The sequence below is a fragment of the Triticum dicoccoides genome, chromosome 1B (genome assembly GCF_002162155.2).
Source record: "Triticum dicoccoides isolate Atlit2015 ecotype Zavitan chromosome 1B, WEW_v2.0, whole genome shotgun sequence".
Lineage (NCBI taxonomy): Eukaryota > Viridiplantae > Streptophyta > Magnoliopsida > Poales > Poaceae > Triticum > Triticum dicoccoides.
Window position 1 is genome coordinate 635,447,803 of NC_041381.1, and position 71,620 is coordinate 635,519,422.

At 47.2% G+C, this 71,620-nt stretch overlaps 3 protein-coding genes and 1 long non-coding RNA gene across 7 annotated transcripts; 3 read left to right on the plus strand and 1 right to left on the minus strand.

Annotated features, from left to right (window-relative positions):
• Positions 1-4,860: 4,860 nt before the first annotated feature.
• Positions 4,861-7,337, plus strand: LOC119349276 (probable polygalacturonase At1g80170). Its single transcript, XM_037617301.1, has 9 exons — positions 4,861-5,131; positions 5,206-5,340; positions 5,457-5,633; positions 5,724-5,750; positions 5,867-6,074; positions 6,199-6,280; positions 6,393-6,501; positions 6,573-6,692; positions 6,780-7,337. Exons 1-9 carry the CDS (start codon positions 4,988-4,990, stop codon positions 7,035-7,037), a joined length of 1,260 nt encoding a protein of 419 aa, XP_037473198.1. The 5' UTR covers positions 4,861-4,987; the 3' UTR covers positions 7,038-7,337.
• A 22,942-nt stretch (positions 7,338-30,279) lies between these two features.
• LOC119349277 (probable polygalacturonase At1g80170) lies at positions 30,280-32,359 on the plus strand. Its single transcript, XM_037617302.1, has 7 exons — positions 30,280-30,517; positions 30,593-30,724; positions 30,819-31,227; positions 31,321-31,402; positions 31,485-31,593; positions 31,703-31,825; positions 31,920-32,359. Exons 1-7 carry the CDS (start codon positions 30,371-30,373, stop codon positions 32,220-32,222), a joined length of 1,305 nt encoding a protein of 434 aa, XP_037473199.1. The 5' UTR covers positions 30,280-30,370; the 3' UTR covers positions 32,223-32,359.
• Positions 32,360-32,470: 111 nt separating this feature from the next.
• LOC119349278 (glucuronoxylan 4-O-methyltransferase 1-like) lies at positions 32,471-34,051 on the plus strand. Its single transcript, XM_037617303.1, has 2 exons — positions 32,471-32,664; positions 32,797-34,051. The coding sequence occupies exon 2, from the start codon at positions 32,853-32,855 to the stop codon at positions 33,681-33,683; it is 831 nt and encodes a 276-aa protein (XP_037473200.1). The 5' UTR covers positions 32,471-32,664; positions 32,797-32,852; the 3' UTR covers positions 33,684-34,051.
• A 32,882-nt stretch (positions 34,052-66,933) lies between these two features.
• LOC119349279 lies at positions 66,934-69,890 on the minus strand. Of its 4 annotated transcripts, none has more exons than XR_005169306.1 (4): positions 69,435-69,890; positions 68,961-69,141; positions 68,487-68,619; positions 66,934-67,203 (listed from the first exon to the last, which is right to left on the minus strand). It is a non-coding gene; the product is annotated as an uncharacterized LOC119349279 (long non-coding RNA). The 4 variants fall into 4 exon arrangements; XR_005169305.1 differs by having other exon boundaries at positions 69,386-69,890; XR_005169303.1 differs by having other exon boundaries at positions 68,961-69,890.
• Between the last annotated feature and the right edge of the window lie 1,730 nt (positions 69,891-71,620).

Sequence of the window (71,620 nt, forward strand, 5' to 3'; positions counted from 1 at the left end):
GAATATCCGGCGGCTCGCAGGTCGTGCGGATTTGTTGCAGATTATGGTTCAGCGACGCAGGAGGAAAGGAAAATCGGAGGGACCGACGGTCGAGGGGACTCGTACGAGCGGTGCATAAAAAAAATGGTTCAACGAGGTGGGAGGAAAAGAAAATCGCTCGATGGAACGCGACGCGGGAGAAAAAGAAAATCGCTCGATCGAACAGAATCGTCCGTGCCTGACGCTAACCACCAGTCGACTGGTGGTTAGATTTCTCGCTTAGAAAAACATGTTTTAACATTTGGAATAAATAAGTGTAAGCCAACACACAGACCTTTAAATTCGTGGGAGTTAAACTTTCAAGGATTTTGGAGCGATTCATCTTCCACAAATAACTTTAAACATATGGAATGATCCCAGAAAGAAATATTACCGTATATTAATATTAAAATACTTTTAAAATACAAATCTCAACTTAAAACACTGGATTGCGTCTAAATACAATAGCTATTCACGATAGGCAAAGGAATCCCAGAGTCACACAATGCTTCATGCATAAGGATATAGTAAACAACCAATAAATTCCATTGTTGTAAACAACTTCTATTTATCCTGCCAGAATTTCGGCAACAATCTAAAGCACTGAGCAACTGCAATCTTCAGTTGCATTGTCACATAGAGTTATTTATCGATCCGAAAGAACATGTGCTTGATAGACAAAACCGAGCAAGAAAACAGAATGCAGGAGACAAGTAGACAGCAACACTTACCTTCCAGTGTCGTCCTCACGGGATCTACAAACTCTGGGAACTCGATCTCATAGAGCGCCTTTAAAACGTCTCCAGCGTTGATCGACTTCCTCTTTCCGTCCTTGCACACATCATTGGCCCTGCAAAAAAGACCACCCTCATGTAACCATCACATGGGGAATCCCAATATTATGCTGAAACTATCTATTCCCTGTGCATTCGATTGGTTCTCTCTCCGTCAGCTCCCCCCTCGATAGCAGAGCAGAGCAACTAGCTGAAGAATTACCTGAACAACGCATATCAGCCAAGAAACTCCCAAACATTTCACATAAGCATCAAATTCGTCACCCAAATCAGCCAAAAAAGTCACCCTAATTAACCAAATACATCAAACCAATTAGGATTACTCCCAAGAATCAGAGCAAAAACGAATGGAAATGGAGGTCACAACCTCTACATAAATGTTACTAAAGTATCCTTCATTCATATTCTATGGTCCATGCATAACCATTCAGGTCTAGGAAGTCACAAACTCCCCAAATCAAATGTTACAGGAAACAGAAATCCCAAGTGTGTTTTGATACTTCAGTACAACACTTGTTTTTTTTTCTAAAACAGAAAAGTAAGGAGTGAGTATCAGAAACCAACATATGTGGGCTAAAAAAGGGAAACAAGCATACATTTGTTTCCTACCAGAGGCATGATGTGGATGATTCAATCTTAGTGAATAACCTGGAACAAATCAGAAAATCACAATATAGACACAAAAGGGATTCAAGAAGGCGGCAGAAATAAGTATGAAGATAGAGAGATCCTATCCAAATAATGAACTGCATTTTTATAGTTTAGACCAACAGGAAATGGGGAATATTGCCTTAACTAAGGATTTGATACATTATTGTCAGGTAGCAGGGGTTGTGGAATAATATTGTTTGCATGGATGTCAAAAGAAAAGTTAGTTCATGCACCTGTAAATATCGCCTTGACGACTATTCCTGTCAGCATTAGGAATCCACTATGCTACCATCAATCGTTGGTATAGGTATGTAGGTGACCACAATAACAAAAGCATAAATGGTTGGACACTACACCGAAACAAACATAAGAGTGAGCAATAGAGAATGCAGAAATACCATTAGACGTTGTGATTATCTATCCCTTCAGTCTTGAAGATTAGCGGATAGCATGTTTGTTCATTTGATTGAGAAGTATCCATTTTTTGGCATGTCTTCTAACCTTATCTGAAATCAACCGAAGAAAATAGTGAGGTCATCCAGCACATGAAATATATTTCTGAAATCAGAAAATGTTGGCAGTTAATGTGCTAAAATCCGAAATAAGTTGTGGCCATCTTAAGGTGGATATATGAGTAATCAATGTGCTCGTCAACATCAAATTATCTTACTGAACAGATTAACCACTGCCTCGTCGACATAAAATTATCTTACTGAACTGATTAACCACTGCCAAATCTTCTCCTCACAATAGAACTAACTTGTAAATAAAAGATCAAGAAAATAGAGGAATAGTACTAACATATTTCAAAATTCTCATGGATGAGCTGGTAACACAACGTGTTACGAAGCAAAATCTTATATAAGGACATTTTGTAACTCAAAACAAAATAGGGTTGTAACTAACCAATAATTCCATATCAGTATTTCGAAAAGTGAGTGATTTGGTAAATGATAGAGAGGATCAATGTGAACCAATAGTATTACTTGGATGCAAAAGGGCACACTTTATATTAACGTTAAGATGAGAAACACCACATGAGGCAAATAGTAAATCAGGATATCCTTATCCTGAGCCCTGGATTCATCATACAAAGTAAATTTGTGTCAGAACAGTAGATAAATCTCACGAGCTGATATGAAAAAATAAAAAATGGTAACCATCAACGTTGAAGACAAATATACGCAAGTTGTTCATAATTTTTGCACAAGTTGCCTGCGAAAATCATTGAAATCTTCAGATATAATAATGGAAAAAAACACGAGTTACTTGTCGAATCCACTAGAGTTGCACAAAAACACCCCAAAAGTTGCTAACGGTTTTTGTGTGATACTCGAGTGCATAACAATATCAAAGTCATTGTCCTTGTTTTGCCTCCATTAACCTCATCAATGGAGAACTTAGACTTTTCCCTATATCGTTGCTTTTGTCTAGATACCAGGTTAGACTGAGAGTACACATGAGTTGCCTTGTGATAAACAACTTCATAATATTCTAGGCAATTAATTTGCAAATAGAAAACTGAGCATCAATGGTAGGCAACTAATTACCAATAGCAGGCAATCGTGCATCAACTGTAGGCCAATTTTTATACTATTGTTGGCAACTGGGCATCAGTGGTAGGCAACTGACCATCCACGGTAGGCAACTGAGCAAACACGATACACAAGTTGGGATATGTTAGCAAAATTCATTGATACACATAGTGCAACGAAATTGCTTATATGTAGCACTAAAGGTGCCTCATGTTTTGTATGATTTTCTCATTTTTTTTTACACAAATCAACGTTATAGGCACACCTACAAGGCAAAAAAATAAAGTTGCTTTCCTATAGCACTAAAATTGCCTCCATCGTATCCAAAGTTGCCTTGAAAAAAAGTTTAACGAAACCTATCGATATGAGATCTAATTTTGAAGAACTCTCGCGAGGAACCCAACTGTGAAAATGAAACTGGATTTTGACGCTTAAATCAAAAGTTACAATGTTTTAAACTTTTTAAACCCCAAATAAATGCAAGTATGGACAAGATTCCATGATCTCACCAACGGGCGCTCGGGTGCTGCTAGCCACGTTCAATAAGTTAAGCTCTTTTCATACCAATACTAGATACAAATATGATTGGATTTTTCAAACATATTTTGAACCAAAAAATTGAATGAGCAACTAAAACTACAAATATTCATGGTTTTAACTAGCAAGATGATGTGACCGTCGATTTTGCCGTGTGTGCACTTACAAGCAGGAATCGCCCATTAGGAATCGTGTAAACAAAGTTTTTTTTTCAAGAAATCTTTCAATCTATTCATCAACTATCAAGATAGCACAAAGAAAACGAGAAGTAAAAATTACATCCAGGTTCGTAATCCACCTATCGACGACTACAAACACTATAGCAAGCCGAAGGCATGCCGCCGTCATCACCCCTCTCTCGTCAGAGTAGAGCAAACATTGTTGTAGTAGACAGTCAGAAAGTCATCATGCTAAGGGCCCATAGGACTAACACATCAGAACCATAACCGTCGCCGATGAAGAGAAGCGTCGACGGAAGGATCCAACCTGTAGACACACATACGTAAACGAACGAACACCAAAGACAAACGCTGAGCGAATCCCACGAGATCAGCTGCCACACGCCCACTGGCGGTGGTAGAAGCATCGCCGGGACGGGGGCTAAACTGGAAGGACCTTATTTCATCTTCAAAAACCGATGCTTCCTCGTCTTCTTATCATGGCACAAACCCTAACAAAACTAAAAAAAACACCTAATGTCAGAGCTGTCCCGCCGGCAAGGGCCGGCATCCACCGCGCCTCCATGATTCAAGGACCGTAGGAGATGACACGGACCGGTGACGGCGCCGACAAAGAAAACCTAGATGAGAGTTCTTCATGTAAACAATGTTAAACGATGGATTAGAGTTAGATGCAAAGGGTTGCATCAATATGCGGTTTCTCGTGCAACAAACCCTAATGCTAAGTGTTATGTGCAAAATCGACCTCAATAATTGACGGTTTGTGTAATTTTCTCTATCACTATCATGCTTGAAAACTCTTATGTGTGATGCCTCGTCAAAATTGATACTCCCTTCCTCCGAAATTACTTGTCGCTCAAACTGTAGATATGCACATTTCCCCATTCAAAATATCTGATCGTTTGGCACGAGGATAACCAGTCGTGGGCACCTCCAGCAGTCCTCGTACAGCTCCCCCGAACGCAAGCGCAACGCCACAGTTTGGCCCGTACAACGCGGCAGGTCGACAGGTCACGTCCATCCGCCCACGTGAACCCGCTGCGTGGATGCTTGATGCTCCATGTCACCCCGCCCCCGGCCAGACACCTGAAAAGCGATCAGCGAGCGCCTGCGCCCCGGTCCTCGGCATGGCCCCCGCGCCCGTCCTCTCGCCGCGCCGCGCCTCGTCAAATGCTCCTCCGGCCCGTGACTCCCAGCAGCGGCAGCAACCACTAGCGCGGGCGTGGCACCACCAAGAGCAGCGAACCCACCTGCAACGCGCAACGCAGGGTACATGGCGACGGCAATGGCTCTGCTCCGTCTCGCGGCCCTCGCCGGCGCCGTCGCGCTCCTCCTGCCGGGCGCCTCCGTGGCCCGCATCCTCCTCTCGCTCGACGACTTCGGCGCCGTCGGCGACGGCATTGCCGACGACACGCAGGTACGTGCACGCGACAGTATACCTCCACCTTGCTCAAACGTGAGTGACACTGTCTGTTTGGCTCTGCTGTCCAGGCCCTGGTGGACGCATGGACGGCGGCCTGCGCCAGCACCAACGGCCACGTGGTCATCCACGTGCCCGCCGGCAGGTCGTACCAGATCTGGCCGGTGACGCTCGCCGGGCCCTGCAGGGACGAGATCATGCTCTTCGTACGTTCCTTCCTTCCTTCCTTCCTGCCGCCGCGTGCGCTTCTCTCGTGCGGCATGCACGCACCTGCGCGTCTTCGCTCATCGAGTCTTGGTTTGTGCCCTGCCCGGCGGGACAGGTCTCCGGGAACATCATCGCGCCGGACAGCCCGGAGGACTGGGAGCGGCGCGACGGCGGCAGGTGGCTCCACTTCTTCCAGGTGCAGGACCTGACGGTGAGCGGCGGCGGCGTCATCGACGGCCGCGGGCAGGAGTGGTGGGCGCAGGCCTGCAAGGGGAGGCACCGCAACGACAAGGTATATATTGGTTTCATCACTGTATGATTGCGTGTATCACTATCACACAACTGAAGACTGATTTGTTTTACTCCGATTGTTTCTCTGCAGCATTGCACAGCGCAGGATGCTCCCAAGGTGAGCTCCTCTGTCACCTTCACTCAGATTTTTGCTCATCATTTCCCTGCCATGGTTTGCCTCTCCCTCGTTCACGTTGGAAGAAAAAATGGCTCGTGTTCTCTGCATGCACGCAGGCGCTGCACTTTGAGGAGTGCCACGGGGTGCGGGTGCAGGGCGTGACGCTGCAGAACGGGCAGCAGCAGCACCTGACCTTCACCCGCTGCTCCAACGCCAGGGCCAGCTTCCTCAGGGTGGCCTCGCCGGAGAGCAGCCCGGGCACCGACGGCATCCACCTTGTCAACTCCATCAGCGTCCACGTCAACGACATCCACATCGCCACAGGTGTGTGCTCGCTCCGTCCGTCAATGGCATTCTGCATCTGAAGAAGAAAGGGGTTTCCTTTCCTTCCTCAGTTACAGATTGCCTACTCCGACTCCTAGCTAACTGAATCTCTTATTTTGAGCAGGAGGCGCTTGCGTGTCCATGGTGGGCAACTGCACCGACGTTCGCCTCAGATACATCTCCTGTGGGCCTGGCAATGGCATCAGGTAGAGTAGCTTCTTCACTGCCTCATCAGCTACTCCATTGGTACATGCTTGTCTGCTCATTGCTAAGTTGTTGTTTACTATACTTACCTGGTACATGTGTTGGATCTGTCAGTATTGGGAGCATAGGCGAAACCCCGGTGGCTGACAGGTTGGAGAAGATCGAGGTCGACACCATGTTCATCGCCAACACCTCCAACGGCCTCCTCATCAAGACCTGGCAGGCAAGATGGATCTACCAGTAGCTCATCATGAACTGCAGGAGCTCATCATGAACTTGTGTTGTCTCCATCAGGATAGTTGCGGCTACGCGCGCAAGGTGAAGTTCGCCAACGTGGTGATGAAGAACGTCTCCGACCCCATCATCATCGACCAGTACCGCTCCGAGCACCCCATACCCTGCGGATCGACCGCGGTACAATACGATCTCTGCTTGCTGGGCTGACAAGCACACCGATCAATGTCTGAAACTTTGGTCTGCTTCTTGGGCGCATGCATGCAGGCGACGAGGACGGTAGCGGTGGAGAAGATCGACTACGTGAACATCGCCGGCACGTCGGCGTCGAAGCGGGCGGTGACCTTCTCGTGCAGCGACGTCGTGCCGTGCAGGCAGGTGTCGCTCAAGGACGTGAACCTGAAGCGGCTCAGCGGCCGCGGCGCCTCCGCCTACTGCCGCACCGCGTCCGGGAAGGCCGCCGGCGTCGTCGTCCCGGAGTCCTGCCTCGCCGGAGCCAGGGCCGCTGGCGACGAGGAGGAGTGAGCCGTGAGGATGAGGTCTCGGCCGGGTTCTTCGTCTCACTGTGATGCTCGGGCGTGCAGAGTGGCGGCAGTAGTGTCACGGTCGTAGAGTAGCCGGCGGTTCTTTGAAGAATAATCCCGCCATGTATTGCACCAGTATTATATTGTGATGTACTGTACTCCGTACCGCCGTACGTATTCAGGCCTGTTGTATTTTCTTGTACAAAATATGCTAGTACTACCTCTGCCTCGGTGTACAAGTCATTCTTGTATAGTTCCAAGTTGACAATTTAACTATCTAAATATGGTGTATCAACCTGTAGTTGGATGGTTAGAGGGACTGTGTTATCCTCAGCCCACCAAGATTTAAATCCTGATGCTCGCATTTATTTCTGGATTAAAAAAATTAGCGACTACTAGCCGCCGGTGTGCCGGCCTAAATTTGGACCGGTCGCACCGTACTCGTCCGATATGTTATGTTTTAACCGTCAGATCGTGGCCTTCGTCCTCGAAGCACTCTTCTATCTGGCTTTTGCACGCAAGCGCGGTGCGGGACGAGAATGAGACGACCTTCGAAGCTCGCCGGACCATCGTCGCTCGCTGGATCACCGTTGCTGGCCGGGTCGCCGCTACTCACCAAATCGTCACTGCTCACCCGCTTGCCGCCCTTGCTACCGGGTTGCATCAAACCTCCACCCCACCTCCACCTCCACGACCACTGTTCCAGCAGCCCCGGTGACCTTGCAACACATCTCACCGCGGTGGCCGTCGCAGCTCGCAGTGGTGACCCGTCACGGCTCTAAAAAAGCATCGGTTGTCGCAGCTTTGGAATTGTTGGTTCTAGCAAAAATAGATGTCGGTTGAAGCAAAACTGCTCGCCCATTGTATCAAAAATGGCTTGCCGATCCCAACGAAGAAAAATGTTGTCGTACTTGCATCCATGGAAATCGTTGGTTCCAACAAAAATGTCTGATGGTTCCAACAAAAACAATGGTTGGTTGAAGAAAAAACAGAGTTGCAGGACTCACATGAAGATGGATGTAGCAAAAATCCACAAACACCGGTAGTAACAAAAATCAAAACCGTTGTAGCAAAATGGTTCACCGGTTCCAGCAAAAATCGGTGTGGTAGCAGGTTTTGGTGTCGGGGTGGTAGCAAAAACATCGGCTGGTTCCAGCAAAAACAAGACATAGTTGTAGCGAAATCCTGCCGCGCCAGCCCTGGAGAGCAGCGCACCCAGCTGCAGGCGGCCATGGCGACGAGCGTTGCAGCACCGCGTGATTGCAGCCCACTCAGCTCCGGCCACTGCTCGCAGCTACGGGTGGCTCAGTTCCTAGAAGGCAACGGCCGCTCCTCATCCCTGCAGTAACTCCGGGCACCGCTCGCCGGAGCAGCAGATCACCGAGATCAGAAAAAATGAAGGATGTGTTGCTCAGGGCTTGTTTACCAGAGAGATGAGTGGGGAATGGATGAGGATTACGCTGGGAAGGAAGAAAAGTAGTGGACGGAAAGAGATAAGGCACCAGATGGGGTCCCACCAGGTTACGTGTCGTCTGTATATGAAAACGTAGCGAGCGCATGGGTGAGGCGGCGGCCGAAGCTTCGGTCGGTCTATCGATACCAAACGTTTCCCAAAAAATTTGCCTGCACCAATCGGCACATACCTCGTCGTAAAATGTTGCTCACTGGCCCACGGGCCGCGGATGCGGCGGTCAAAGCCAAGGCAACCCAGATGGCGAAGGAGCAGCAGTGTGTGGTCCGTCAACTGGCCGACATCATCTCCTTTAACGACAAGATTTTGGTTCCGACGGATTGTGTTTATATGCTCGTATGTTATTTCATTTTAAGTTTGTTGTTCATCAGTTCATCTATATCTGTATGATGATGAACATAGATAGTTTCTCACGTTGCATAGATAGTTTTGTTTGTATGATGATGAACATAGATAGTTTCTCACGTTGCATAGATAGTTTTGATGGGTGATCGATAACTGTCTGCAGACTTTGAAGAATCCAGTTGTGGACGTGGCCATATGAGGGGTGACCGGCCACTATCCATGGACATGGTTGGGCCCGTCCGTGGATGTATAGGGGTTGGATTTGGTATACCCGGTTGTAGATACTCTAAGAGCATTGGCTGTGCCAAAAAAATGCTTGTCTGGGGCCTTTTGGGCCAAAAAAAAGCTTCAACAGATATTCAATATCTGTTTAGTGCCTAATTTAAATTATTATTTTTGCAAATGACCTAAATTTTGCCAAAAGTGATGTATATTTGTAGCGCCACTGACTGCTGCCAAAAAGAAAAACGGTTGTAGCGGGAACCCAACCGCCAATGTGAACTTCCACGTCACCGCACCGCCTCACCCTACCTTCGCGCCGCCCGATTCCAGCCATTGGTCGCTGCCATCACCACTCTGTCAGGCACCGTGAACTTTGTTGCCACCTGCCGCCCCATCCCACCCATTAGCGACCTCCTTCAGAGCACCTTGACACTGTCAAGCTCGCAACGCAGAAGCCATGTCCTACCGACGTCGGCTGCCTCATCCCGCCCCTCAGCGTCGTCCGCCGCGATCGCTCGTCCTCGCCGAGCTATTTGGTTAAAACATTTGGAATGTGCTTATTTTCATAGCACCTTAACCTGATCTTGTGCATCTTGTTCTTAACAAAAGTAAATCTTCTTCCTTGCAATAGGTGAAAAGACTTGGCAGCACCCTGAACTATTTGACATCTCTGAAACACATGTCCCTAACTAGTACAGTTGGTAGCTTATCAGTACCTTTCATAAAACAAGTCAATAAATTTCATTCTAGGGCACATCTCCTTCTTTGCTTTTTTTATCTTTTCCTCTCGTTGAATACAATCACATATCTTGTCTCATCATTATTGTCTTCTGACAAAGCGTCATCTCCACCATCATACAATGGAGCATCATATAGCTCCAAGTCATCAGCAACCTTTTTCTCCTTTCATGCCCTACTATTTGCCAGAGCCAGCTTCCTATCAACTATCTTCTTGTTCTGTCTTGCCTCCTATTCCTATGCAAAAACAATCTCTATAAACATTTGAGCTTCTGCCTTGTCAACTGAGTCAGCATCCTCACCTATAAACAAATCATCATACTCATTTTTTGAATGAACACCGTTATGACAATCATTTTCAAAAATCCCTTGATTTAACTAAATCTCTTCATCTGCCATTGGATTAGCAGCAATCATTGAAGTGTATTAACTATCTATAACTTGGACACTGCTAGGAGCAGCAAAAACATCATTGTTATGAACAGGAGAAGCAACAACTTGAGCAAGAACAACATAAGCAACAATTGGAGCAAGAGCAGAAGAAGCAACAATTGGAGCAGGAGTAGGAACAACAACAATTGGAGTAGGAGCAGGAGTAGGAACAACGGCAATTGGAGCAGGAGCAGGAACATCAACAGTTGAACCAGGAGCAGAAAAACATCAGGGGTGGCTCTACATACCAAGCAAGTCTCCCATAACAGTGCAAAGCAATCATATGCAATGATCGGTTGTGACGCCCCCGATTCAATCGTACACTAATCATACACGCAGACGTGTATGATCAAGATCAGGGACTCACGGGAAGATATCACAATACAACTCTAAAATAAAATAAGTCATACAAGCATCATAATACAAGCCAGGGGCCTCGAGGGCTCGAATACAAGTGCTCGATCATAGACGAGTTAGCGGAAGCAACAATATTTGAGTACAAACATAAGTTAAACAAGTTTTCCTTAAGAAGGCTAGCACAAACTGGGATACAGATCGAAAGAGGCGCAAGCCTCCTGCCTGAGATCCTCCTAAACTACTCCTGGTCGTCGTCAGCGGCCTGCACATAGTAGTAGGCACCACCGGTGTAGTAGGAGTCATCGTCGACGATGGCGTCTGGCTCTTGGGCTCCAGCATCTGGTTGCGTCAACCAGGTAGAAAGCAAAGAGGGGAAAAGGGGGAGAAAAGCAACCGTGAGTACTCATCCAAAGTACTCGCAAGCAAGGATCTACACTACATATGCATGGGTATATGTGTAAAGAGGCAATATCAATGGACTGAAGTGCAGAATGCCAGAATAAGAGGGGGATAGCTAGTCCTATCGAGGACTACGCTTCTGACAGCCTCCGTCTTGCAGCATGTAGAAGAGAGTAGATTGCAGTCCTCCAAGTAGCATCGCATAGCATAATCCTACCCGGCGATCCTCCCCTCGTCGCCCTGTGGGAAAGCGATCACTGAGTTGTCTCTGGAACTTGTCTGGGTGTGTTTTATTAAGTATCCGGTTCTAGTTGTCATAAGGTCAAGGTACAACTCCGGGCCGTCCTTTTACCGAGGGACACGACTATTCGAATAGATAAACTTCCCTGCAGGGGTGCACCACATAACCCAACACGCTCGATCCCCTTTGGCCGGACACACTGTAAGGGCATATTTATCCCTAAGATGTTTTGGTGATTGATGACAATGCTTTTGCGGACTAATCGTGTGCGTTGAGTTCTCAGAGATTAATCCTTTGGCACGAGACGATTCCCTCCACTCGGAGTGTTATTCAAGACAGTGCAACTCTTTTGTTTCTATGTTGGTGGCCTAGTTTTTCGTAGGAGTCACCGTACTATCAAGAGGAGGTCCGCTTGGTAAGGCTAGGGTGGAATCAACACGTACACATCATTGTCACACCCTCTGAGACTTTCCGCTTCAATGGAGAGCTCATTCCCTGTCCTGTTTGCATCTTTTGGTCCCAGCGGTAGTACCACGGGCCACAACGGTAGTACCGCCCGAGTGCTCCAAGCGGCAGTACTGCTCCACAACGGTAGTACCGCTTGAAGCCCTCCGCCGTAGTACCACTGCAGCTTCGTGCTCCTACCGCCTCGACTTGAGGACCCTTTTTCTCGTGTCGGGTTTTGCGACACTAATACGGCAGTAGAGGCGGTAGCACCGCTCCTAAGCGGTAGTACTGCCCTTACCACATCGGTAGTACTGCTCGGGGTCCAGGTCCTCCCCTTGCTTCTCGCTCCCCTCTTCTGCACGGCAGTACCGCAAGGTGGGACGGTAGTACTGCTGGTCACTACGATAGTACCGCCCACCCCAGCGGTAGTACCGCTCTCTGCGGGGCTACTTGGGGGGTAACGGTTGGATTGTTCCCCTCACTATATAAGGAGGTCTTCTTCCCCAAAGTTGACCTACCTCTTCCCCCCAAAGCTCCATTGTTGCTCCAAGCTCCATTTCGCCCGATCTCTCTCCCTAGCCAATCAAACTTGTTGATTTGCTCGGGATAGGTTGAGAAGGCCCCGATCTACACTTGAACCAAGAGAAATTTGATTCCCCCACTAATCCCTAGAGGATCTTGTTACTCTTGGGTGTTTGAGCACCCTAGATGGTTGAGGTCACCGCGGAGCCATAGTCCATTGTGGTGAAGCTTCGTGGTGTCGTTGGGAGCCTCCAATTAAGTTGTGGAGATAGCCCCAACCTTGTTTGTAAAGGTTCGGTCGCCGCCTTCAAGGGCACCAATAGTGGAATCACGGCATCTCACATTGTATGAGGGTGTGAGGAGAATATGGTGGCCCTAGTGGATTCTTGGGGAGCATTGTGCCTGCACACCGCTCTAACGGAGATGTACTTCCCCTCAAAAGGAAGGAACTTCGGTAACACATCCTCGTCTCCATCGGCTCCACTCTTGGTTATCTCGTGCCTTTACTTGTGCAAGCTTATTTGTGTTGTATCCCTTGCTTGCTTGTGGACTTATTGTTGTTGTATCATATAGGTTGCTCACCTAGTTGCATATTTAGACAACCTACTTTGATGCAAAGTTTAATTTGGTAAAGAAAAGTTAAAAATTGTTAGTTGCCTATTCACCCCCCGTCTAGTCAACTATATCGATCCTTTCAATTGGTATCAGAGCCTCGTCTCTTTTTAAGGACTTTGCCGTCCGAAGAGTATGATTGACACCGTAGATGGTAGGGAGGAGCACTCCGGTGTTAATCCGAGCTCGTCTACAGGTGATGGGGGAACCGCGGTGTCTCGTGAGGAATTCAATGTGACTTTGGACACATTGAAAACCTCCATGACAACTGAGGTTGAAAGCATGTTTAATAAATTCTTAGAAGGACTTAAACTATCTACCTCTCCGTTGAAAGTGGGTGATCCCACTGACAAGGTGACGGATGCTAACTCCGACAAGGGGGAAGCTACTAGTGAAAAGGATCCTTCTACTAGCGGTAGAAATGGCACCGGCATCTTTGCCCATGTGGCACCTCAAGTTTATGGAGGACCGATTCCCTCTACTCATTTAAATCATGCCGGCCCACCTCCTAAGATTGTGAAAAATGAGGACTTTGATTCTTGGGTATATCACTTCAAGCGTCATTTAAATCATGTGAATACTAACCTTTGGAGAATCATTGAAGAAGGTTTTCATCCACATGACCGAAGCAACTTCACCCCTAGAGAAGCCGTGGACCATCAATTCAATGAGAATGCTCTCTTCATCATTCAAGATGCAGTTCTTCCCGAAGATCTCCCTCATATTTGACCCTTCTCCATGTCCAAAGGCGCATGGCATTGCGTTGTTTCCCATTATAAGGGAAGTGCAAGCATTCAACGCTCCAATTATGAAGTGGTGCAAGATGAAGCCGATGAGTTTGCAATGAAAGAAGATGAAGAACCTCGTGAGCTCTTTCGGAGAGTTACCAAACTTGCGGTCTCACTCCGAGATCATGGGAGCAAGGACACGAATGACAATTGGATCAAGCGCAAGTTTCTTAAAGCAATGATGCATTACCACAAGGCCTTGTCTTCCGTCATCCGTCAAAGACCGGACTTCCACTCCTTGACCTCAAATGAAGTGTTGGATGAGTTTGTGGCAATGAGGATCTTGGACAAGATCATCGACAACGCGGTGTTGCGCTCTCAAAGGGTAAAGAAGCCCAACCTTGCCTTGAAGGCCAAGGTTATTGTGGAAGAAGAGGAAGAAGAGGAAGATGAGGAGAGCAACCCCGAAGATACAAAATATGATTATCATGAGCACATGGCTCTTGCTTCAAGGCAATTTTGGAGCAAGAAGAACACAAGGCCCAACTTCAACAAGAACAACTCAAGTGGGTTCAAGGGCAAGCAACGTGTGAGAACATGTTACAATTGTGGCAATGTGAGCCATTTTGTTGTGGATTGCTCTTACGAGAAGGGGGAAGACAATGGTGGCAAGCTCATCCGAAAGGATAAAGCCAAGTCCTTCCCCAACAAGAACAACTTCACCAAAAAGACTCCTACTCGAGGGTTGGTGGTTCAAGAAGAATACCATGAGGATGACGACGATGATGAAGATATTGAAGCCATGGCCATGGCCTCCGTTGCCATTGCCACAACTCCACGGGTGTCCCTCTTCGACTCACCCAATGAGAACATCACCGCCAAGTGTCTCATGGCTAAAGCCACCAACAAGGTAACCCCCAACATCAAAACCACTATAATTACTAATCCCTCCTTGACAGACGGCGTTGATGAAAGTGAGGGGTCTAATGAGGAAGTGAATGAATTTGAGTCTTTTATGAGTAAGCTCAAGGGCAAATCCAAGAAGCACTTTGTTGCTCTCTTGGAACAACTTCGTGAAGCCAACGACATGATCGAGGCTCATGAAGAAACCATCTCTAGGATGGAAGGTCATAGTTGTGACTATGCCGATGAGATATCAGATCTCTCTAATGCTCTTGAGGAAGAGTGTGGGCATCGTTTGTCTCTTGAGGAGTCACACAATGATGACCATGCTAAGTTAAAGAAAGATCTTGATCATGCTCTTGTTGTGTCTTGTGTGCTAACTTCCGAGAAGGCTAAACTTGGCATTGACCATGCTAGACTCAAGGAGGAGTTTGATTTACTCGACAAGGCCCACAAGGTCTTGAAGGGTGCTCATGCTAGTCTCAAGGAGTCTCATGATCAACTCCAAGTTAAGCTAACCAAAGAAAAGGCCACCTTTCCTCATATGGTATTAATTGATAATGCAAATGCCACTAACCCGTGTTGTGAGCATGTGCATCTTGTGGAAGAAAATGCCAAGTTGAAGGAGAAACTCTAGAAAGGCCTTGTGACATGTATACAAGGTGAGAAGAACCTCAACAACCTTTTGAGCAATAAAAAGGAAGTTGTGTCCAAGGAGGGAGTTGGGTTCGCACCCAAGTCCAAGAACAAGAAGAAGAACGACAAGACCAAACAACCTCCTCCTCTCAAGCAAACTTTTGTGAAAGAGGGAGAAGGTGCTCCTAAGGAGAAGAAGAACAATGTGAAGGGTGGTGATGTCAAAAAGGGCAAAACCACCTCTTCCAACAAAGCTGGCGACTTTAACCCTTCTTATGTGTTGTGCCGTGCTAGTGATGGGCATGTTTATGCTAAATTTGTTGGTTCTCCTTATGAGTACATTGAATGGTCTATTTGGGTTCCTAAGACCCTTGTTACTAACATCAAAGGACCCATTACTAAATGGGTACCTAAAACCAAGCATTGATCTCTTGTAGGTGTTTGCTTCCGGTGGGGGATCATGGTTGCTCAATAGTGCAGCAACAAATCATATGATCGGGAGCAAGGACTTGGTGGTGGGCGTGCAAAACATCCCATCTATGCCCACCAATGTTGAGTGGGGTGATGCCTCATCTTCTAAGGTATTGGGTCTTGGAAAGGTTGTCATTTCTCATGATCTAACGATCCAGAAAGTCATGCTTGTTGAGTCCCTTGCGTACAATCTACTTTCCGTTCATCATCTTGCACTCATGGGCTTTGCCACTGTCTTTGATATTGATATAGTGGCCCTCTTGTGGAGCAAGACTCTTAAAGTAGCCTTTGTTGGGCATGTCGAGAACGGTCTCTATGTGATTAACTTTTCAGAGCAACCCACTAAGACCGCGACATGCCTAATGGCTAAAGTTGATGTGGGATGGCTTTGGCATCACCGTTTAGCCCACGTCAATATGAGATCTTTGCAAAGTCTTCTCAAGGGGGACCATGTCCGCGGACTAACAAATGTTAGTTTTGCCAAACATCGTGCTTGCAGTGCTTGTATCGAAGGAAAGCTTCATGAGAAGGCTCACCCTCCCATGACTATCATCTACTCGAAGAGACCCTTGGAGCTCCTTCACATGGATCTCTTTGGGCCTCCATCCTTTGATAGTCTTGGGGGTAGAAAGTATTGCTTGGTGATTGTGGATGATTATTCAAGATACACTTGGGTATATTTCTTCAAGAGGAAGAGTGAAACTCAACAAACCATCATCGACTTTGCAAATGAAGCTCAACGTCAACATGATGCAAAGATCTTGACAATAAGAAGTGACAACGGCACCGAGTTCAAGAACTACACCTTGGATGGGTTTCTTAGTGATGAGGGGATCAAGCATCAATATGCTGCACCATATACCCCTCAACAAAATGGTGTCGCGGAGAGGAAGAACCGGACGTTGATGGATGCAGCAAGGACCATGATGGCGGAGTTCAAGTCTCCATACAACTTTTGGGCTGAAACCATCAACACAGCGTGTCATGCATCCAATCGGCTCTATCTTCGCAAAGGCTTAAACAAGACTCCTTATGAAATACATACCGGTAACAAGCCCAACCTCAAGTACTTCCGGGTGTTCGGGTGTAAGTGTTTCATTCTCAAGAAAGGTGTTCGCTTGTCTAAATTTGAGGCTAGAGCTTATGAGGGCATATTTTTGGTTATGCTACAAACTCTCATGCTTACCGTGTCCTCAACAAGTCCACCGGACTCATTGAGGAGACATGTAACGTGGAGTTTGACAAAATCAACGGCTCCCAAGTGGAGCAAAGTGGTACTTGTGATGTAGGTGATGAAATTCCTCCCCAAGCCATAAGAAGAATGGGTGTGGGTCATATCCTACCCATTGAGGAACCCCTTGTGGCCGAAGGAGAAGGACAATGCTCCACTCAAGTGGAGCCATCACCAACCCAAGACCCACACGCTTCCAAAGAACAAAGTGAAGGCCCTCAACCTCGTGAACAAGACCAAGGGCAAGATCAACCTCAAGATGGTGGTGAACCACCAAATGATGCCCAAGGTCAAGTTCTCCTCCTCGAGCAAGTTCAAGATCAAGAGCAAGCTCAAGATCTAGAACAAGCTCAAGACGGCGCTCAAGATAATCAAGTTGACCCTCCTCCTTCCACATCCGAGGAGGAATTAGAGCGTCGTGCCATGAAGATTGCTTCGAAGCTCACAACCAAAGGTCATCTCATGGAGAATGTGGTTGGAAGCCTAAGAAAGGGGGTAAGCACTCGTAGACAATTAGCAAACTATTGTGAACATCACGCGTTTGTCTCTTGTGTTGAACCCCAAAAGGTCAATGAGGCGCTCGAAGATCCGGATTGGCTCAATGCCATGCATGAAGAACTCAACAACTCGAGTACAACAAGGTGTGGAGATTGGTGCCAAGGCCATCGGGGAACCACAATGTCATTGGAACCAAGTGGATATTCAAGAACAAGCAAGATTCTCATGGGACCATCATTCGCAACAAGGAAAGATTGGTAGCACAAGGCTACTCCCAAGTTGAGGGTATCGACTACGGTGAAACCTTTGCTCCCGTTGCTCGCCTTGAATCCATTCGGTTGTTGATTGCTTATGCTTCCCATCACAACTTTAAGTTACAACAAATGGATGTAAAGAGTGCTTTTCTTAATGGTCCTATTAATGAGTTGGTTTATGTCAAGCAACCCCCCGGGTTCGAGGATCCCTACTTTCCCGATCATGTGTATCAACTCGATAAGGCACTCTGTGGCCTTAAGCAAGCCCCCACTGTGTGGTATGACCACCTTACTGAGTTGTTGCAATATCATGGATTTGAGGTTGGGCAAATCGATCCCACTCTTTTTACTAAGAAGGTCAAAGGGGAGTTGTTTGTGTGCCAACTATATGTTGATGATATTATCTTTGGTTCCCCTAAGAAAGCTTTCAATGAGGAATTTGCCGCTCTCATGACCTCTAAGTTCAATATGTCTTCTATGGGAGAGTTGAAGTTCTTCCTTGGTTTCGATATCAAGCAAAGAAGAGAAGGTACCTTCATCAACCAAGCCAAATACACTCAAGACATGCTAAAAAGATTCAAGCTAAGTGATGTCAAGTCGGCTTCTACTCCGATGCCTAGCAAGTGCCAACTTGACATTGATCCCAATGGTAAAGTGGTGGATCAAAAGGTATATCGCTCCATGATTGGCTCCTTGCTTTACCTTTGTGCATCTAGACCGGATATCATATTGAGTGTGGGAATATGTGCATGGTTTCAAGCCGCACCGAAGGAAAGCCACTTTGTGGCGGTCAAGCGAATCTTTCGATATTTGGCTCATACCCTAAACTTTGGCTTATGGTACCTAAGAGGAGCAAGCTTCAAGCTTGAAGGATATACGGATTCCGATTGGGCGGGAGACGAAGTGGATAGGAAGTCCACTTCCGGAGGGTGCCAATTTCTCGGTTGCTCTTTGGTGAGTTGGTCTTCCAAGAAGCAAAGTTGTGTGTCTCTCTCGTCCACCGAAGCGGAGGATGTGGCGGCCGGTAGTTGTTGTGCACAACTCTTATGGATGAGGCAAACTTTAAAGGAGTACGGTGTCATTTGTGACAAAGTGCCTCTTTGGTGTGACAATGAAAGTGCCATCAAGATTTCTCTCAACCCGGTGCAACATTTCAAGACGAAGCATATTGAGATTCGGTATCACTTCATCCGGGATCACATTAGGCGAGGGGAGATCGAGCTCAAGTATGTCAACACTCATGATAACCTTGCATATATTTTCACGAAGCCCGTGGATGAAGCAAGATTTCGCTAGTTAAGGCATGAGCTAAATATCATTGATTCGAGCAATGTGTCTTGAACCCATGCACATCCCACCACATTCAACTTGTTGTCTAGTTTAGGTGTAGGCATGGACATAGGGGGAGTGTTGTTCTCTCAATGAACTCTCCCCCCATTATGCATAAATTGATCAAGTCTTTCACATTAACCGTTTTTCTTCGGTGGAGTCGATCCCCACCTCGTCCTCTTGCCATGGATGCCGGTATTTCCCCCGTTCCTCCTCTCTTTTTGTCTAGATTTCACATCTAGCGTCTTAGGGGCAATAGTGGTTGCATCTCTCGATTTTTGGCTAAATCTAGGCTTGATTAGGTTGGAGAAGGCAACTAGACTTTTTGGTTTAGTGTTTGGTAGGAGTATTTTTGAATTTGGCAGGTCGGTAGTGCCGGATTTGACCACGGCAGTAGGGAACCGCCGTTTCCCCGTTTCGAGCGGTACTGCCACTTCCGGGTCGCGGTACTACCGTTGCTTGCCCAGTTCCATCATGTTCCTACCATTTCCTGATCTCTTTTGTTGTGTTTGTTGGCTTATGCTCGTTCTTTATGGTTGTTTCGTGTGTTCATGTGTTTGGTTCCAGGTGATGAACATCCTGAGCAGCAAGCTCGCCGTGTCAACCCCGGTCGTGCAACATCAAAGCGCTACCGCACATCTGAGTCAGCAGGTGGTTCCTCTAGTGCTCCGCCGCCGCCAGCGAGTGCTTCCTCAAGTGCTCCACCTCCACCTCAACTCAAGAAGAACCCTGTCGTCAAGCCGAAGCCGAAGGGAAAAACTGTGCCTGAAATGAATGCCAAGGAGTTCTGGGCAAGGCGTCACCGCAACCCCTATGTGGAAGACCAAAAACCCACTTTGGTCAACCATCCGTTCTGGAACCGCTTTCAGTTTGCCATCTTCTTTGATGTGATCAAGGCCAAGAAGAATCTCTATGTTGATGTGCGCTCCATCGACACAGACTTTATGGAGAAGGATCCTAAGTACTTTGGTGAAGCCCTTCAGATGTGCTCTTAGCTGAACATTCTCAGAATCATGCAGTTCAACAAGGACTTTGATGCAGATATAGTGGCTCAATTCTATGCCATTGTCCATCTAGGGACTGATGAGGACAGGACTCTGACTTGGATGACGAATGGCAAGTTGCTTTCTGTCAAGTGGAAGGCCTTCATGGAATTATTTGGGGTGGAAGATCACAGGCTTGAGACTCCAGTCGGCTTCCGCCCTCACCGCAATGCCACCTCCACTCACAAGCAAGCCCTCTGGCCATACTTCTCTGTGAAGATCAACCACGAGACTAAGAAGGAAACCTATGAGCTGCCAATATTTCTGGACATTCTTCACCATGTCTTCCATGAGACTCTCTTCCCTCCTATCGGGAACCTGGATATGGTCCACTCCTATCTCGTGGACATGCTTCTCTTCTACCAGCATGAGAAGGAAGCAAACACTGGCGAGTCCCTGGACATTTCTCATGTTATGTGGTCTGAACTTCTATCTGCTATCTCGGAGTGCAAGTGCCCGATCTATGGACCGTTCATCATGTTGCTCATTGAGAAGGCCTGGGATCAGGTCTATCCCAAGGTTATGCTGGAGACTGGGGAGTTGGTGTCTCATGAGATCAAGCGTCTGAGGAAGAAGGACAATTGGGGCACCCCGGCCCCTAAAACTGGGGGTCCATCTTCTGCTGCTGCCATGGAGATCGAGATCGAGAGGGAGGCTGATGCTGATGATGACATTGACTATGAGCCTTCAGGTGCAGAGCCCTATTGGGCAAAGAAGCTCAAGCTCAAGATGAAGAAGCTTTTCTGCATGGAGTCTCATGGTCAGTACATGACTCATGTAGCTGAGAAGAAGGCCAGGGGACGTCACAAGGAGCTCATGCGTCAGTTGGGTGCGACCGTTAACAGTGGATCTGAGGGCCAGATAACTGAGGAGGAGGAGTGGATTCAGCAGCACTGCCCATGGACAGATTCAGACGCTGAGCAGTTTCCGACCGATGACGGCGGTGTAGACGATCCCGTTGGGATATGATGTTCGAGATCCTCAGCTTGCTATCACCTGGAGCTGTAGCAGCACTCTTTGCCTTTTTGGTGTCTCAATGCCAAAGGGGGAGAGAGTTTAGGGATTTGTGTCGTTTTGTGTCGTTTGTTGAGTTGCGAGTGTCTCTTTGTGGTGTCGTTGTGTTTTCTCGCCATTTGCTTTGTTTGGTTTTGTGCCAGTGAGACCTAAGTTCCCGACATATGGTGTGAGACATATGCTACCTTATCTTTATATTATCATTATCTATGTCTATCTAGTACTTTGGTATCTTATGAGTTGCATGATTATCCTGTTATATACTCTGCTCTCATATATCCTGCTTAGGTTGTTGGTCTATAAAATATAGGGGAGTGTTGATCCTAGTATGTGTGTCGTGCAGTCCAAAGCACTTATCTAGATAGCACACATCTAGGGGGAGCCCGTCTATATTTTAGAGTTGTGGGGTTTGCTTATGCTCTATGTCTTTTCCCGTTTGTGCAAATCCCGTATTGTCATCAATCCACCAAAAAGGGGGAGATTGTAAGGGCATATTTATCCCTAAGGTGTTTTGGTGATTGATGGCAATGCTTTTGCGGACTAATCGTGCGCGTTGAGTTTTTAGAGATTCATCCTTCGGCACGAGATGATTCCCTCCCCTCGGAGTGTTATTCAAGACGGTGCAGCTCTTTCGTTTCTATGTTGGTGGACTAGTTTTTTGTAGGAGTCGCCATACTATCAAGAGGGGGTCCGCTTTGGTGAGGCTAGGGTGGAATCAACACGTACACATCATTGTCACACCCTCTGAGCCTTTCCGCTTCAATGGAGAGCTCATTCCCTGTCCTGTCTGCATCTTTTGGTCCCAGCGGTAGTACCGCGGGCCACAGCGGTAGTATCGCCTGAGTGCTCCAAGCGCCAGTACCGCTCCACAGCGGTAGTACCGCTTGAAGCCCTCCGCCGTAGTACCGCTGCGGCTCCGTGCTCCTACTGCCTCAACTCGAGGCCCCCTTTTCTCGTGTCGGGTTTTGCGGCACTAGTGCGGCAGTAGAGGCGATAGTACCGCTCCTAAGTGGTAGTACCGCCCTTACCACTGTGGTAGTACCACTCGGGGTCCAGGTCCTCCCCTTGCTCCTCGCTCCCCTCTTTTGTGCGGCAGTACCGCGAGGTGGGACGGTAGTACCGCTGGTCACAGCGATAGTACCGCCCACCCCAGCGGTAGTACCGCTCTCTGCGGGGCTGCTTGGGAGGTAACGGTTGGATTGTTCCCCCCACTATATAAGGAGGTCTTCTTCCCCAAAGTTGACCTACCTCTTCCCCCAAAAGCTCCATTGTTGCTCCAAGCTCCATTTGGCCCGATCTCTCTCCCTAGCCAATCAAACTTGTTGATTTGCTCGGGATAGGTTGAGAAGGCCCTGATCTACACTTCCACCAAGAGAAATTTGATTCCCCCACTAATCTCTAGCGGATCTTGTTACTCTTGGGTGTTTGAGCACCCTAGACGGTTGAGGTCACCGCGGAGCCATAGTCCATTGTGGTGAAGCTTCATGGTGTCGTTGGGAGCCTCTAATTAAGTTGTGGAGATAGCCCCAACCTTGTTTGTAAAGGTTCGGTCGCCGCCTTCAAGGGCACCAATAGTGGAATCACGGCATCTCGCATTGTGTGAGGGCGTGAGGAGAATACGGTGGCCCTAGTGGCTTCTTGGGGAGCATTGTGCCTCCACACCACTCTAACGAAGACGTACTTCCCCTCAAAAGGAAGGAACTTCGGTATCACATCCTCGTCTCCATCGGCTCCACTCTTGGTTATCTCGTGCCTTTACTTGTGCAAGCTTATTTGTGTTGTATCCCTTGCTTGCTTGTGGACTTATTGTTGTTGCATCATATAGGTTGCTCACCTAGTTGCATATTTAGACAACCTACTTTGATGCAAAGTTTGATTTGGTAAAGAAAAGTTAAAAATTGTTAGTTGCCTATTCACCCCTCCCCCCTCTAGTCAACTATATCGATCCTTTCACACACTTTCCTGGGTCATGCCCGGCCTCGGAAGAACAACACGTCGCAGCCCCACATAGGCACAACATAGAGGTCAGCACGCCAGTCTAAATCCTATGCGCGCAGGGGTCTGGGCCCATCGCCCATTGCACACCTGCACGTTGCGAGGGCGGCCGGAAGCAGACCTAGCCCCCTTAATACAAAAGTAGCCTTATAGTCCAATCCAGCATGCGCCGCTCAGTCGCTGACGTCACGAAGGCTTCGGCTGATACCACGACGTCGAGTGCCCCTAACTGTTCCCGCGTAGTTGGTTAGTGCGTATAGGCCAGTGGCCAGACTCAGATCAAATACCAAGATCTCGTTAAGCATGTTAATTGAAGTATCCGCAAACACCGACCAGGGCCAGGCCCACCTATCTCCTAGGAGGTCTCAACCTGCCCTGTCGCTCCGCCACAAAGTGATAGTCGGGGGTCGTCGGGAACCCAGGCCCACCTCTACCGGGATGGAGCCACCTGCCCCTTCAGCCCCCATCTCCGAACAGTATCATAAGTAATGTAACAGTATAAAGTATATAGCATATGCCCGTGATCACCTCCCGAAGTGATCACGGCCCAGTAGTATAGCATGGCAGACGGACAAGAGTGTAGGGCCACTGATGGAACACTAGCATCCTATACTAACCATTAGGATAGCAGGTAAAGGTATCAACAATTGTAGCAACAATGCTAGGCTATGCAACAGAATAGGATTAACCGAAAGTAGTAACATGCTACACTACTCTAATGCAAGCAGTAGAGAGAAGAATAGGTGATATCTGGTGATCAAGGGGGGGGGGCTTGCCTGGTTGCTCTGGCAAGAAGGAGGGGTCGTCAACACCGTAGTCGATCGAGGCAGCAGCGATGTCCGTCTCGTAGTCTACCAGAGAGAAGAGGGGGGAGAAACAATGAATACAGAGCAAACAAAGCATCACAAAATATAACAAGGCAATACGCAGTGCCAGGGGTGATCCAACACAGGGATAGGCGATACTGGCGAAGGAGGAAAACATCCGGGAAAGTATTCCCGGTGTTTCGCGTTTTCGGACAGATGAACCGGAGGGGGAAAGTTGCGTGTTTGCTATGCTAGGGATGTGTGGCCGACGAACGGGCTGCATATCCAGATTTGTCTCGTCATTCTGAGCAACTTTCATATACATAGTTTTTCGATCCGAGCTACGGTTTAATTTATATTAATTTTAAAATATTTAATCATTTTTAGAATTTACTTAATTATTTTAAATCAACATTATCCAGAATAGTGTATGTTGACGTCATCATGACGTCAGCAGTCAACTGGGCGTTGACTGGGTCAACTGACATACGGGACCCACCTGTCACATTCTGTTTCGGTTAATTAGGATTTAGCTAATCTAATTACTATTTAATTAAACTAACTACTTAATTAGATTAATTAAACATGATTAATGAATTAATGAATTATTAATTTTATTAATTCATTTTTATTTTATTTTCTTCTTTTTTATAAAAATGTTCTGGGGTGAGGTGTGGGGCCCCACATGGCATTGGCCTAAGTGCCTTAGCGGGCGCACGGTTACGGCGGCGGGTGGACCGGGCGACGAGCGCCAGCCCGACAAGGCGCCGCGGGCCAGCAGGCGAAGGAGCGGGCGCACGGCCTGGCTTCGACGGCAGGAGCAGGGCGGCGTGGTTGGCGGAGAGGGCCACCGCAGCGGATGGCGGACGTAGCGGGAGTGGGATGAGGCCCCGGACGACGACGGTGACCCGGGCGAACGCGGCCAGGTGCCGCGGGGCAGAGACGGCAGTGGGCGCAGGCAGTAGGGGGCGACGGGCACCGTGGCTGCGGCTGGTTGGTGCGGGTCGCGCGTGCGGGGGCGCACAGGAGCGTATGGGCGCGCACTGGATCAAGCAGGGGCGAACGGGGTGCGGGCACAGTGACGTGCAACAGAGAGGGGGAGAAGAGAAGAGGGAGGTCGTGGCCTCACCGGCGATGCAGAGACGAGGGTCGGTGAGGCTCGGTGGAGCCTTTGGGGAGGAGGACGGGGACGACGGCGACGTAGAGGAGGAGGTCCGGCGTAGGCAAGCGGCGAGGAGCGGGGCGTCGGGGGCGTCGGCTGCCCCGACGGGATCCACACGGGGCGGAGGGTTGAGGAGGCGGGCGCCGACGATGGCGGGGTGGCGCCGTGCGGTGTCGGCAAGGTGTCGGCAGGGTCTGCGCGGCGACGGGCGATGCGGTCGGCCCCGATCCAGATTGGATCGGGAGGAGGAGCGAGGGGATAGGAGTAAACGGTGACGCCGATCCGGTGCGGTGGCGTCGACGAGGGTGGGGGCGTGGTCGCCTCGATCTGGATCGTGGGGGAGAGAGGGAGGAGAGGGGATCGTGCGGGGGGTTGTGCGGGGCGAGTGGGGGTGGTTGCCCTAGGGTTTCGGCCGATAAGGGAGGATATGAGGAGTGGGGTGGGCCGGTCTAGTGGCCCAGAGGCCAGTTAAGCTGGTGGCCTGCTGCGCCGAAGCCCAGTGGGAGGGGGTTTCTCTTTTTCTCTTTTGGTTTTTGTTTTGTTTTCTATTTTTATCTTCCTTTTCTGTTTTCTTTTATTTCTATAATACTTTTATATTAAATTTTAGCTTTTATAAAATACGTAAGTTGCACCTAAAATAGTATTAGTAATAATGCCACTACCAGAATTAACTTGGCACTTAAAATAAAATAGTTTGTAATCGTTTATTATTTTAAAAGTTTTTAAATAATTGTTCTTGCTACTGTTTTATTCATTTTAGAGTATTTAAACATTTTATAAAAGTGTGGTTTCTCCACCATAATTACCTATGCATTATTTGGCACAACCCGAACATTTTAGTTTTAATATTTGAAAACCTTTACTATTTGACTATATTTCAAATTTGAATTTGAATCGAATTTCGAACTGACGTGAGATTAGCAACTGTAGCCGAGGTGACGTGTCCTCATTAATAGAGGTTTACTGTAGCTTAATTATCCGGGCGTCACAATTCTCCTCCATACAAGAAATCTCGTCCCGAGATTTAGGAGCGGAGTAAGGGGAAGGGATTTGGTTACGAAATTCTAATGGGTCTTCTCGGTCTTCGTTGTCTTTCTTGAAGAGGTCGATCTATTACGTTGATGTCTTCATTTCTCTGTTTCAGTTTATCATGATGAAGTCGGCATCCTTTCTTCGGGAACTCCATCGTACTTACGAAAGAATAAAGGGTGGGTATATCGAGAGAACAGACCTCTGCAAGGTAGACTATCTGGTAGACAACAACGGGGAAGGAGGCGGAAAGTAACTCTCGAATTGAAACCACCTCGGAAGATCAACACATCGCAGCCCCACCTAGGCACAACAGAGAGGTTAGCATGCCGGTCTAAATCCTATGCGCGCAGGGGTCTGGGCCCATCGCCCATTGCACACCTACACGTTGCGAGGGCGGCCGGAAGCAGACCTAGCCCCCTTAATACAAGAGTAGGCTTACGGTCCAATCCGGCGCGCGCCGCTCAGTTGCTAACGTCACGAAGGCTTCGGCTGATACCACGACGTCGAGTTCCCATAATTGTTCTCGCGTAGTTGGTAAGTGCGTATAGGCCAGTGGCCAGACTCAGATCAAATACCAAGATCTCGTTAAGCATGTTAATTAAAGTATCCGCGAACGCCGACCAGGCCCAGGGCCACCTCTCTCCTAGGTGGTCTCAACCTGCCCTGTTGCTCCGCCACAAAGTAATAGTGGCTGGTGGCCTGCTGGGCCGAAGCCCAGTGGGAGGGGGTTTCTCTTTTCCTCTTTTGGTTTTTGTTTTGTTTTCTATTTTTATCTTCCTTTTTGTTTTCTTTTATTTCTCTAATACTTTTATATTAAATTTTAGCTTTTATAAAATACGTAAGTTGCACCTAAAATAGTATTATTAATAATGCCACTACCAGAATTAACTTGGCACTTAAAATAAAATAGTTTGTAATCATGTATCATTCTAAAAACCTTTAAATAATTGTTCTTGCTACTGTTTTATTCATTTTAGAGTATTTAAACATTTTATAAAAGTGTGGTTCCTCCACCATAATTACCTATGCATTATTTGGCACAACCCGAACATTTTAGTTTTAATATTTGAAAACCTTTACTGTTTGACTATATTTCAAATTTGAATTTGAATCAAATTTCGAACTAACGTGAGATTAGCAACTGTAACCGAGGTGACGTGGCCTCATTAATAGAGGTTTACTGTAGCTTAATTATCCGGGCGTCACATTGGTCTTCTTTAAGCATCTTCTGCATTGTAGCATCATTTGTTAGTTCAACCATGATCATCTTGTCAGTTGACCAAACCTTTGATAGTTGATAAAATCATTTATGCATAACCCGCAGTCCAACAAATTGGTCCTTCAAGTTATCATAGTTAATTGAGTCCCTAAGCCATGCCTCAGGTTGTGGATGTTGAGAAGCACTTTTTCCATGCACACTGAACCTAAGCAGCCACAGTCTTTCAATCTGAAACAGACAAAATCAAGAATAATTCAGTGCAACTGTAAGTGATTTTTATCTATAATTGAACTTTGACACATATAACTGAACATTGACACAAAGGACTAAATTTTTATGACACCTATAACTGAACTTTGACCGAAATCAGAACTTTTACTGCAAAAATCCCATATTCTCTTTGATCTCTTCTAAATTCTTTTCTTTTAGGCCAATCATCACTAAACCCACATTAAATCCATCAAAACCCTATCGTCATCCCTTCAATGAGCCACTTCTATGCTAAAACCCTAAACCCTAACTTTGACCTCTCTTAAATAGTTCTTTTTGTGCACAGATTCATTAAACACGTACCTAATCCAATAGAAAACACAAGAATAAATCATCAAAGACCTATCATTTTTCCAAGATTTAACATCTTTAGAAAAGATCTTTCTTTGTTCCACCAAACCTTATATGGAACAGTAGTACATCTCCAACAAACTTTTGTAACCATCACCACCCTATACACAACAGCAGACCGGAGAAGCAAACAAACCAAGAAGTAAGAAAGTAAAGAAGATGGATCAGCGAGCACTGCCATCGTTTTTGTCCTCCATAATAGAGCATTGCATATATCTTCTGACATATGAGATGGGAAGAAGGAGTACATCATACCATTTGGATGGTGGCCGTGTTGACTCCTCCGGCGAGTGCTATGTTGCCTTGATCTCCTTGGTCAACACCGTCATGGAAGGAAAGAAAGCCCGAGGGGGTGCAAGTGGAGCAATGAGTTGAAGAGGAAAAAAGGGCGCGAAGAGAGCTAGTGGGCGCGACGAGGCGGGCATGGTGCGGCTAGACCAGGTGCGGCGACTGGTTCTGTCCGGGTCGGCGATTAACCAGTTCGACTCCAAAAAAACAGCATCTCAGAGAGGTCGTATTTCTGTGGGTTGGTAGTAATGGAATGGTTCCATTATCCCAAGGCGTCGACCACACGGCCTAACATGGCCTTTCCGGCGGGTCTTGAAAACTGTCGTGGCGCTTTGGTGACAAAGGTCACCGGAAGGCGAACATTTAATCTAGGCCCGGTCGCCTTTCTATGAAGGCGAGCAGCGCAATCCCCTTGTTGAAATTTGGATATTAAGGAAGCCGTATTTCGCAATAGCAGCTCCGAGAAGCTGGGCTTAGGGTGCACCACCTGCGGTCATTTTAGTGACTCAATTTGCAGGCTTCCCTTAGCTCAGACTGGTGTCGCTACCTCCCAGGACCGGAATGATCATCCCCGCCCGATGACTCTACATTCATCCCTGAATGTCGTGGGTACTCTTCACTTCCCCTCCATCTTGTAACCGTCACCTGTAATCCCCACAGTTTCTCGTTCTTACGCCGGGTCCGCGACCTCACAAAAATAGACAACAAAACAACACAAAATGAGGAAAGTTGCAGTATGGGGTAAAATGCGGCAAGGATTTTTTGAAAAAAAAATACGGAAATGTTAACACCCACACGTGTGGGCGTTGACCATCTCAACCACACGCATCCATCACCGTTCAGTACTATATGCACGAATCTTGGCACAATCTGACCGATTTTCTGTGCCACGTAGGACAAGGCGTGTGTGTGGTGTGTGGCATAGTTCGCCCACACATTCGTTTTACCACACAGAGGGCCGATGTGTGGGCGTTTAACAGTTCACCCACACATCAGTTTTCAGTCACGCACAAGGGCTGGTGTGTGGGCGTTTGCCATCTCGCCCACACGTCCACCTCCTCTCCCACACCCAAGCTGCCAGTTGCCATGCGTTTTGCAGTGTACATGGCAACTGCCCTAGTGTGATTGCAAGCAGATGTCAACTCTCTTTTTTTTTACCCGAACATGTCAGTTGCCATATGTTTTGCATGGTACATGGCAAATTGCCCTAGCATGCACGTAAGCAGATGGCAACTCTTTTTTTTTTACATGCCAACTGCCCTAACGTGCTTGTGAGCACATGGCAACTCTCTCTTTTACCCGAACATGTTTTTTTGCCATGCCATTTTTTCAGTGCTACATGGCAACTGCCTAGTGTTAGTAGGTGGCAACTCCTAAAGTTTTTGAAATCATGGCAACTGCAGTAGACCAGACCACACATGGCAACAGCTGTAGTTGTCCAAAAAATGACAATCTGGAACTTTGACCTGAGATGGCAACTGCAGTTGATCAGACATGGCAACTGTAGTTGTCCGACATGGCAACCGTAGTTCAGCGACATGGCAACTGCACTTAAACGAACATAGACGAGGGTCTGGCCCATGGCAACTGCGTGCGCGCGGTAAAGTGTCACGTGGGGCGTGTGGGACCACGAGGTACGAGACCTGACGTACCGGGCGTGTGGGCGAAATAGATAACGTCCACACGCACGCGTATAAGAGGGACCGAAAGGAAAAAAAGCGTGTGGGCGCTAGTTGTTTTGCCCACACACAAGCGTGTGGGCTGATCCTCTTAGGCATCACACAGACCGTGTGGGCAGATCCCTTAACGGCCACACGTGTGACAGTTATCGGCGTCCAAAAAATAATATCTGCCAGAAAGATCAAATCTCGGGGTAAAAATAATAGAATTTACTCTAAAACTAAAGAGCTCATTGCATGATTCGTGGATCATGATGCCCATGTTGAGTATCCAGCTGCAAATTAATGACAAGATCGTCGATCTACGAAGTCAAACAGATCGCCGGGAGAAGAAGCCCGGGGTGACCGTGTACCAGCACGTGATTCAGGCCCGGGCTGATCGCCCGGCAGCAACATCGCCGGTGCATCGGCGAGAGATGAGACCCCTCCGGAGATCCGGATCTTGTTTCGTTTTGTACTCGACTCGATCGTGCAACGCCGTGCCTGGCCCTTGGCGCCCACGTGTCCGTCCGCCCGCGCGTCCTTATCCTCCACCCGCGCTGCCGCTGCCCCCCGCTCACCCAACTCAACTCGCGCCAAATCAGCTTCCGTCACTGGGCAGCGGCAGCGTGACTGAGCTCGTGACTGCGCGCGTGCGGCATGGCGCTTCTTGCAAGGGCAACCCTCCTGCTCGCGGCCCTCGCCGGCGCCGTCGCCCTCCTGCTGCCGGGCGCCGCCGAGGCACGTGTCCTGCTCTCGCTCGACGACTTCGGCGCCGTCGGGGACGGCATTGCCAACGACACGCAGGTACGCAGCAATGGCACGAGAGCCATCTCGGGCGGCACGGGGGCGTTCCGTTGACCCTCGCTTTGTTTTCTCCAGGCATTCGTCGACGCGTGGGAGGCGGCGTGCGCCACCGGCGGAAACACCTACCTCAACGTCCCCGCCGGCAAGTCCTACCAGATCTGGCCCGTCACGCTCGCCGGCCCCTGCCGCGGCGAGATCAAGCTCCTGGTTCGTACCCGCACCTGTGGCAGCACATTCTGTCTCCCCCCTTTTCTATCCACAGCGGCGTCACGTGCTCACAGTGCACTTTTGGGCCCGTCAGATTTCCGGCAACATCGTCGCGCCGGAGAGCCCGGAGGAGTGGGAGGACGGCGACCAGGGCCGGTGGCTCCACTTCTCCGGCGTGGGGGACCTGTCGCTGAGCGGCGGCGGCATCGTCGACGGCCGGGGCCAGCAGTGGTGGGCGGGGGCCTGCGAGGACGAGAACTGCACCTCGTACCGCCAGCGCGAGGTCGCCCCCATGGCGCTCCACTTCGAGGACTGCCAGGACGTGAGCGTCAAGGGCCTCACGCTGCAGAACAGCCAGCGGCAGCACCTCGTCTTCACGCGCTGCTACAACGTCGAGGCCAACTACCTCCGAGTCACCTCGCCGGAGTACAGCCCCGGCACCGCCGGCGTCCTTGTCGTCAGCTCCACCAACGTGCACATCAAGAATGACCTCTTCTCCGTCGGTACGTTTCACTGGTTCTGAATCTGAACTGAAATTTTCTCTCGCAGGCGAATTCTGCTGGTGTTTATGTATGTTTTCTGTCTGCCATTTTCAGGTGGCGACTGCGTGTCGATTGTGGGCAATTGCTCGGATGTCCGGCTCAGAGCAATCTCCTGCGGGCCTGGCCTCGGCATCAGGTAACGTGTCATCTCTTTGCAAATGGAGTAGAATTTTCATCAAATGTTAAGCTGAATGTGTCATGTTCTTCTTCATCGTCAGCATTGGAGGCTTGGGCGAGAACCAGAGTAGTCACAAGATAGAGAAGATCAAGACGGACACCATGTTCATCTCCAACACCAAGAACGGCGTACGCGTCAAGACCTACGAGGTAGTACAATATGTAGTGACCATGAACTAAAATTCTCATCTGAAGAAAGAATGGCCGTGTGACATGGTAACATTGAGTTTTTTCTGTGGTGTTCTTGTTCATCATTCAGGACGGCTGCGGGTTCGCGCGCAAGGTGAAGTTCGCGCAGATCATGATGAGGAACGTGGCCAACCCCATCGTCATCGACCAGCACTACTCCGCCGCCAACCGGGGAACTCAATGCGGCGCCCCGGTACGACCGAGCTCGCCGGTCGTCTTGTCTGAATCCGATGGTGCATTTCACTAGCAGCAGTGTCTCTGAATTTGTTTGGAACTCTCTCGTGCAGAACGGGAGCGCGGTGGCGGTGGAGAACATCAACTACATCGACATCACCGGCACGTCGGCGACGGAGCGGGCGGTGACGTTCGCGTGCAGCGACGCCATGCCGTGCAGGCGCCTGTATCTGGACGGGGTGAACCTGACGACGGCCGGCGGCGGGAGCACGTCCGCCTACTGCCACCAGGCGTTCGGGAAGCACGTCGGGGACGTCCTCCCGGAGTCGTGCCTCGGCAAGGAGGACTTCGTGCAGCTGCAGGCGGCCCCGACCACCGGAGACGCTCAAGAAGACGAAGATGCTGCTGATTGGTGAAACTGTTCCTAGAATTTGATCTTGCAGCTCGAGCTTGTATGCAGTGTGTGTGGATTCATGAAATAAATCATTTTTGTTTGAGATATACTTTAAGATATAAATGAACATGCCTTCAAAGCCAGGCATAATTTCCAAGACGACGCAACAATATGATAATATTCTACGAGTTGTCCAATTGTCCTACCGAAGGAAATTAGTACGTACTACAACAGTATATTATCATGGTTTCACTGAAGAACCCAGCAGCACCTCAACCACCTCGCGGAAAGTGACACGGAGTCAGCAGCGAGGCAAACAGGCAGCACGAAATAAAGTCAATCCCCACCAGCCGGACAGCGATCAGCAGAGGTTACACCAAAGCCACACACCAGATTCAGATTTGGGGCCAAATATTTCTCAGAAAAGAAGAAGAATTCAGAACAGCAGATGAGATCTGCTTGAGGCCTTGTTCGTTTAATCCTCCTCCCAAGGGGATTGGAGTGGATTGGAGAGGAATTTGGCTTGTAGGGGATCTAATCCCCCTCAATCCCTGCCAATCCCCCTCACAAACCACCTCAACCGAACAAGGCCTGAGGGGGGAAGACCAGATCGAGAAGAGATTGAGCAGCAGCAGCAGCAGCAAGGAACAAGATGATGATGTCGCCGAAGCAGCTGCTGACCACCATCCTCATCGTCTTCTCCACGCTCTCCTTCATCAAGCTCATGCTCCTCACCCACTCCGCATCGTCGTCGCCCGCGCGCCCCGGCCGCTCGGCCTGGGACGCCGGCGGGTCGGGCAACGGAACCGCGGCCGCGGCCACGGACGGCCTCAACGCCAAGGAGTTCGCGCTGCTCCGCTCCGTCGTCGCCGCGCGCGCGCCGTGCGGGCTGCTCGTGTTCGGCCTCTCGCCGCAGCTCCTCGCGCTCGCGGCCGTCAACGACGGGCAGGGCGCCGCCACCGCCTTCGTCACCGACAGCGCCGAGGACGCGGCCAGCGCGCGGCGCGTGCTCGCTGGGCGCGGCCCCGGCGGCTCGGCGGCCGTCCACCGGACCACGTACCCGGACCCGGCCGGGGAGGCGTGGGCGCTGCTGCGGCGCGCGCGGGCGAGCCCTGTGTGCGGGCGGCCGACGGGGACGGTGCGCAAGTCCGGCTGCCGGCTGGCGCTGACCTCGCTGCCGCGGGAGGTGCTCGACGCGCGGTGGGACGTGGTCGTCGTCGACGGGCCGAGCGGGGCCGGGCCCGGGGAGCCGGGGCGGATGGGCGCCATATACACGGCGGCCGCGCTCGCGCGCGCGGCGGGGGGCGGCGCGGTGGACGTGGCGGTGCACAATATGAACCGGACGGTGGAGCGGTGGTACGCCAGGGAGTACCTCTGCGAGGACAACCTCGTCGCCGCCAAGGGGCGCCTCTGGCACTTCCGTGTCGCCGCCGGCGGGCCGCCGGATGCGTTCTGCTCGACTGCTCCGGTCCAGATCTTCTAACCTGAGCAAGCGGAGTGAGATCGCCGGCGGTGGGCAGGGCACGGCATGCCGCCAAGGAGGGCTTCGTCCAGCTGCAGGCCCCGACCACGGGCACCGGAATGCTGCACGGAGAGGCTGAAAATCTTGATGGCGAAGAAAATGCAGATTGGTGAAGATGTTGCGAACTTGCAACCATTTCGCCCGTGGCCATGTCTGACTGTCTGTGATCTTGTAATGTGATACAGCAACAGAAGAGGCATGAGTTTGTCTCCAATCTAAAAATTCGTAAAATTTTCGTGAGATACAAATTTTCTTGTGTCCTGCCCCGAGGTTTAGTTTAGGTACTAGTTGCGCCGAGTAAAATCACAACATAATGCCAAAATGCAAATTGTGGTTCTCACGTACCCCCTCCATTCGAAATTACTTGTCACAAAAATGAATAAAAATGAATGTATATGAATGTATCTACAACTAAAATACATTTAAATACATTCACTTCTTGGACGAGTAATTCCGAACAGAGGAAGTATTTCTTAGTGATCTAAATGCTCTTACGGAGAGAGTATCTGCGATAATACTACGGAGAAAAACAACGGACTATTACGGACCCCCCCCCCCACCCCCAACGTGCCCTCATCTAAGGCTAGTCATAGTGGGAGTAACTTAGCTAGTAATATAGCGCACTCCAAGAAATTTTTACTTATGTGGCAAGTATTTAATGTGAGGTGGTAACATATATGTTACTGTAACATAGCGTTTCCCAAGATAAGATGAGTCTACAAGCTAATAAATGAAGCCATCTATGACACTACTATCATGTTACTTTGCATTAGAGCATGGTTAATAATATAGCCAGCTGCTGGCTATATGATGTTGCCATGTCACATATAGCCAAACTTATAGCCAACAAGTACAATAGCTAGATATAAATATGTACTACTTTGTTGATACATGGCCCACCCCACTCTCTCACAAAGTACCTAGGAGCACGTGCTGCAGCCGACTGTTAACTAGTAGCCCGCTTCTCTTCTCTCTCCTCTTCTCTCTCTTTTAAGTAAGCAAGAATATAATATTTAATGTCTTACAGCCCGCCTACATCACCTTATTGTACTTGCTCTCATGAGGGTAGTAACTTAGACTAGTGTCATGCATATGACACTAGTCTAAGTTACTCCCCACTATGACCAGCCTAATTGCCTCCCCCCTCCCCTGATTTTCAGGTGTGGGCCCGCCTCACTTAATTTAATTTCAACCAATCAGGACCTAATCACCCCGTAAATCACCCGTGAAGGGTCCGTGCGTCTAGCATCTCTCTTTTTTCTGCTTACTCAATGTAGCACTATAATTTTTTGGGAGCACTATTAGAGCATCACCAATAGGAGATAGAAACCGCAGATGAGAAAAAACTACTCCCTCCGTCCCAAAATAAGTGTCTCAACCTTAGTACAACTTTGTACTAGAGTTAATACAAAGTTGAGACACTTATTTTGTAACGGAGAGAGTAGTTTTTTATTCTTTTGGAGCAAAAAACAAAGGCTACAAAAGGAGACCTACCTGCCTACCGACCAATTTTTTTTGTCCTAACCAAAAAATGCTATAGAAATGGTATATTTGGGTCACCACTAGCAGCCGACAAAAAAACAAAACCACAACAGTGGAAGCCCCAAATGTCTGGTCTGAAACTTTCCCACCATCGACCCTTCCTATCTCACCTCGGCACCGGTCGATTCTCACTACTGTCGACGCCACCCCCTTGACCGCCGCCACCCCTTCGTTTGTTCCCATCGGTCGGGACACTCCGCCACGACCCTGCATCTGTCGTGGAAGCTCAGAACGTTGCGCGTGTTCCCGCCGATTCCGGACGCTCCCTTGCCCCTTCGCCGATCAAAATTCTCACTGCCACACCAATGTCACCCGCTGAGGTAGATTAGCAGCCAGGCGACTCCCACTCGGTCGGTGTGACCACCCCCAAGCTGAGGCTCCATTTGAACCCCTACTATGTCGGCCTAGGCGAGCTACACCGGCAAAAACTGACCTTGGTGCCCACAAGGTGTTCGACGGAATTCCTCTAAGGTAACTACCTTTCATTTTCTGTCATCTGTTGCGTCCTAAGACTTGTTCGCGATGGTAGATTTGTGTTGTGTAAATGAATTATTGCAAATCCTCCTCGTCGCCCGTGTATGATGATTCCTCCTCCGGAGAGGAATATGTGTGGGATGAGGATGAGGACATTACCATGGTCATGTTGCTCGACATGGAGAAAAACAAGCAGCCAAAGCAAGGCGGTTCCGTTGTCCGTGAGGTGATTCGTGGGAGCAGGTAAGATGGGTACAATAGGCTGATGCTTGATTATTTTTGTGCACATCTGGTGTATCCAGAGCAATACTTTCAATGCCGATTCAGAATGACTCGGATTTGTTCCTCCACATTGTCAACATCTTCAAAGAGAATAATCGATTCTTCATGCATATGAGGAATTGCACAGGAGATCTTGGATGCAACACTATCTAGAGGGTGACTTCAGCACTGTGCATGATGGTATATGGTATTCCTACAGATTTGATTGATCATCACGTGGCGATGGGAGAGAGCACTTACATCAAGTGTGTGAAGAAATTTCCTAGCAGTGTTTGAAGTGTTTGGGCCACAATATTTGAGAGCATCAAATGTTGAGGACACTCTTAGGCCTTTGGAGATGAACAAAGCGTGAAGGTTTCCTGGGATGCTCAACTCTGTTGAATGCATGCACTGAGGTGTCAGAACTTCCCTGCGGCATGGCATGGAGAGTTTAAAGGCCATGTGAAGGATGCCACCATCATTCTCGAAGCTATGGCAAATCATGAGACATGGTTTTGACATGCCTGGAGCTAGCAATTGAAGGAAATATGCCCTAGAGGCAATAATAAAGTTATTATTTATTTCCTTATTTCATGATAAATGTTTATTATTCATGCTAGAATTGTATTAATCGGAAACTTAGTACATGTGTGAATACATAGACAAACAAAGTGTCACTAGTATGATTGTACTTGACTAGCTCGTTGAATCAAAGATGGTTAAGTTTCCTAGCCATAGACATGAGTGTCATTTGGTTAACGAGATCACATCATTGGAGAATGATGTGATTGACTTGACTCATTCCGTTAGCTTAGCACTTGATCGTTTAGTATGTTGCTATTGCTTTCTCCATGACTTATACATGTTCCTATGACTATGAGATTATGTAACTCCCGCTTACCGGAGGAACACTTTGTGTGCTACCAAACGTCACAACGTAATTGGGTGATTATAAAGGTGCTCTACAGGTGACTCCGAAGGTACTTGTTGAGTTGACGTATTTCGAGATTAGGATTTGTCACTCCGATTGTCGGAGAGGTATCTCTGGGCCCTCTCGGTAATGCACATCACTATAAGCCTTGCAAGTAATGTAGCTAATGAGTTAGTTATGGGATGATGCATTACGTAACGAGTAAAGAGACTTGCCGGTAACGAGATTGAACTAGGTATTGAGATACCGACGATCGAATCTTGGGCAAGTAACATACCGATGACAAAGGGAACAACATATGTTGTTATGCGGTTTGACCGATAAAGATCTTCGTAGAATATGTGGGAGCCAATATGAGCATCCAGGTTCCGCTATTGGTTATTGACCGGAGACGTGTCTCGGTCATGTCTACCAGTTCTCGAACCCGTAGGGTCCGCACGCTTAAAGTTCGATGACGGTTATATTATGAGTTTATATGTTTTGATTTACCGAAGGTAGTTCGGAGTGCTGGATGAGATCGGGGACATGACAAGGAGTCTCGAAATGGTCGAGACGTAAAGATTGATATATTGGACGACTATATTCTGACATCAGAAAGGTTCCGAGTGATTCGGGTATTTTTCGGAGTATCGGGGAGTTACGGGAATACGGGGAAGAGTATTGGGCCTTAATGGGCCTTAGTGGGAAGGAGAGGTGGCGCGCGCCCCTCCCAAGCCCAGTTCGAATTGGACAAGGGGTTTGGGGCGTGGCCCCCCTCTCCCTTCCTTCTCCCCTCCCCTCCTTTCCCCCCTTCTCCTAGTTGGACTAGGAAAGGAGGAAACCTACTCCTACTAGGAGTAGGAATCCTACTCCCTTGGCGCGCCCCTCCTAGGGCCGGCCTCCTCCTCCCTTGCTCCTTTATATACGGGGGAAGGGGGCACCCCATAGGCACAACAATTGATCCCTTGGATCTCTTAGCCGTGTGCGGTGCCCCCCTCCATGATAATCCACCTCAATAATATCGTAGCGGTGCTTAGGCGAAGCCCTGCGTCGGTAGAACATCATCATTGTTACCACGCCATCGTGCTGACGGAACTCTTCCTCAAAGCTCGGCTGGATCGGAATTCGAGGGACGTCATCGAGCTGAACGTGTGCTGAACTCGAAGGTGCCGTACGTTCGGTACTTGATGGGTCGGATCGTGAACGCGTACGACTATATCAACCGTGTTGTGCTAACGCTTCCACTTTCGGTCTACGAGGGTACATGGGCAACACTCTCCCCTCTCGTTGCTATCCATCACCATGATCTTGCGTGTGCGTAGGAAATTTTTTGAAATTACTACGTTCCCCAACAGTGGTATCAGAGTCTGGTTTTATGGATAGGTGTTATATGCACGAGTAGAACACAAGTGAGTTGTGGGCGATACAAGTCATACTGCTTACCAGCATGTCATACTTTGGTTCGGCGGTATTGTTGGATGAAGCGGCCCAGACCGACATTACGCGTACGCTTACGCGAGACTAGTTCTACCGACGTGCTTTGCACACAGGTGGCTGTCGGATGTCAGTTTCTGCAACTTTAGTTGAACCGAGTTTGACTACGCCCGGTCCTTGAGAAGGTTAAAACAACACTAACTTGACGAACTATCGTTGTGGTTTTGATGAGTAGGTAAGAAAGGTTCTTGCTCAGCCCGTAGCAGCCATGTAAAACTTGCAACAACAAAGTAGAGGGCGTCTAACTTGTTTTTGCAGGGCATGTTGTGATGTGATATGGTCAAGACGTGATGCTATATTTTATTGTATGAGATGATCATGTTTTGTAACCGAGTTATCGGCAACTGGCAGGAGCCATATGGTTGTCGCTTTATTATATGCAATGCAATCACCCTGTAATTGCTTTACTTTATCACTAAGCGGTAGCGATAGTCGTAGAAGCAATAGTTGGCGAGACGACAATGATGCTACGATGGAGATCAAGGTGTCGCGCCGGTGACGATGGTGATCATGACGGTGATTCGGAGATGGAGATCACAAGCACAAGATGATGATGGCCATATCATATCACTTATATTGATTGCATGTGATGTTTATCTTTTATGCATCTTATCTTGCTATGATTGACGGTAGCATTATAAGATGATCTCTCACTAAATTTCAAGATAAAAGTGTTCTCCCTAAGTATGCACCGTTTCCAAAGTTCGTCGTGCCCATACACCACGTGATGATCGGGTGTGATAAGCTTTACGTCCATCTACAACGGGTGCAAGCCAGTTTTGCACACGCAGAATACTCAGGTTAAACTTGACGAGCCTAGCATATGCAGATATGGCCTCGGAACACTGAGACCGAAAGGTCGAGCGTGAATCATATAGTAGATATGATCAACATAGTGATGTTCACCATTGAAAACTACTCCATTTCACGTGATGATCGGTTATGGTTTAGTTGATTTGGATCACGTGATCACTTAGATGATTAGAGAGATGTCTATCTAAGTGGGAGTTCTTAAGTAATACGATTAATTGAACTTAAATTTATCATGAACTTAGTCCTGGTAGTATTTTGAAAATTATGTTTTAGATCGATAGCTCGCGTTGTTGCTTTCATATGTTTATTTTGATATGTTCCTAGAAAAAACTGTGTTGAAAGATGTTAATAGCAATAATGCGGATTGGATCCATGATCTGAAGATTGTCCTCATTGCTGCATAGAAGAACTATGTCCTTGATGCACCGCTAGGTGACGGACCTATTTCAGGAGCAGATGCAGACGTTATGAACGTTTGGCTAGCACAATATGATGACTACTTGATAGTTGAGTGCACCATGCTTAACGGCTTAGAATTGGGACTTCAAAGATGTTTTGAACGTCATGGGCCATATGAGATGTTCCAGGAGTTGAAGTTAATATTTCAAGCAAATACCAGAGTTGAGAGATATGAAGTCTCCAACAAGTTCTATAGCTAAAAGATGGAGGAGAATTGCTCAACTAGTGAGCATGTGCTCAGATTGTCTGGGTACTACAATCGCTTGAATCAAGTGCGAGTTAATCTTCCAGATAAGATAGTGATTGACAGAGTTCTCTAGTCACCATCACCAAGTTAGTAGAACTTCGTGATGAACTATAGTATCCAAAGGATGACAAAAACGACTCCCGAGCTCTTCGCGATGTTGAAATCAATGAAGGTAGAAATCAAGAAAGAGCATCAAGTGTTGATGATTGACAAGACCACTAGTTTCAAGAAAAGGGCAAAGGGAAAAAAGGGAACTTCAAGTAGAATGACAAGCTAGTTGTCACTCCCGCGAAGAAGCCCAAAGCTGGACCAAAGCTTGAAACTGAGTGCTTACACTTCAAAGGAAATGGTCACTAGAAACGGAAATGCCTTGAATATTTGGTGGATAAGAAGGATGGCAAAGTGAACAAGGGTATATTTGATATACAGGTTATTGATGTATGCCTTACTAATGTTTATAGTAGCCCCTGAGTATTTGATACTTGTTCGGTTGCTAAGATTAGTAACTCTAAATAGGAGTTACATAATAAACAGAGACTAGTTGAGGGGAAGTGACGATGAGTGTTGGAAGTAGTTCCAAGATAGATATGATCATCATCACACACTCCCTATACTTTCGAGATTAGTGTTAAACCTAAATAAATGTTATTTGGCATTTGCGTTGAGCATGAATATGATTTGATCATGTTTATTGCAATACGGTTATTCATTTAAAGTCAGAGAATAATTGTTGTTCTGTTTACATGAATAAAACCTTCAATGGTCATACACCCAATGAAAATAGTTTGTTGGATCTCGATCGTAGTGATACACATATTCATAATATTGATGCCAAAAGATGCAAAGTTAATAATGATAGTGCAACTTATTTGTGGCACTGCCATTTGGGTCATATCGGTGTAAAGCGCATGAAGAAACTCCACAAAGATGGATTTTCGGAATCACTTGGTTATAAATCATTTGATGCTTGCGAACCGTGCCTTTTGGGCAAGATGACTGAAACTCTGTTCTCCAAAACAATGGAACGAGCTACTGACTTGTCGGAAATAATACATACTGATGTATGCAGGCCAATGAGTATTAAGGCTCGTGGCGGGTATCGTTATTTTCTGACCTTCACAGATGATTTGAGAATATATGGGTATATCTACTTGATGAAACATAAGTCTGAAATAGTTGAAAGGTTCAAAGAATTTCAGAGTGAAGTGAAAAATCATCGTAACAAGAAAATTTCTGTGATCTGATCGTGGAGATGAATATTTGAGTTACAAGTTTGGCCTTCATATAAAACAATGTGGAATACTTTCGCAGCTCACGCCACCTGGAACACCACAGCGTTATGGTGTGTCTGAACGTCGTAACCGCACTTTATTGGATATGGTGCGATCTACGATCTTACCGATTTACCACTATCATTTTGGGGTTATGCATTAGAGACAACTGCATTCACTTTAAATAGGGCACCATCAAAATCCGTTGAGACGACTGTCAGTGTCAAAACCGGCGGATCTCGGGTAGGGGGTCCCGAACTGCGCGTCTAAGGCTAATGGTAACAGGAGACTGGGGACATGATGTTTTACCCAGGTTCGGGCCCTCTCGATGGAGGTAATACCCTACTTCCTGCTTGATTGATCTTGATGATATGAGTATTACAAGAGTTGATCTACCACGAGATCATAGAGGCTAAACCCTAGGAGCTAGCCTATGGTATGATTGTTGTTGTCCTACGGACTAAACCCTCCAGTTTATATAGACACCGGAGGGGGCTAGGGTTACACAGAGTTGGTTACAAAGAAGGAGATCTACATCCGAATCGCCAAGCTTGCCTTCCACGCAAAGGAGAGTCCCATCCGGACACGGGACGAAGTCTTCAATCTTGTATCTTCATAGTCCAACAGTCCGGCCAAAGTACACAATCCGGCTGTCCGGATACCCCCTTATCCAGGAATCCCTCGGTAGCCCCTGAACCAGGCTTCAATGACGATGAGTCCGGCGCGCAGATTGTCTTCGGCATTGCAAGGCGGGTTCCATCTCTGAATACTCCAAGATAAATTCCGAACACAAGGACCGTGTCCGGCTCTGCAAGACAAATTTCACATACCGCCCTAGAGAGAACAATAATCCACGAATCCAATCTACTGACAACTCTTCGAAGCATGACATCACACCACGGCCCGACTTTTATTCGAACCGTTTTTTTATAACTAGCCACTGCACACATTGCGAGGCGGTTTCTATGGCACGTCTTGTCAAAGCAGAGATCATGTCCCCTTATCGCGGGATTCTCATCAATACGGGTGTGGGTAACCCAACCGCACCACCAAACACGGTGAGTGGGGAACGAGCAGGTTTCATTAGGCCAGCGGGGAGGTGCACGGTTTCATTGCCTCTATAAAGAGGAAAGTGAAGGAAATATGCCCTAGAGGCAATAATAAAGTTATTATCTATTTCCTTATATCATGATAAATGTTTATTATTCATGCTAGAATTGTATTAACCGGAAACATAATACATGTGTGAATATATAGACAAACAGAGTGTCACTAGTATGCCTCTACTTGACTAGCTTGTTAATCAAAGATGGTTATGTTTCCTAACCATAGACAAAAGAGTTGTTATTTGATTAACGGGATCACATCATTAGTTGAATGATCTGATTGACTTGACCCATTCTGTTAGCTTAGCACTTGATCGTTTAGTATGTTGCTATTGCTTTCTTCATGACTTATACAAAGTTCCTATAACTATGAGATTGTGCACCTCCCGTTTACCAGAGGAACACTTTGTGTGCTACCAAACGTCACAACGTAACTGGGTGATTATAAAGGTGCTCTACAGGTGTCTCCGAAGGTACATGTTGGGTTGGTGTATTTCGAGATTAGGTTTTGTCACTCCGATTGTCGGAGAGGTATCTCTGGGCCCTCTCGGTAATACACATCACCTAAGCCTTGCAAGCATTGCAACTAATGAGTTAGTTGTGGGATGATGTATTACGGAATGAGTAAAGAGACTTGCCGGTAACGAGATTGAACTAGGTATTGGATACCGACGATCGAATCTCGGGCAAGTAACATACCGATGACAAAGGGAACAACGTATGTTGTTATGCGGTTTGACAGATAAAGATCTTCGTAGAATATGTAGGAGCCACTATGAACATCCAGGTTCCACTATTGGTTATTGACCGGAAACAGTTCTAGGTCATGTCTACATAGTTCTCAAACCCGTAGGGTCCGCACGCTTAACGTTACGATGACAGTTATATTATGAGTTTTGATGTACCGAAGGAGTTCGGAGTCCCGGATGAGATCGGGGACATGACGAGGAGTCTCAAAATGGTCGAGACATAAAGATCGATATATTGGACGACTATATTCGGAGTTCAGAAAGGTTCCGAGTGATTCGGGTATTTATCGGAGTACCGAAGAGTTACAGGAATTCGCCGAGGAGAAGTATTGGGCCTTATTGGACCATACGGGAAAGAGAGAGGGCCTGCCTAGGGCAGGCCGCGCGCCCCCTTCTTCTTTCCCTTCTCTCTTCCCTTTCCTTCTCTCCTACTCCTAATACATGGAAGGGCTCCTAGTTCTACTAGGAAAGAAGGAATCCTACTCCCGGTGGGAGTAGGACTCCCCTAGGGCGCGCCATAGAGAGGGCCGGCCCTCCCCCTCCTCCACTCCTTTATATTAGGGGGCAGGGGGCACCCCAAGACACACAAGTTGATCTACGGATCGTTCCTTAGCCGTGTGCGGTGCCCCCCTCCACCATATTCCACCTTGGTTATATCATCGCGGAGTTTAGGCGAAGCCCTGCGCCGGTAGAACATCATCATCGTCACCACGCCGTCGTGCTGACGGAACTCATCCCCGACGCTTTGCTGGATTGGAGCCCGGGGAACGTCATCGAGCTGAACGTGTGCTGAACACGGAGGTGCCGTACGTTCGGTGCTTGGATCGGTCGAATCGTGAAGACGTACGACTACATCAACCGCATTATCATAACGCTTCCGCTTACGGTCTATGTGGGTACGTGGACAACACTCTCCCCTCTCGTTGCTATGCATCAATATGATCTTGCGTGTGCGTAGGAATTTTTTTGAAATTACTACGTTCCCCAACAGTGGCATCCGAGCCTAGGTTTTATGTGTTGATGTTATATGCACGAGTAGAACACAAGTGAGTTGTGGGCGATACAGGTCATACTGCTTACCAGCATGTCATACTTTGGTTCGGCGGTATTGTTGGATGAAGCGGCCCAGACCGACATTACGCGTACGCTTACGCGAGACTAGTTCTACCGACGTGCTTTGCACACAGGTGGCTGTCGGATGTCAGTTTCTGCAACTTTAGTTGAACCAAGTTTGACTACGCCCGGTCCTTGAGAAGGTTAAAACAACACTAACTTGACGAACTATCATTGTGGTTTTGATGAGTAGGTAAGAAAGGTTCTTGCTCAGCCCGTAGCAGCCACGTAAAACTTGCAACAACAAAGTAGAGGACGTCTAACTTGTTTTTGCAGGGCATGTTGTGATGTGATATGGTCAAGACGTGATGAGATATAAGTTGTTGTATGAGATGATCATGTTTTGTTGAAGTTATCGGCAACTGGCAGAAGCTCTATGGTTGTCTCTTTGTTGCATAAGATGCAAGTGCCAAATAATTGCTTTACTTTATCGCTATGCGATAGCAATAGTTGCAAGAGCAATAGTTGGCGAGACGACCATGTGACGACACATTGATATAGATCAAGATGATGAAGATCATGGTGTCGTGCCGGTGACGATAGAGATCATGACAGTACTTTGGAGATGGAGATCAAAGGCGCAAGATGATCATGGCCATATCATGTCACATATTTTGATTGCATATGATGTTTATCTGTTATACATCTTATTCTGTTTTGTTTGACGGTAGCATTATAAGATGATCTCTCACTAATTATCAAGAAGTGTTCTCCCTGAGTATGCATCGTTGCCAAAGTTCGTCGTGCCCAGACACCACGTGATGATCGGGTGTGATAAGCTCTACGTCCATCTACAACGGGTGCAAGCCAGTTTTGCACACACGGAATACTCAGGTTAAACTTGACGAGCCTAGCATATGCAGATATGGCCTCGGAACACGGAGACCGAAAGGTCGAGCGTGAATCATATAGTAGATATGATCAACATAATGATGTTCACCATTGAAAGCTACTCCATTTCACGTGATGATCGGTTATGGTTTAGTTGATTTGGATCACGTGATCACTTAGAGGATTAGAGGGATGTCTTTCTAAGTGGGAGTTCTTAAGTAATATGATTAATTGAACTTAAATTTATCATGAACTTAGTCCTGGTAGTATTTTGCAAATTATGTTGTAGATCAATAGCTTGCGTTGTTGCTTTCATATGTTTATTTTGATATGTTCCTAGAGAAAATTGTGTTGAAAAATGTTAGTAGCAATGATGCGGATTGGATCCGTGATCTGAGGTTTATCCTCATTGCTGCGCAGAAGAATTATGTCCTTGATGCACCGCTAGGTGACAAACCTATTGCAGGAGCAAATGCACATGTTATGAACGTTTGACTAGCTCAATATGATGACTACTTGATAGTTTAGTGCACCATACTTAACGGCTTAGAATCGGGACTTCAAAGACGTTTTGAACGTCATGGACCATATGAGATGTTCCAGGAGTTGAAGTTAATATTTCAAGCAAATACCCGAGTTGAGAGATATGAAGTCTCCAACAAGTTCTATAGCTAAAAGATGGAGGAGAATCGCTCAACTAGTGAGCATGTGCTCAGATTGTCTGGGTACTACAATCGCTTGAATCAAGTGGGAGTTAATCTTCCAGATAAGATAGTGATTGACAGAATTCTCTAGTCACCATCACCAAGTTAGTAGAACTTCATGATGAACTATAGTATGCAAGGGATGATGAAAATGATTCCCGAGTTTTTCATGATGATGAAATTGATGAAGGTAGAAATCAAGAAAGAACATCAAGTGTTGATGGTTAACAAGACCACTAGTTTCAAGAAAAGGGCAAAGGGATAGAAGGGAACTTCAAGAAGAACGGCAAGCAAGTTGCTGCTCAAGTGAAGAAGCCCAAGTCTAGACCTAAGCCTGAGACTAAGTGCTTCTACTGCAAAGGGACTGGTCACTGGAAGCAGAACTACCCCAAGTATTTGGCAGATAAGAAGGATGGCAAAGTAAACAAAGGTATATTTGATATACATGTTATTGATGTGTACTTTACTAGTGTTTATAGCAACCCCTCGGTACTTGGTACTGGTTCAGTTGCTAAGAGTAGTAACTCGAAACAGGAGTTGCAGAATAAACAGAAACTAGTTAAGGGTAACGGCAGTGCCACAAATAAGTTGCACTATCATTATTAACTTTGCATCTTTTGGTTTCAATATTATGAATATGTGTATCACTACGATCGAGATCCAATGAACCATTTTCATTGGGTGTGTAACCATATAAGGTTTTATTCATGTAAACAGAACAACAGTTTATTCTCTTACTTAAATGAATAATCATATTGCAATAAACACGATCAAATCATATTCATGCTCAACGCAAACACCAAATAACATTTATTTAGGTTCAACACTAATCCCGAAAGTATAGGGAGTGTGCGATGATGATCATATCAATCTTGAAACTACTTTCAACACACATCATCACTTCTAGGTCATATTGGTGTAAAGCGCATGAAGAAACTCCATGCTAATGGGATTTTGGAATCACTTGATTATGAATCACTTGATTCTTGCGAACCATGCCTCATGGGCAAGATGACTAAGACTCCGTTCTCCGGAACAGTGAGCGAGCAACTGACTTATTGGAAATAATACATACTAATGTATGAGATCCGATGAGTGTTAAGGCTCGTGGCGGGTATCGTTATGTTCTGACCTTCACAGATGATTTGAGCAGATATGGGTATATCTACTTGATGAAACATAAGTATGAAACATTTGAAAAGTTCAAAGAATTTCAGAGTGAAGTGGAAAATCATCGTGACAAGAAAATAAGGTTTCTACGATCTGATCGCGGAGACAAATATTTGAGTTACGAGTTTGGTCTTCAATTAAAACAATGTGGAATAGTTTCACAAATTCATGCCACCTGGAACACCACATCATAATGGTGTGTCCGAACGTCATAACCGTACTTTATTGGATATAGTACAATCTATGATGTTTCTTACTGATTTACCAATATCGTTTTGGGATCATGCATTAGAGACAACTGCATTCATGTTAAATAGGTCACCATCTAAATCCGTTGAGACGACACTATATGAACTGTGGTTTAGCAAGAAACCAAAGTTGTCGTTTCTTAAAGTTTGGGGTTGTGATGCTTATGTGAAAAAGTTTCATCCAGATAAGCTCAAACCCAAATCGAAGAAATGCGTCCTCATAGGATACCCAAAGGAGACTGTTGGGTACACCTTCTATCACAGATCCGAAGACAAGACATTCGTTGCTGAGAATGGATCCTTTCCAGAGAAGGAGCTTCTCTCAAAATAAGTGAGTGGGAGGAAAGTAGAACTTGATAAGGTAATTGTACCTTCTCCCTTATTGGAAAGTAGTTCATCACAGAAATCTGTTCCTGTGACTACTACACCAATTAGTGAGGAAGCTAATGATGATGATCATGTAACTTCAGATCAAGTTACTACCGAACCTCGTAGGTCAACCAGAGTGAGATCCGCACCAGAGTGGTATGGTAATCCCATTCTGGAGGTCATGTTACTTGACCATGACGAACCTACGAACTATGAGGAAGCGATGATGAGCCCAGATTCCGCAAAATGGTTTGAGGCCATGAAATCTGAGATATGATCCATGTATGAGAACAAAGTATGGACTTTGATGGATTTGCCCGATGATCGGCAAACCATAGAAAATAAATGGATCTTCAAGAGGAAGACGGACGTTGATAGTAGTGTTACTATATACAAAGCTAGACTTGTCGAAAAAGGTTCTTGACAAAGTTCAAGCTGTTGACTACGATGAAATTTTCTCACTCGTAGCGATGCTTAAGTCTGTCCAAATCATGTTAGCAATTGCCGCATTTTTATGAAATCTGGCAAATGGATAAACAAAACTACATTCCTTAATGGATTTAAAGAAGAGTTGTATATGATGCAACGAGAAGGTTTTGTCAATCCTAAAGGTGCTGACAAAATACGCAAGCTCCAGCGATCCATCTATGGACTGGTGCAAGCATCTCGGAGTTGGAATATACACTTTGGTAAGTTTATCAAAGCATATAGTTTTATACAGACTTGCGGTGAAGCCTGTATTTACTAGAAAGTGAGTGGGAGCACTACAGCATTTCTGATAAGTATATGTGAATGACATATTGTAGATCGGAAATAATGTAGAATTATTCTGCAAAGCATAAAGGAGTGTTTGAAAGGAGTTTTTCAAAGAAAGACCTCGGTGAAGCTGCTTACATATTTAGCATCAAGATCTATAGAGATAGATCAAGATGCTTGATAAGTTTTTTCAATGATTACATACCTTGACAAGATTTTGAAGTAGTTCAAAATGGACCAGTCAAAGAAAGAGTTCTTGCCTGTGTTACAAGGTGTGAAATTGAGTAAGACTCAAAACCCGACCACGGCAGAAGATAGAAAGAGAATGAAAGTCATTCCCTATGCCTTGGCCATAGGTTCTATAAAGTATGCCATGCTGTGTACCAGATCTATTGTATACCCTACACTGAGTTTGGCAAGGGAGTACAATAGTGATCTAGGAGTAGATCACTGGACAGCGGTCAAAATTATCCTTAGTGGAATAAGGATATGTTTCTCGATTATGGAAGTGACAAAAGGTTCATCGTAAAGGGTTACGTCGATGCAAGTTTTGACACCGATCTGGATGACTCTAAGTATCGATCTAGATACATATTAAAAGTGGGAGCAATTAGCTAGAGTAGCTCCGTGCAGAGCATTATAGACATAGAAAATTGCAAAATACATAACGGATCTGAATGTGAAAGACCCGTTGACTAAGATTCTCTCACAAGCAAAACATGATCACACCTTAGTACTCTTTGGGTGTTAATCACAAAGCGATGTGAACTAGATTACTGAATCTAGTAAACCCTTTGGGTGTTGGTCACATGGCGATGTGAACTATGGGTGTTAATCACATGATGATGTGAACTATCGATGTTAATCACATGGTGATGTGATCTAGATTATTGACTCTAGTGCAAGTGGGAGACTGAAGGAAACATGCCCTAGAGGCAATAATAAAGTTATTATCTATTTCCTTATATCATGATAAATGTTTATTATTCATGCTAGAATTGTATTAACCGGAAACATAATACATGTGTGAATATATAGACAAACAGAGTGTCACTAGTATGCCTCTACTTGACTAGCTTGTTAATCAAAGATGGTTATGTTTCCTAACCATAGACAAAAGAGTTGTTATTTGATTAACGGGATCACATCATTAGTTGAATGATTTGATTGACTTGACCCATTCCATTAGCTTAGCACTTGATCGTTTAGTATGTTGCTATTGCTTTCTTCATGACTTATACAAAGTTCCTATAACTATGAGATTGTGCAACTCCCGTTTACCAGAGGAACACTTTGTGTGATACCAAACGTCACAACATAACTGGGTGATTATAAAGGTGCACTACAGGTGTCTCTGAAGGTACATGTTGGGTTGGCGTATTTTGAGATTAGGTTTTGTCACTCCGATTGTCGGAGAGGTATCTCTGGGCCCTCTCGGTAATACACATCACTTAAGCCTTGCAAGCATTGCAACTAATGAGTTAGTTGTGGGATGATGTATTACGGAACGAGTAAAGAGACTTGCCGAACTAGGTATTGGATACCGATGATCAAATCTCGGGCAAGTAACATACCGATGACAAAGGGAACAACGTATGTTGTTATGCGGTTTGACCGATAAAGATCTTCGTAGAATATGTAGGAGCCACTATGAACATCTAGGTTCCACTATTGGTTATTGACTGGAAACAGTTCTAGGTCATGTCTACATAGTTCTCGAACCCGTAGGGTCTGCACGCTTAACGTTACGATGACAGTTATATTATGAGTTTATGAGTTTTGATGTACCGAAGGAGTTCGGAGTCCCGGATGAGATCGAGGACATGACGAGGAGTCTCAAAATGGTCGAGACGTAAAGATCGATATATTGGACGACTATATTCGGAGTTCGGAAAGGTTCCGAGTGATTCGGGTATTTATCGGAGTACCAGAGAGTTATGGGAATTCATCGGGGAGAAGTATTGGGCCTTATTGGGCCATACGGGAAAGAGAGAGGGGCTGCCTAGGGCAGGCCGCGCGCCCCCCCAAGGCCTAGTCCGAATTGGACTAGGGGGAGGGGCCGCACCCCCTCCTTCCTTCCTTTCCCTCTTCCCTTTCCTTCTCTCCTACTCCTACTACATGGAAGGGCTCCTAGTTCTACTAGGAAAGAGGGAATCCTACTCCCGGTGGGAGTAGGACTCCCCTAGGGCGCGCCATAGAGAGGGCCGGCCCTCCCCCTCCTCCACTCCTTTATATTAGGGGGCAGGGGGCACCCCATGACACACAAGTTGATCTACGGATCGTTCCTTAGCCGTGTGCGGTGCCCCCCTCCACCATATTCCACCTCGGTTATATCATCGCGGAGTTTAGGCGAAGCCCTGTGCCGGTAGAACATCATCATCGTCACCACACCGTCGTGCTGACGGAACTCATCCCCGACGCTTTGCTGGATTGGAGCCCGGGGAACGTCATCGAGCTGAACGTGTGCTGAACACGGAGGTGCCGTACGTTCGGTGCTTGGATCGGTCGAATCGTGAAGACGTACGACTACATCAACCGCGTAGTCATAATGCTTCCGCTTACGGTCTACGAGGGTACGTGGACAACACTCTCCCCTCTTGTTGCTATGCATCACCATGATCTTGCGTGTGCGTAGGAATTTTTTTGAAATTACTACGTTCCCCAACAAAAAGGCCTCTTCCTTTTTACCCGAGTTTTCCTTCTGCTCGTCCATTTTCTTTCGCTTGAGCCCTAACGCCCGAGCGTTCATCTTCTCCACCAACGAAGGTTCTTCCGAAAATGTCCGGATCCGGAGCAGGAGGCAAGTGGATGACCTCAACCGTCCAGGAGAAGGATATCAAAAAGCTTCGGGAGGCCGGGTACCTAGCCCCGAAAATCGGCCACCGCCTTCCGGTGGCTGGACAGATTGTCCCTACTCCGGAGCCCCATGAGAGGGTCGTGTTCCTCCCTCATTTTTTCCATGGGCTCGGGTTTCCCCTTCACCCATTTGTTCGCGGCGTCATGTATTATTACGAGATCGATTTCCACGATCTATCCCCCAATTCCTTTCTCAACATCTCGACGTTCATTGCCGTGTGCGAGGCCTTTCTCCGCATCACGCCACACTTCGGCTTATGGCTGAAGATCTTCAATGTGAAGCCCAAGGTGGTGAACGGCGAGCACGCCGAGTGCGGAGGTGCCATGGTGAGCAGGATGCCCAAGGTCACATGGCCGACAGGTACTTTCAATGATTCTGTCAAGGAGTGGCAACAACAGTGGTTCTATATCACTGAGCCGCGCGGCAAAAAGTGGGCCGCAGCTCCTGAGTTCTGATCTGGAGCCCCTTTGCGGCTCATGTCCTGGCCCGAGAAGGGCTTGAGCTGGTCTTCACCTGACGAACTATCGGTGATCCAGACACGTGTCAAAGGTATGGAAGACAAGGCCGTCAAGCTTGTTGACGTAGTCCAGGTGATGCTGGTCCGCCTGGTTCTTCCCTGTCACCACCGGGCCAGCAATTGTGGGAGTACGACCCGGCCGAGCACCAGATCCTACGGGAACTTTATGGCTCCTCACACAAGGATATCTGGAAGGTGCTTTTTAAGTCTGACAAACCGTGGTCGGACTCCGCCGCGGACCGCGGGTACCAACTGTCCCGCCCCGCAAGTCTGGTAAGTAGTCATTATATTTTGTCCATCCATATGTTCCATTGTCATATCCCAGGGAAGATGCCCTAACGCGCTTCCCACAATTATCTCAGGGATGGATGAAGAAGGCGGGGCGGATACACTGTCCAGCCCCGCTGCCAGAAGAACCAATCGGACCTTTCTGATGAAGATGCTGGTCCCGGCGCCCTACAAGGCGCCAAAGAAAGAGGCCCATAAAGAGGCCAAGGAGACCAGGGGTGGCCTGCATCGTCATGGGGCTTCGGAACAAAATCCGAAGACTCCAATACCCCTCTCTCCTCTGAAGAGGAATATGAGGAGGAAGATGAATCCCCCATGGGGGGAGGAAAGAAAAGGACGGCCTCCTCATCCCTGGAGGCCGAATTTCCCAAGAGGGGAAAAACTCCCCTGCCAGAGGCATCCACTACGGCTACCGACAGCAGCCCAGAGTGGGATCCCAGGGCCCAGCCCCTGGAAAACTCGTAAGTGTACAAAACCCGAACATGTCTATGTTTCCAGGATTATCAAGGCACAAATAAATTAATTGGTGACGTGTTTTTTGCAGCCCGGCAAGGTCTCGCGCCAAATAGTCCTCATCGGAAGATTCGTTGAGCTCAGATGTCCTTAAGAGCAAGACACCCCCGAGGGCCCCCTCCCCGAAGCTCGGGCATGACACCGAGGTGTCGTCCCAAAAGGAGCTAAACCAGGAGGGGCGTACCTCAGGGGTCGGACATATGGGAGCGACGACTCCACTGAGTGTCGATGGCAAGGGTGATCTCGGATTCGGCCCACAGCCGGACACAGCCCCAGAGACCTTTGAGGCTCCGGGTTCAGACAGGCAGCTCCCCTTGACTAGAGGAGGTGATCCTGCTCCACCGGCGACCTCTGCCCAACCAGAGGTTTAGGGCAGCTTATTGATGGCGCTAAAGAATGCTTCCATCATCGATGAACATCGCGCCCTTATGGGCACGGTGATTGAGAAGGTTCAGGCCGCTGAAAGTGGACTGAATGAATCCTGCATCAGCCTTATAAAAGGCTTGGAGGTAAGTTTTTAGAAGATTTGTCATACTATAGATAGTAGCCCCTGACACACTGTCCGGTAAAAGAAGGAACCGAACAGGGGATCAAATTTCCTCCCACGGGAGACTCAATGACATAAATCTCTTCCTTTAAAAATAGGCTTCTGCGGCGACTACCGCCTCTCATACTGCAGAAGTATCCAGACTGAAGCAGAGTCTGGAGCGGGCCGAAGAAGAACTTGGCCAGGTGAAGAAGCAGTTGGAGGACCACCGAGGTATGTCGAAACCTTGTTTAATTTTAGCACAATAAAGTAGGTGTGCCTAATGAAAGTATGTATATTGCGCGCTCTAGGGGCTAATGCCGAAATTGAGGCATTGAAGAAGGTTCTGGCCTTGGCCGAAAAGAAGGCAGCTGCGGAACATGCCCTTCGCAAGAAGCACGAGGCCAGGGTCATTGAAGCTGAACGAGAGCTTTAGGAGGCCGTGCAGAAAAGCAAGACTTTGGAGCGGGGTCTGTTATTGAAAGAATCCGAACTCACCCAAGCTCTCCAAACCGCAGCTGATGCTCGTGAGGATGCCCAAGGTGCTCTGAAGGACATTCAGGAGGCGAGGAATATTACGGCTGGTAAGGCCTTTTCCTATTTAGAGCATTTGTTGATGCCGTAACAGAAAAAATTCAAGGTGACAAATTGACTTCTGATTTCTCCAGGGGCGTTTGCGGATCTTCCGCACAGCATATCTGATGCTGCTCAATGCTATTGAGCTGAGGAGAAGAAAACTACGGACAAGATTTTCTGGTCGCAGTATTTGGCGCCGAATTATCCGGTGCCATTCGTCGATCAGCTGAAACAGCTGGTCGAACTACACCAGGCGGCCGAACTAGCCATGAAGGATCTGATTGTCCGGATATGGCCCGCCGAGCCTATTCCGAGTAGTTACTTTGGGCTCGTGAAGCGAATTGTGAGTGCCTGTCCTCAGCTTGACACCATTAAGCGGTCATTTTGTATAAAAGGTGCATGAATGGCATTTGCCCACGCGAAAGTGCACTGCGGAAAGCTGGATGCTGAAAAGCTGATGACCGAGGGACCACCCGAGGGGAAGGAGCACCACAAGCCCGAACTATATTATGATGGTGTCCTGAAAGGAGCCTGCCTTATAGCGGAGCAATGTACCAAAGACATTGTATTTCCATGAAGGAAATTATGTTGTTCTTTGTAAGGCAGAACAGAGTCACCGTTATTTATTTACTTGCCTTTTATATAAAAAGTTTTTCTTCCTTCGCGGCCGTTTTTATATGTTAATCTTGAGAGTTGGCCAGTCGTCGGCTTCTGCCCCCACGTAGGAAATATGGGGGTGTTCGGGATACACCTGAACACTCTTAACCACATTCTTGGGTCCATAAAGGAGGTGTTCAGCACAGCGAACCAGACAATCAGACTATAGGTCTTTATCACTCTCACTTAGCCATAGGAATTCAAGTATGGTAGGCGCAGCCCCTGGTGTTCGGAAGACTGCACGAGGGGCTCTAACAGCACCTGATTGATAAACCGGTCCGTCGCACTCTGCATTTATTATGGCATTATGCGGAATGAATCTTTAAAGATTTTATAACCTCTCGAACAGCTGACCAGCTCTCGCCGTATTATGACAGTCAGTTTTCGGCTTTCTCTATTGAGGTGCTCGTCCGGAAGAACCGGGACACAATCGCAGTAGTTCTCCCAACGCTACCTTAGCCGATATTGCGGAACGTAAGGTACCAAAACATGGGAGCGGGGCAAACCCAACTAATGACCCAAGACATGATTCGGAGCTGATGCATATAATGCTATAAGTTCGGGGTGTCGAGCGACCGAGAAGGTGGCCGGACTTTGTTGCCATGGTGCGGGTATAATGAAGCCCCTTGGTGTTTTAAGGCATAACACGATATTCGGATGCCTTTTATGACTAAAAATGCCAATGATGGATGATAGCGGATAAGTGTCATATATCTCTACATGTTGTATTGAAGTAATACGTTTATGCGTATGGGTACTGTTCATGTTGTAAAAAGGAGGTATGATGGCGTACCCTGTGTATGAATCCGAAGTATGTCCAGATTGTCTTCGGGGGGGACTGTTCAAAGATTCCCCCTCTGCGCGTCCAGTCTGATTTCCTGGCACTGGTCCTATTATCCGTAGAAGAGATCCTGCAAGGAAAATGCTGAGAGACGTATGTGCGCCACGGAGCGGTTGAACCGTAGTGCGTGACCCTTTCCAACTTGTACCGGGGTGTTTGACTGGCGGCTGGTCGAGCCGAGCTGTCCTGTCATGAAGTAGTTCGGACTCCTTTATTGGTGTCCTAGGGGTTGGCTGTCGAATCGAGGTTCCGCAAGGTGGCACAATTCCCTGCTTTAGTGGTCGTATGCTTTTCGGCGCCGAAGTGGTGTTCGGTCATGCCCATAATTGTGACCATGTCACGTGGGCCTGGTATGGTACCATGTTGAATCTAGCCAACGTGGTTTGCCCCGGCAGTACGTAATAGTTACTGTATAGGGGGATAGTGTCGAAGACTGATTCTTCGGTATGGTGATCATTCGGTGATCCAGAGATAACCTCAAGGGTGATGTTTGTAGCGCTCACCGTGTTGGATTGCGTAGGAGTTTCTTTTGCTCTGTATTGCATTGCTTTGAGACCCCTTTGTTGTTTTCGATGTATGACCGGCCGGCTTGTTTGAAGACTTGACATTCTCTATTTGTATGTTTAGCTGTCGATCCTGGTTTACCGTCGATTTGGCATGGTCGATCGAGGATGCGGTCCAGGCCAGATGGGCCTGAATTGCCTTGCTGAAGTGCCTTTTTCCGCCGACCGGACTGAGAGCCGCGGAATCCGGCGTTGACTGCCGTCTCGCGGGCATCATCATTAGTCTTGGGACGCTTATGCTTGTTGCGTCGATGTTTATGGATGCTATATCTGGCCTCTAATGTGCCATGGGTGTTTGCTTTGTTGTTGTGAGCCAGCCAGCTATCTTCGCCCGCGCAAAAGTCGGTAATGAGTGTTTTTAGGGCCGCCATGGACTTTGGCTTCTCTTGACCAAGGTGTCGGGCGAGCCACTCGTCCCGGATACTGTGTTTAAAGGCTGCTATGGCTTCGGTGTCTGTACAGTCGGTGACTTGGTTCTTTTTTAGTAGGAACCGGGTCCAGAGTCTCCTGGCTGACTCTCCAGGCTATTGGGTAATGTCACCTAAGTCATCAGCATCCGACGGTCGCCTATAGGTACCTTGGAAGTTGCCGAGGAATGCATCCTTGAGATTCTCCCAGCTGCCGACGGAGTTCACCGGCAGGCTATTCAGCCATTGTCTGGCTGGTCCTTTAAGCTTAAGGGGGAGATACTTGATGGCAAGTACATCATCACCATGGGCTATGTGAATGTGGAGAAGGAACTCATCGATCCATACCGCGGGGTCTGTTGTGCCGTCGTATGATTTGATGTTGATGTGTGACGGTGTCCTGGACTAGGGGGTACTCACCACGTCGTCTCCCGATCAGTTGGATTGGGCCGAGGATCCCCATGGCCGTATACTCATGGGCCAGTCCGGACAGTTGCCGCATACAAGGAAGATTCCACAAGACTTGGCGATCAAGACAAGGACTCCTCCCCCACCGGCGTATTCGGCTAGGACTCTTGTTATCCTAGGCCTCTGGTGCATTATATAAACCGAGGCCAGGCTAGTCGATAGAGATATATACAATATACAACAATCATACCATAGGCTAGCTTCTAGGGTTTAGCCTCCTTGATCTCGTGGTAGATCTACTCTTATAATACCCACATCATCAATATCAATCAAGCAGGACGTAGGGTTTTACCTCCATCAAGAGGGCCCGAACCTGGGTAAACATTGTGTCCCTTGCCTCCTGTTACCATTGATCCTAAGATGCACTGCTTGGGACCCCCTACCCGAGATCCGCCGGTTTTGACACCGACATTGGTGCTTTCATTGAGAGTTCCGCTATGTGATCGGCGAAAGGATCAATGGCTCGACTGCAGGTCAACTGCGATGTCGGCTTCTTCGTCAGCAGCTCGACTGGTCACCTTGGTTCGACCAAGGACTGTGCCCTACCTCTGACCGTCATGTTCAGATGAGGGCCTTCATTAACATCAACTCCGATCTCTGTCAAGATCATGGAGAAATCATTCAGGGAGCCCGGGGGCTCAACGTCAACATTGCCCGCGGGCGACCGTGCTGTTTTTCTGGACAGCAAACTTGTATCCGCCGTCACCGTTTCCTCGAGCGTCGGTTTGACGATTGCTTCAGTGGAATAGTGCGGAATTAAGTCTACAACAACCCTGCAAAAATTTCGTCGAGTTCCGATGGAGGAATCTCCGGCAATCTCCGATATATCGAAGCCCTGTTGAATCTGGACGAGAATCCGGACGAGTTTATGGCGTGGTATCCAGCGTCTAGATGGGATGTCCTTTGGAAGATCCAACCGTTGATTTGCTGCGGAATTCCCATATCTACCACCTGCCAAAAATTCAGCTCGATCCGACCGTTCGAACTCCGGGAAACTTCCGATTAATGCATCACTTTTTGGATCTACTTTCTGTGCGAGAACGAATCCGACTCGAATTCATCTTCTTTATGAACGGGATCTCGGACATCCTTTTTGAAGGAAGTTTTCGTATGGGGTGTTGTGTTTTATTCTCAAACACATCCCAGTAGTATTAAAAGTATTCTCGCAATACGAACTTCACCGTCGCGCCGGTGTCAAACCAGCCCGACAACATCACTCCACAGCGGCCGACCTGCGTTAGACACGTCGTTGCTTTGTTGAGCCGAGCTCAACTTCTTCGGATCATCATCTCGGCAAGCCGAACAAGAGTCTGAAATCGCGAAGGATAAATCATCACCAACATCGCCGCTCCACGGATTACACGGAGCGGGCACATCTGCATCGCCACACGGCACTTCATCAAGCCGGCATCGACCACGTCACGACCTGCATCGCTGGACCGGGGGCTTCATCATCTCTTCATCAACCTACTCCGGAGACTTCGGCATTGCTGGCCGACCAGCTCCGTCATGTTAGCTGGACCGAGGGCTTTGCCTCGGCGAGCCAACCTTTGCCAGCATCGCCATGCCGTTGCTTTATCGCCCATCAGGAGATAGGTGTGCGGATCGAGTCCCAATTTTGGGAATCACCTTTCTTCGGATTGCTACAACAAATAAGCCAGGTGCTATTAATCCTAGTATTTTTTGCTTGTTAGGGTTCATTTTTTCCAAGGAATTATTACTCTAGTTTGTCCATCATATGTACGCAGGTCTATCAAATGGTGGCCGCATTAACGACGGTCGCATGGTGGTTCGGTCAGTTTCCGTACATAGTGCGGCGAACGCCGCATCCGGAACTCGAACCGACCTGTGAATTCAGGCCTTGTCATGCCTTTACCGCATCACGCCGCCGCCCTGCATCGACATTGACTTCGGCGCCAGGCCATATTTCTTTTATTGCTCACTTTGCATAAATTATTTGTTATGCAATGATTTTTTTATTTTTTATTATTATTACTATTATCTCTGGTTCACACTATTTTTTGGGCACAGGAAAATGATCCAGCCGGACTATATCCTTTGGCATCACCTCGGCTGGACGGGGGGCTTCGCCAATACTTCATTACCCCATGCCGGGGACTTCAGCATCACCCTGCCGTCCTGCATTGGTTGTGCTATGTCACCACTTCGGAGTGTCGAGCTCTTTGCTGCGCCACCTCGGGACCGGCTCGGGGATGGAACCTTGTCCCGCATCAAGCTCGGACCGCGTCATCAATACCGGACACATTAACCAGCTAAGTTGTCTTCATGCTCAAAGTTTTAAATTTTTAACTTGTGTTCGGCTCAGCCAAGCATTATACTTTTTTGGAAAAAAGTTGCTTGTAAAAATTTCCTTGTCCAAACTTTTTTTGTGACGCGCAAATTCAAATACCCCGTTTACTTGGGGGCTTCCTTCATGAAGCTTTTTCCTCTTGCATATGGTTATACCTGTACGACTTCGTTCCTTGTTCGTGTATTACGCCACAATATGCACCATATTGACTTAAGCGATTTGCAAGCTGGGTTGCCTGGCTCCTGTGCTTACCCCTACATTCCCGATTGTTCGGCTAGGGAGTAAAGGGAGCACCTCTGCGATTGTCACGATCGGGTCAACCGAGCCGAACCTCAGACTGGGTGAAGCCGTTATTCAATTATGGTCGGCACACAACGGAACTCATGAGTACAAAAAATCTATTGCACGTCTCATAATAACAATGAGCACCGAAGAAAGGTATCGATGGGGGTACTATTTTCTTCGAAGATGCTTCTTACTCTTCGCAGTAATATAGCATAAGTTCCCTGAGCGCGCTTTGGCTGTTACAGCCTTATGGCCTGATTGCCTGGTTATTGGAAACACCGTCGATATTCTCGACGGATGGAGTACATAACACTTTTCGGTCTTTGACCGAAGAGGGAGAAGCCGACTGTCGGTTAAGACGCGTTTAAAGTTCGGTTGAACATAGATATGATATAAGTACTTCGGTACATGCAATCATTCTTTTACCCAAGTCACTTGGGGTCTCTTAAATTTATATGAGCCGTTTTATGATAAGTGTTTTTCTTCTTAGTCGTTGCAAAGTTTTTATTATTATTTATCACTCCTTTTTTCGACACAAGTGTGCGGTCACTAGCCGGGGAGCCTAATTTCTCTCTCAAAGCCGCTCGAGTTTAGTTTGCTAAACTGGCCTAGTAAGAAGTACTCCGCCTTCGGGATAGGAGGTTGAAGCCGTAGGCTGACCCGCTTGAAAGTTTTGAGATTGGATGTGTCATGTTAAAGCACGACAGAAGCACCTTTTTTTCTCTAAAGTCCAATTTTCGGATCGGCACCGAACACTTGATCTAGTTCGGACATTAACCTTTTGAATAAGTTTTTTGGCTTTTCGAGCCCATGGCACTTTTAAACTATTTGTGTGTTTTCAGCACAAGTCTCGCAGTGCAACGCCGGACACCTTTAGAGATTCGGCAAAAACATTCTCGGATATTGCTATATATGCATCGGTTTCGAATTGTGTCTTCGGTCAATAGTTGGGTTGCCCGGCTCCTGCGCTTGCCTCCTATGTTCCACTTTGTTTGGCTAGGTGTGCAAAGGGAGAACCACTGCGATTGTGCTTCCAGCTCACATGGTTAAGCACCTCAGTGGAGAAAGCCGAAAACTGACTGTCACAATAAGCGTAAACTGGTCGGCGATCCGATGACGACGTTAAACGACGGGCCATTCATAACAATGGCTGCAGTGTTTACGGCTTGACCTCGACTGTCGCCGAATGCTACCGGGGGCTATTAACTGGCCTCCTAAACTAAATCCTCGATATTTTGCTCTTACATTGGAGCTGAGGTTTCATGATCATGCTTTCATGACAAACCCAAAGAAAGGAACCGATAGCGGGACTATTTTCTTTGGAAGACATTTCTTCTATTAAACAGTAATATAATATGTCTCTCCGCGTACCTTTGTTTATAAAACAGTATGGCCAGATTTCTTTGTTTGTTGTAAATCTTTGCCCTCATAAAGGCCTTATAAAGTAGGACAAACACTCCTCGGCTATTGGCCGAGGAGGTGGAAGCCGATGGTCGGTCAACAACGTTTTGTACAATGCGGGTCCGAGCATTAATGACGTAAAGTACTTGGATACATAGAGTCATTACACATAATTTGTGCTTTTACTATGGACATCGATCCTTAATTCGGCCTCCCTTACCCGCATTAAGGCTCGGGGGCTACTTAAAGGGGCACATCGATCCCCTGATATGGTGTTGCCACCCGACCAGTGTCTCGGGGGCTACTGCATTGCCTGTTCTATGCCAAAAATTTTAAGTGCAATACAGTTTCCGAGGAGATTTTGATCCTCAGGTTGGTCGGCCGCACCCAACCTGAGTCTCGAGGACTGAGCACGCCGCTTTTTGTGTCCCAAAGTATTCTGCCGAGCTAGGACTTGATCCTCAGACCGAATTTGCAAATCAACCTGAGTCTCAGCAGCTACGGGGATCAACGGTCTTATGTCATCCTTCATGGGCATCTCGGGTTTTAGATCGATACCCACCTTGAGGGCTACTGGCTATGTATCTCGGCAGAGAATAAATTGCACCAATCAAAAGTATTGACAAAAATCGGCCCACATTCGGGGTGGTGCACCACCTCGGAAGCAGTCCGGCATAAAGCTCGGGCGCTAGTGGCTGGCTCCATAGAGGGCATTTCCGGCATTAAGCTCGGCTAAACTCCTTCAAACTTCTTTGAACCAAGGTGATTTACGACACCTCGGATAAAGTCCGGCGTTGGAGCTCGGATACATAGTCCGGCGTTGGAGCTCGGATACAGTCCGGCGTTGGAGCTCGGATACATAGTCCGGCGTTGGAGCTCGGATACTTAGTCCGGTGTTAGAGCTGGGAAGCAGTCCGGCATTGGTGCTCGGCTGCAAAAGATACCTCGAATGCAGTCGGCGTTGGAGCTCGGACGCAAGAGGATGTTGCCGCCCGGGAACAACTTCAAACCCGAGGTGTGGCATAAAAATAACAAGGCATTGATAAAGGCCGTAAACTTAAAGGGGCTCCTCGGATACCCGACGTGTAAACTCGTCGAATGCATTTCGGCGATCCTCAAGATCGAAGATGAGAAGATTTGTTGAACCAGTATTCAAGACCGACGACCGAAGATGAAGAACAGTTCGGAAGAATCGAGGAGCATCCCCAACTTGAAGACCGGTTCAGGGGGCTACTGATGGTGTCCTGGACTAGGGGGTACTCACCACGTCGTCTCCCGATCAGTTGGATTGGGCCGAGGATCCCCATGGTCGTATACTCATGGGCCAGTCCGGACAGTTGCCGCATACAAGGAAGATTCCACAAGACTTGGCGATCAAGACAAGGACTCCTCCCCCACCGGCGTATTCGGCTAGGACTCTTGTTATCCTAGGCCTCTGGTGCATTATATAAACCGAGGCCAGGCTAGTCGATAGAGATATATACAATATACAACAATCATACCATAGGCTAGCTTCTAGGGTTTAGCCTCCTTGATCTCGTGGTAGATCTACTCTTGTAATACCCACATCATCAATATCAATCAAGCAGGACGTAGGGTTTTACCTCCATCAAGAGGGCCCGAACCTGGGTAAACATTGTGTCCCTTGCCTCCTGTTACCATTGATCCTAAGACGCACTGCTTGGGACCCCCTACCCGAGATCCGCCGGTTTTGACACCGACAATGTTTTTAAACCCTTCTGGTAATTCGTGATTCATTAGTTCATCAGTGAAGCAGAGGGGGTGTGCGGCGCCTCTGTGTCAGGCTATGTCACGACGCAGTCCAACTAAATCTGGTCGGTTGTGTTCGGCCCGGCCGGACTTATTACTAGTGTATTCGGCATGACGGTCATCGTCATGTGTTGTGGTGCGCCCCCGTGATCCGCAAATTGATCTTTGTTGTCCTGCGTTGTTTTCCAATATATCTCGCAGGTCCTGCTATTGCCCCGGACCGTAGTGAACTGGCGTGGGGGTGCGGGCTGGTACGTCGTTTTATCCCGGCCATGAGGTGGTCGGTCAGCCTCGTCTTGTGCTGGTAATGCAGGCTCTACGGGCTCTTCCTCCAGCTGAGGTACCAACTTGTGCTTTGGGTAGCCCTTGGTGGTAGGCTCGAGTCCGTATTCCTCGGCCGCCAGGACCTCAGTCCATCTGTCTGCGAGCAGATCTTGATCAGTTTGGAGCTGCCACTTTTACTTTTTCAGGCTTCTTGCAGTGGCTATAAGCCGGCGCTTGACGCGCTCCTGCTCCATGGGATCCTCCAGTACGCCGAATTCTTTGTCGCCGAGGCTCACCTCATCTTCGGAGGGAGGCATATAGTTGTCGTCCTCCAAGTATCCGTCCGTCGCCTGTTTATCTGGGCTGACCTGCCCTTGTTCTTGTTCTGCCTGCTTGAAGGTAGGCTAATCAGGATTTTATTCCTCTCCGGTACCCTCTGGATTGTTTTCTTCTCCAGTGCCAGTGTTGCTGTGGCGGGGCTTAGAGCGGCGTCGATGACGCCCATGCTTTGATTTCTTCCCTGAGGGGTTATGTGTTGCCTCCTCGCTATTGTTTTCTTTGGGGGTGTCCACCATGTATATATCATATGAAGAGGTGGCAATCCAGCGCCATGTGGGCGGTGGTTCTTGTTCTTCTCCTGCATCGTCGTCTATACCGTCGATGTCTTCAGAGTCGAAGTTAAGCACGTTGGTCAAATCATCGACCATGGCTATGAAGTGGGTGGTGGGTGGATAACGAATTTCTTTGTCGCCTGCTTCCCACTCGAGCCGGACATAGTTTGGCCAGGAATCTCCTGACAGGGTGAGAGACCTTAATGAATTTAGTACATCGCCAAAGGGCGAGTGCTGAAAGATGTCCGCGGCGGTGAACTCCATTACTAGAGCCCAATCGGACTTGATGGGCCCGGGCGCACGTGGTTCAGAACCCATGTCCGGACACAGGTCCGGGGGGTCCGGTGATGCAGATCCCCTTAACGGTGGAGTCTGTGTTCGGCTCTACCGCCAAAGAGTATGCGGCCTCCGTGGCGGGGTCCATCCACCCATCCTCAGTCGACACGATCTGCCCCGGATTTAGGCCAGGAGCGGCTACAGGGGCGATATCCCGAATACTGTCCGATAGCAGATCTAAGTCGTGCTCGTCGTGACTGTTCGGTACTCCCGATGCAGGCCCGAATCCGTCGAAGATCAAGTCTCCGCGGATATCGGTCGTGTAATTCAGGTTCCCAAACCTGACATGATGGCCAAGGGTGTAGCTGTCGATCTGTTCCAGATGGCCAAGCGAGTTAGCCCGCAGTGCAAAGCCGCCGAACATGAAGATTTGTCCGGGGATAAAAGTCTCACCCTGGACTGCACTGTTGAAGGTTGGGGGAGCCATCGAGCCGTACAGCGACGGCACAGAGGAACTCTCAATGAAAGCACCAATGTCGGTGTCAAAACCGGCGGATCTCGGGTAGGGGGTCCCGAACTATGCGTCTAAGGCTAATGGTAACATGAGACTGGGACACGATGTTTTACCCAGGTTCGGGCCCTCCCGATGGAGGTAATACCCTACTTCCTGCTTGATTGATCTTGACGATACGAGTATTACAAGAGTTGATCTACCACGAGATCATAGAGGCTAAACCCTAGAAGCTAGCCTATGGTATGATCAAGGTTGGAAAAGGCGGTAGGCGTAAGCGAGGCGGTTGGCCTTCGCCTAGTTCCTAGGTAGTGCCTAAGCGCCCTAGGCGCGGCCTAGGCGGTAATATAGTTTTTACTCGTAGTGTATTTTTGATTATTATATGGTTGTTGATATTAGTTTAGGGCATATAAATAAGTTAGTTACCATCTACTACCATTAGAATATAACCCGTTCGGCATGTCAGTGCAGTATGTGGCATGATTTCTTGCTTGGGTGGACAATTCCTTGCTTTCCCTGCCTAGACCTCCATTCATGCCCTAGGCGAGGCGTTTGGCCATTGCCTAGCGCCTAGGCGTGCCTAAGTGCCTCCTAGGCACTGCCTTTTCCAACAGAGGGTATGATTGTTGTTATCCTACGGACTAAACCTTCCTGTTTATATAGACACCAGAGGGGGCTAGGGTTACACAGAGTCGGTTACAGAGAAGGAGATCTACATCCGAATCGCCAAGTTTGCCTTCCACGCAAAGGAGAGTCCCATCCGGACACGGGACGAAGTCTTCAATCTTGTATCTTCATAGTCCAACAGTCCGGCCAAAGTACATAGTCCGGCTGTCCGGATACCCCTCCAGGAATCCCTCAACGACGCCTTATGAACTGTGGTTTGGCAAGAAACCAAAGTTGTCGTTTCTTAAAGTTTGGGGTTGCGATGCTTATCTGAAAAAGTTTCAACCTGATAAACTCGAACCCAAATCGGAGAAGTGCATTTTCATAGAATACCCAAAGGAAACTATTGGGTACACCTTCTATCACAGATCCGAAGGCAAAATATTTGTTGCTAAGATGGATCCTTTCTAGGGAAGGAGTTTCTCTCGAAAGAAGTGAGTGGGAGGAAAGTAGAGCTTGATGAGGTAACTGTACCTGCTCCCTTATTGGAAAGTAGTTCATCACAGAAATCGGTTCTAGTGATTCCTACACCAATTAGTGAGGAAGCTAATGATGATGATCATGAAACTTCAGAATAAGTTACTACAGAACCTCGTAGGTCTTCCAAAGTACAGTTCGCACCAGAGTGGTACGGTAATCCTGTTATGGAAGTCATGTTACTAGACCATGATGAACCTACGAACTATGAGGAAGCGATGATGAGCCCAGATTCCGCGAAATGGCTTGAAGGCCATGAAATCTGAGATAGGATCCATGTATGAGAACAAAGTGTGGACTTTGGTGGACTTGCCCGATGATCGGCAAGCCATAGAAAATAAATGGATCTTCAAGAGGAAGACAGACACTGATAGTAGTGTTACTATCTACAAAGCTCGACTTGTCGCAATTTTTTTACAAGTTCAAGGTGTTGAATACAATGAGATTTTCTCACTCGTATCAATGCTTAAGTCTATCTGAATCATGTTAGCAATTGCCACATTTTATGAAATTTGGAAAATGGATGTCAAAACTGCATTCCTTAATGGATTTATTAAAGAAGAGTTGTATATAATGCAACCAGAAGGTTTTGTCAATCCTAAAGGTGCTAACAAAGTGTGCAAGCTCCAGTAATCCATCCATGGACTGGTGCAAGCATCTCGGAGTTGGAATATATGCTTTGATGAGTTGATCAAAGCATATAGTTTTATACAGACTTGCAGTGAAGCTTGTATTTACAGAAAAGTGAGTGGGAGCACTACAGCCTTTCTGATAAGTATATGTGAATGACATATTGTTGATCAGAAATAATGTAGAATTTTCTAGAAAGCATAAAGGAGTGTTTGAAAGGAGTTTTTCAAAGAAAGACCTCGGTAAAGCTGCTTACACATTGAGCATCAAGATCTGTAGAGATAGATCAAGATGCTTGATAAGATTTTTCAATGAGTACATACCTTGATAAGATTTTGAAGTAGTTCAAAGTGGAACAGTCAAAGAAAGAGTTCTTGCCTGTGTTGCAAGGTGTGAAGTTGAGTAATACTCAAAACCCGACTATGGCAGAAAATAGAAAGAGAATGAAAATTCATTCCCTATGCCTTAGTCATAGGTTCTATAAAGTATGTTAAGCTGTGTACCAGACCTATTGTATACCTTGCTCTGAGTTTGGCAAGGGAGTACAATTTTGATCTAAGAGTAGATCACTGGACAGCGGTCAAGAATATCCTTAGTGAGGACTAAGGAAATATTTCTCGATTATGAAGGTGATAAAAGAGCCCGTCGTAAAGAGTTACATCGGTGCAAGATTTTTCACCGATCCAGATGACTCTAAGTCTCAATCTAGATACATATTGAAAGTGGGAGCAACTAGCTAGAGTAGCTCCTTGCAGAGCATTGTAGACATAGAATATTTGCAAAATACATACGGCTCTAAATGTGACAGGCCCGTTGACTAAACTTTTCTCACGAGAAAAACATGATCATACCTCACCACAAGAAATCTGTTAATACGTGACGGTACATGTCTGTCACAAATGAGTGGAAACTGTCATGGGTGGCCATGCATGACGGACTTGATATCCGTCATGTATATCACGTCATAATTTGACATCCTGCCTTCCTTGACGGGTCTTGACCGTCATGGATCTACCCCAAGCCCGCCCAAGCCCAAACCATTGTGACGGAACCAAGCCATCATAGCCTGATGCCATGTTGGATTTTTGATTCGCCAATTGAAATGATGTGGCTGCCTACGTGGATACTACTTTTCGTCACAGAAATCGTCACGAATGTAGGCACAATTTAAATATGGTCCATCCAATTTCTTTCTGCCCAAGTTTGAGACCGTATATGTTTTAGCCAATTTTGGCTCAAAGAGAAAGTAATTTCAAACCGTTCACACAATATGCGGCCATCTGTATTTATATATTTTCTCGAAAAAATCTGTTTGTATATACAACATATTAGTTTACAAATCCTTCATCTAATGATAACTTACAACATAGATTCACTAAATATATTACTGAAGAAGGTTAAGAAGCACTACAATCCAGTTTACATCAACAAAACATACAAACTTTTGAGGCTGCTGTTCAGGTTCTTCGTCGACTCTCCTGATGGCAACTATCATGTCATGGCGAGGATTATGGTGGGTAGCACTATGTAGCCCACTACCCAATCATACCTAGCATATTTAAAAGAACATTAAATTTTTGCAGATTCATAGATAGTAGAGACAAAAGTATTACAACAAGCGTAAAAATGTATTACATGTCCACTTGGCCAGCATTGAGAGTACTATTACTTATAACAGGAAAAATAATGAAATGAAACAAACCAGTATATTTGAATAGAAGGTGACAGGAACTACAAATATAATTTATTACATGGCTTACAAATTACTTCATGGTTATTAAGGTACAGGCTAAATCATAAAACACGAACACCAACAGCAAGTGTTATTATGAACTGGATAACCTTGCAACACCCAATTGCTCTCATCTACCCACTTGACCAGCATAGTACTGTTATTTATAACAGGAAACAATAATGAAAGGAACCAATATACATGTATACAGGACAACAATAGGAACAAGAAATCAGAGAAAGAGATTCAAGTCATAGTGAAATCAAGGACATAAGAGAGAAGATAAATTGGATTGTTTTATATAAAATCAAAGTTCAGAAATGTGCAGAGATATTCAGTGGTGGACGTTGGGAGGACCATAATTATTTTTGTATACACTATTTAATTGCATGTGCGTTGCAACGGGAATATACATATTCTAGTTGTTCATACATCTTCCAGTTGTTCAACACCAATCTTGGCTAACATATATTTTTAGGATCCTAATGCACATTAGGCCGAATTGTAAAAAAAAATCTTCCTCTCCACATACTATCTCAGTCATACAGATCCATGTTATCAGTTCCCTTTCCTCGCCCATTCACACACACTTTGAATTTAAAACACATAACCATCCAGCTGGCATATTTCACAATGTGCTTATCTTGACAAGGCATGTCTACCATTTTCAATTGTGTCACGTAAACTTCCCCCTCTCCCTATCCTTTCCTCTCTTCAACCCTCAATTACTCAACAGATTCAGACATTTTGATGTGCAGCAACATATTTAATTAATATTATGGTACCACAAATTCATATATTTGTTGAATTGACACACATGTTTGACGACCAATTTTATGGAGAAAAAAAAAACCAACACACGAGACAAACAACTAAATGGATATTTTGTATTCCTTTTCATATGTTTGGTAGCAAGGTAATATGTGTAGGCATTTATTGTTCCTTCTTATTTGACAATTGCTTACAGATCTTAACGACACGAGACTGATTAACATCACAAGTCTAAAGAAACAATATTGATAACAAGAAAAGGTAGATATCTAAAAAGTGTACTCGTTTGTGGTGTTGTCTAGTGAAAGATAAAAAGAATGTTTCCTTACCAACAGATTCCCAATTTCTCTTGATGTCATCAACTCCAGCAAAGTGAAAGCTTCTAGCATAAACCAACTCTGAGGATCTGACATGTAAATCCTCCTGGAGAGTTACAGTCCACTATGCTATCATGGGCCGGTACTGTTACATGAAGCAGACAGGAGTTTTAAAGATTGATATGCATGGATCATACCTAACCTTTACTTGCATGAATCGAGCAGTACAGTGTAACTAAAATCATGATGTGCAATTCGTAGAATGAATGGTTTCAGTGTTTCGTTGTCAATGTCAACCAATCAAATCGGCGCACCATTCACAGAGAGCCTGGTCAAATCAACATTTTACTTTCTTCATCTCCTCTATGTGCATGTATATTAGCATTGCGTTCGAAACACACATAGCCACACACCCTTTAGCATCGGAATTATAATAATCAAAGGATACCAGATTCAGCAAAAGGTTGTACATGCATCAGGTCGTACTGTGTATTAGACGATGGGTGATGATGGGTGCACAACACGTCCGGCCGGCGGCAGGTAGACGCGTCAACCTTGTTCCTGCACATCAAGCCAGCTGTGGCATGGCTTCTACATGATCTCTCCTTCAGTGAAGGGACCTTGGGGTGGGGCTGCGATGCCTCACGATGGTGGAAACCAGGCACATCTGCCAAGCCGCCAAATATCTTTGTGAATATAAGAAGGATTCAGTCCAACTAAATCATAATCTGTTTATATAGCAGTAATAATAAATCTATTTATACACAAGGAGCAGAAATCGTAATCCTAGCCAAAAGTAAGGAAAAGGGAAACCAATCTGCTGCATGCTAAGTAAGCTCCAAATCTCTACAGCAGATGAAAGGAGATCAGAATTTGATTATGAAATAGCAGTAGTGTATTCGAACGACTACCTATGCATTGTAAGGGCATCCGTAAACTAGAGAGAGGGAACCGAGCGACCTTTCCTTTGTAGGAATCCACGACCACAACGTCAGCGGAGGCGGCAAAAGAACTTGGAAGGGGGTCGCGTGGCAACACTAAGCCACGATGTTGAGGAAGCTAACAGGAGAGGTGGGAGCCGCGCTGGTAACCAGTGGCGACTAGGGTTCGCTGGTGCTTCCAGCTGCCGCAGTAGACCGCCTTCCACCGCATGGCCGCTCCACTTCCACAAGGCCGACGTCGGGGTTGAGTTTCGCGTCAGATCTGCGCGCGCCCAAGATACCACTGCGATTGCAGCTTGTAGGAGACGAGGGAGAGGTGCCATTAAAGTGGTAGTGGACGAGGTTGAGGAGATTCCGGATTTCCTGGTAAGAGAAAGGGCGCATGTGGGGAGGTGGAGGAACGAGGTATCGCCGGGACGGTGAGGGTGCAGAGAAGGGATAAGGGGATCGATGGTGAGGGATAAGAGGAGGGGGCGGCGGCAGGGGGAGAAAGAGACTGGGGAAGGGAGTTTTAGGGTTAGGTTTTATACATGAATGGTTTGGGCGGGCACAAGTGGGCTTTGGGCGGGCTCGAGTGGGTTTGTGGGGCTGTATTGGACCGTTGATGACGTTTTTGAAGACGTCACCAGAAATTTGTCATGGATTAACAGATTTTTTGTAGTGTTAGTACTCTTTGGGTGTTAATCACGTAGCGATGTGAACTAGATTATTGACTCTAGTAAACCCTTTGGGTGTTGATCAAATGACGATGTGAACTATGGGTATTAATCACATACAGATGTGAATATTGGTGTTAAATCACATGGTGATGTGAACTAGATTATTGACTCTAGTGCAAGTGGGAGACTGAAGGAAATATGCCCTAGAGGCAATAATAAAGTTATTATTTATTTCCTTATTTCATGATAAATGTTTATTATTCATACTAGAATTGTATTAACCGGAAACTTAGTACATGTGTGAATACATAGACAAACAAAGTGTCACTAGTATGCCTCTACTTGACTAGCTCGTTGAATCAAAGATGGTTAAGTTTCCTAGTCATAGACATGAGTTGTCATTTGATTAACGGGATCACATCATTGGAGAATGATGTGATTGACTTGACCCATTCCGTTAGCTTAGCACTTGATCGTTTAGTATGTTGCTATTGCTTTCTTCATGACTTATACATGTTCCTATGACTATGAGATCATGTAACTCCCGCTTACCGGTGGAACACTTTGTGTGCTACCAAACGTCACAATGTAACTGAGTGATTATAAAGGTGCTCTACGGGTGTCTCCGAAGGTACTTGTTGAGTTAACGTATTTCAAGATTAGGATTTGTCACTCCGATTGTCGAGAGGTATCTCTGGGCCCTCTCAGTAATACACATCACTATAAGCCTTGCAAGCAATGTAGCTAATGAGTTAGTTACGGGATGATGCATTACGTAACGAGTAAAGAGACTTGTCGGTAACGAGATTGAAGTAGGTATTGAGATCCAGACGATCGAATCTCGGGCAAGTAACATACTGATGACAAAGGGAACAACGTATGTTGTTATGCGGTTTGACCGATAAAGATCTTCGTAGAATATGTGAGAGCCAATATGAGCATCCAGGTTCGGCTATTGGTTATTGACCGGAGACGTGTCTCGGTCATGTCTACATAGTTCTCGAACCCGTAGGGTCCGCACGCTTAAAGTTTGATGACGGTTATATTATGAGTTTATATGTTTTGATGTATCGAAGGTAGTTCGGAGTCCCGGATGAGATCAGGGACATGACGAGGAGTCTAGAAGTGGTCGAGACGTAAAGATCGATATATTGGACGACTATATTCGGACATCGGAAAGGTTCCGAGTGATTCGGGTATTTTTCGGAATACCGGGGAGTTACGGGAATACGGGGAAGAGTATTGGGCCTTAATGGGCCTTAGTGGGAAGGAGAGGCAGCAGCCAGGAGGTGGCGCGCGCCCCTCTCAAGCCCAGTCCGAATTGGACAAGGGGTTTGGGGCGCGGCCCCCCTCTCCCTTCCTTCTCCCCTCCCCTCCTTTCCCCCCTTCCCCTAGTTGGACTAGGAATGGAGGAAAGCTACTCCTACTAGGAGTAGGAATCCTACTCCCTTGGCGCGCCCCTCCTAGGGCCGGCCTCCTCCTCCCTTGCTCCTTTATATACGAGGGCAGGGGGCACCCCATAGACACAACAATTGATCCCTTGGAT

Bases quoted from the DNA above. Each gene is read 5' to 3' on its own strand.
- LOC119349277 (XM_037617302.1), top strand. From the start codon at position 30,371: ATGGCGCTTCTTGCAAGGGCAACCCTCCTGCTCGCGGCCCTCGCCGGC. The intron at 31,594-31,702 runs GTAGTACAATAT...TTCATCATTCAG, and splicing joins TACGCGTCAAGACCTACGAG to GACGGCTGCGGGTTCGCGCG. The intron at 31,826-31,919 runs GTACGACCGAGC...TCTCTCGTGCAG, and splicing joins GAACTCAATGCGGCGCCCCG to AACGGGAGCGCGGTGGCGGT.
- LOC119349276 (XM_037617301.1), top strand. From the start codon at position 4,988: ATGGCGACGGCAATGGCTCTGCTCCGTCTCGCGGCCCTCGCCGGCGCC. The intron at 5,751-5,866 runs GTGAGCTCCTCT...GCATGCACGCAG, and splicing joins CAGCGCAGGATGCTCCCAAG to GCGCTGCACTTTGAGGAGTG. The intron at 6,502-6,572 runs GCAAGATGGATC...TGTCTCCATCAG, and splicing joins TCCTCATCAAGACCTGGCAG to GATAGTTGCGGCTACGCGCG.
- LOC119349278 (XM_037617303.1), top strand. From the start codon at position 32,853: ATGATGATGTCGCCGAAGCAGCTGCTGACCACCATCCTCATCGTCTTC.